General features: G+C 35.9%; 7 protein-coding genes across 9 annotated transcripts; 2 read left to right on the forward strand and 5 right to left on the reverse strand.

Annotated features, from left to right (window-relative positions):
• The first annotated feature begins 28,365 nt into the window (after nucleotides 1–28,365).
• On the forward strand, nucleotides 28,366–31,327 carry LOC110898259. Of its 2 annotated transcripts, none has more exons than XM_022145024.2 (4): nucleotides 28,366–28,734; nucleotides 28,829–28,903; nucleotides 29,420–30,405; nucleotides 30,491–31,327. In XM_022145024.2, exons 1-4 carry the CDS (start codon nucleotides 28,713–28,715, stop codon nucleotides 30,947–30,949), a joined length of 1,542 nt encoding a protein of 513 aa, XP_022000716.1. In that variant the 5' UTR covers nucleotides 28,366–28,712; the 3' UTR covers nucleotides 30,950–31,327. The 2 variants fall into 2 exon arrangements, with proteins under 2 accessions (XP_022000716.1, XP_035840506.1); XM_035984613.1 differs by having other exon boundaries at nucleotides 28,401–28,734; nucleotides 28,832–28,903; nucleotides 30,491–31,160.
• Nucleotides 31,328–32,189: 862 nt separating this feature from the next.
• On the forward strand, nucleotides 32,190–33,962 carry LOC110898269. 2 transcript variants are annotated; one of them, XM_035984614.1, is made up of 5 exons: nucleotides 32,190–32,637; nucleotides 32,716–32,899; nucleotides 33,114–33,192; nucleotides 33,295–33,368; nucleotides 33,437–33,962. In XM_035984614.1, exons 1-5 carry the CDS (start codon nucleotides 32,210–32,212, stop codon nucleotides 33,863–33,865), a joined length of 1,194 nt encoding a protein of 397 aa, XP_035840507.1. In that variant the 5' UTR covers nucleotides 32,190–32,209; the 3' UTR covers nucleotides 33,866–33,962. The 2 variants fall into 2 exon arrangements, with proteins under 2 accessions (XP_035840507.1, XP_022000727.2); XM_022145035.2 differs by having other exon boundaries at nucleotides 33,114–33,368.
• A 1,828-nt stretch (nucleotides 33,963–35,790) lies between these two features.
• Nucleotides 35,791–37,243, reverse strand: LOC118487623 (putative protein FAR1-RELATED SEQUENCE 10). Its single transcript, XM_035984618.1, has 2 exons — nucleotides 36,711–37,243; nucleotides 35,791–36,625 (listed from the first exon to the last, which is right to left on the reverse strand). The coding sequence occupies exons 1-2, from the start codon at nucleotides 37,230–37,232 to the stop codon at nucleotides 35,846–35,848; spliced, it is 1,302 nt and encodes a 433-aa protein (XP_035840511.1). The 5' UTR covers nucleotides 37,233–37,243; the 3' UTR covers nucleotides 35,791–35,845.
• A 206-nt stretch (nucleotides 37,244–37,449) lies between these two features.
• On the reverse strand, nucleotides 37,450–39,209 carry LOC110898277 (protein FAR1-RELATED SEQUENCE 5-like). Its single transcript, XM_022145043.2, has 4 exons — nucleotides 39,097–39,209; nucleotides 38,857–38,983; nucleotides 37,810–38,569; nucleotides 37,450–37,723 (listed from the first exon to the last, which is right to left on the reverse strand). The coding sequence occupies exons 3-4, from the start codon at nucleotides 38,514–38,516 to the stop codon at nucleotides 37,450–37,452; spliced, it is 981 nt and encodes a 326-aa protein (XP_022000735.2). The 5' UTR covers nucleotides 38,517–38,569; nucleotides 38,857–38,983; nucleotides 39,097–39,209.
• Nucleotides 39,210–48,246: 9,037 nt separating this feature from the next.
• On the reverse strand, nucleotides 48,247–49,933 carry LOC118487625. The gene is made up of 2 exons (XM_035984621.1): nucleotides 49,365–49,933; nucleotides 48,247–49,266 (listed from the first exon to the last, which is right to left on the reverse strand). The coding sequence occupies exons 1-2, from the start codon at nucleotides 49,864–49,866 to the stop codon at nucleotides 48,398–48,400; spliced, it is 1,371 nt and encodes a 456-aa protein (XP_035840514.1). The 5' UTR covers nucleotides 49,867–49,933; the 3' UTR covers nucleotides 48,247–48,397.
• Nucleotides 49,934–50,159: 226 nt separating this feature from the next.
• LOC110924258 (leukocyte receptor cluster member 1 homolog) lies at nucleotides 50,160–52,295 on the reverse strand. Its single transcript, XM_022168290.2, has 3 exons — nucleotides 52,141–52,295; nucleotides 51,160–51,889; nucleotides 50,160–50,293 (listed from the first exon to the last, which is right to left on the reverse strand). Exons 2-3 carry the CDS (start codon nucleotides 51,879–51,881, stop codon nucleotides 50,278–50,280), a joined length of 738 nt encoding a protein of 245 aa, XP_022023982.1. The 5' UTR covers nucleotides 51,882–51,889; nucleotides 52,141–52,295; the 3' UTR covers nucleotides 50,160–50,277.
• Nucleotides 52,296–56,031: 3,736 nt separating this feature from the next.
• LOC110906794 (NAC domain-containing protein 69) lies at nucleotides 56,032–58,990 on the reverse strand. Its single transcript, XM_022151873.1, has 3 exons — nucleotides 58,572–58,990; nucleotides 57,322–57,605; nucleotides 56,032–57,226 (listed from the first exon to the last, which is right to left on the reverse strand). The coding sequence occupies exons 1-3, from the start codon at nucleotides 58,939–58,941 to the stop codon at nucleotides 56,261–56,263; spliced, it is 1,620 nt and encodes a 539-aa protein (XP_022007565.1). The 5' UTR covers nucleotides 58,942–58,990; the 3' UTR covers nucleotides 56,032–56,260.
• Nucleotides 58,991–60,948: the final 1,958 nt, after the last annotated feature.

Below are 60,948 nucleotides of genomic sequence, written 5' to 3' on the forward strand. Positions count from 1 at the left end.
CCACTTTTCACTTTCCAACTGCTTGTTATCTCCCCCTAATGTTGGAAACATTCATTCACTAAAGTGAAAACCAATGAGCCGTAAACAAATCGCTCACCAATGACTTTAAGTATTTAATCATAGACAATTATTTTTTTTATCCAACATATATTCTCAATCCTTTTAGAGATCCCAACATTGTGCTAGTATATATACTGCACAACCAAAACCTTAGTGATTAGTATTATATATACTGCACAACCAAAACCTTAGAAGGGGCGTATTTGGTTCCTGACCAAAAACCAACTATAACGGGGGAAGTATGATGACATATTGGCTTGATGTGAATTAATGTTGTACATGTAAAATCATACGTATCTAAATAAAAATATGAACTCTTGCTCTTATGATCATTGACTTTGCATTCAATGAACGTTTAGTGATCGTCTCAACAAAGCAATTCTTGTATAAATATAAGCCATATGAAGTTCAACATTTATTCCAATAACTTGGGAATTGAATTCACCGTTATTACCCAAATAAATATACCAATCTGGATTAATATGCTTGCTATCACATTAGCTAAGCAACAATCACACAAACTTCAGGTTGTGGATTTGATAACCATTTAGACGATGCATCGATTTAAAACACTAAATGGTATTGTGTTGGGATATTCATATCCTCTAACCATTTCCAGAATATTTAGGGAAACACACCCTACTTTATTTGGCAAATATATAACTTCCTTTGAGAGCAAACATCAATGTATAATTATCAAGAAGAATCTTCTAGTTCTTTAATAATTTCACACCATCATTGACTCGGTGTGGTCTAACTAGTCATGCCAATTAATTAAATAATCATGATCTATAAACTTCTGATATGATCATATATGCATTACTTGCTCGCATGTAATACAAAACTTAAGATACAAGAGAATGGTCGATCCCATCTTGCTCGTATGAACTTCCTTTGAGTTCAAACCATCATGTTAATTATTAACTCCATAGTTTGTCACTTTTGGTGGTCCATCTCATTATAAACCCCTGACCATCATTACAATTCTAAATGGTCGATCTCATCATTACAACTTTCTCAATTATGTCCATGATCACTACCTTTATAATGTTCAATATGTAATCACACTTTAGGAAATGTGATAGAATCTAAAAACGTTAGATTTTCATTCTTTGCTCAATCACACAAGTATAAAATCTCTTCAAACTTTTCATACCTCTCATAATGATTGTGTTATTTCAGGAGCATATGTCTCAAGCGTGATAAATGAAAAAAAAAATCACTGATTTTTCCGTGTAAATGATATTCTCTGTGCTTAACACCAATTGAGAAGTAATTAAATCGCAGAGTCGCATAAGATATATCGGCCTAACATCTTACGACCTTTTATAACTTGATAATGAGAATCGGGGAATATAACACCTTGGTGTTAAATAGAAGCATATTTTCTACTTTTTTTATGGGAGTGATAATAAACCACAACTTTGGTTTAATCATTCTATCTGATACAATGTAGAAAAAATGATAGCATATAGAATACAAGGTATCCATAGCGTTAAATCGTACAATACATGAGGTTATAACATGTCACCACATAAATACGAGTTAGAATAAGCATTTAGGCCTTTATGAATTAAGAAACCTTTTCATCACTAATAAACAAACGCATATATAATATGTGTAATAACTTATCACAATATAACCAATCACAAAAATAACTACTCAAGGGTCTATAACCCTCTTTTTAAATTGAACATCACCCTTAACTTATTTAATATAACAAAATCATAGAAAGCAAACTAAATGAATAAATTTTCATGTGTTGAACAAATATTTATATATGCAATTATTATCACAATCCTGACCACCCATTTAAATGCAGAGAAGCATGTATCATATCAATACAATAGATATCAAAACAACACAAATTATAACGGATTGTAATGATCAGTTAAACATAATTCATATCAATACAATAATTATTAAAACAAAACAAATTATAACTGATTGTAACAGTTAAACATAATTCTCTTGGTTTAATTTAATAAACTATAACATTTGTTTGATATTACGTGAGAGAATAATATTTAGCTATTAGTGAAAGTTTATCCTTATCTCTCTGAAATAGTTCGTTTATATGCCAATTAATTAGATAATATTTGGATTCAAAATAAATCACGAAAGATGTTCAAAATAAATAGCCTTTCCTATATATTAAATATATTAGTGCTTACTCAATACAAATTAAATCCTATCCTATAAATAAGTTATTTTCATACCGGAACTTACGCCTCAATATCTAAATATCTCCTTGTTAGTCTATTTAATGTATTGTTTTAATAAAGAAATACAAACAATAATTCATCGTAGAAAAAATAGAACCAAAAATTTCTCCTCATTAACAAGTTGTAACAATTTAAAAATCAAAATTGATATACAATATCAATTTAATAGTTTATATTGGTAAAAAGAAAATCTAGTAAATAACATGGATAAAAATAAATTTCTGACGAATAACATTCTTAAACCAATTCCATTAAATTTGATTCATAAAATCTTTAACAAAAACCACAGAGAGGTGACACTATAAATATTATCAAAATATTATTAAGTGATAATAATAATAATTTATCGACCCTAATAAAATAGTTTGATGTGTATACGCATAAAGAAAATACTGACAATAATTCAGATCATCTTTTGATTTGTAAGATTTATTGAAATTGGTTTAGTTGTGTTCCAGTAACAAGTCACATAATACAACTAAATGAGTTTGTTTTTAAAATTAATGATAGGAATAATATATAGTTGTTTACACCTAGTGGAACACTTTTTTTATCTTATTCAAATATGCCCATTCGAAATCATACCATGATTTTAACAATTATCTCCCAAATATTTACTAATAATTAAGTTTCAAAAATTAACCGACTATATGATTTATTTACCTTTTGTAGAAGCGAAGCATATCAGTCGGCCACATATTCCCAATGATTCCTGGATTTTGTGAAGCTGCTATTTGCCACTGAATGATCAACTTGCTGAATTCAAACTCGTTGAAATAAAAGGATAAAAGGTTTTTGAACAGAGCACTCTCATGCTGATAACGTGTTATGAACAAGCCTAATGGCAAGAAGATGAGAAAAGATATTGGGAGAGAAAGAGATGTTTATTATTAATGGTGAGTTCATACAATACATACAATGGAATATATATAGGGTAAAGAAACTTGGAGAATAAGCCTATTCTATTTTAGGCGTTGATAACCACAATATCAATATATTTATAATAAATCACTATTTATTTCATTTCCTTTATTAATATATAGTAATAGTAATAGTAATACACACAAACTCTAGAATTCTGTTACATAACCAACACAACATCTACGAGGAAAGTCACACCATCAACTTCTTCCCCTTCCATGAATTCTATTTTGCAATGCTAACAACAACGTCGCCACTGTCAATTGCCAGCATCTCGATTAATATTTGAGCAAGCACAGGGGTTCTATCACATCAGTTAAGAGTATAGAACCCTTGTACTTTCTCCAATATTAACTACGGTTGTGGTGTCTTCGTCGTTGTTAGAACTGGCTAAATTCATGGTAGAAGAAGAAGCTGATGGTGGGAATTTTCTCTACATGTTGTAAACAGATAAAACTCTTAAGATTTTCTTTAACTCAAATAGCTAATTATATATAATACAGGTTTAGGAATAATCATCATAATTCTATTTGAATTTGTTTGTAGACTAATATAATAATATTCTTTTGTTAAACTGAAGAAAAAGATGCGAAGATTAGGCTTTAATTATTAAGAGTATTTTGTGGCGAGAATATATGACTGTTATTTGAATCTGTTTGCTTACTAATATAATAATAAGTTTTAAGTTATCAACATTATTTTTCTATTTATTATAATACTTATCTATATTATTTTTTTTAAAAACAAACTATGATATATGTTATGTTAGTAAGCAAGTTTCAACTTTACAGAAATATTTTAAATGTCACTAAGTTAAACAGATTGAACTACAAGAATTTGGTCAACCGAGGCGTGTAAAGACTCAGATGACATGTCGTCTCTACAAGAATTAGTCCTATATCACTTTATTAGTTCATTGTGTCCTTGCCTCAATTTCATAAGACTTTTAAAACATACAAATAAGTTTTTATTTCTAGGTCTTTTTAAAACATACAGATAAGTTTTTATTTCTAGTTGTGTAGAGATTTTATTGGCCTTTTGTTGTATAGTTTCATTTTTTTTTTTAATTTTCTAGCTGTTCCAAAGTCTTAAAGTTGAATCAAGCAAATTCAATTTTTCTTGTTCTATCTCAGAGTATTCATTCACGCGAAACTCATTTGCTTCTATTTCTCTACTTTCTGTAATCGAAACCCGGGCTTTTTCCAGTTGTTCAATGGCCCCATTGCATAATTCTTCTAAATTTCTAATAGCATTTCAAGATTCTTTGTTTCGATTATCTAATAAATCCACAAGTTAGGGACACCAAAGGTTATTCTCTCTTGGCCCTCTAGAGTGTGGCATCCTCTTTGTCCATGACCCATGTGATAATCTGCCTCTCCAACCAATTGACTTGAATGAGAATGAGATTGAGATTGTTCTTCCAATGATTCCAACCTTACTCTGATACCACTTCTGCCTAGGTTTGACATACGAACAAGATCATGAATTTGATTAAAATGTTGTTTGGCCTGATTTATGCATGTCGGCGGTTGTGAATGAACTGATACAACCACTCAAGAAGCGAGATAACGCCTCGTTTACTTTATACATAATTATAAATTTAATCTACCAAAACTGAATTCACAATTTAAACCCTAAACCTACCAACTAGAGTATAGACACTAATTTATGTACGATTTAAACTTAGGTTAAAAATTATGAAGGTAAACAAAAACTTGATTTGTTAAGAATTCATTATCATCATCAAAATTAACACCATGATGTCCATCTTAGAACATGGATTTCAAATTAACTTTCATATCATTTGAATCTAACGGTTGGCCTTTCATTAACCCTCCACCATGTATATCCATCTTATACCTGAATTTCAAATCAACCTTCATGTCACCTGAATGGCTGAATCCAACCATCGGCTTTCATAACCCTCCACTGGGGTGTGCAAAAAACCGAATTAACCGAACTATAACCGAATTAACCGACAAAACCGAACCGAAAAAACTGAACCAAATAAAAAACCGGTGGGTCGGTTAATGGTTTTTTTGAAAACCGAAAGTAGCGGATCGGTTATGGTTGTCATTTTTTTCCATACCCACCATAACCGAGCCGACATGTAATAAATCTTTGTAGGAGTTAGGACTTTTCACCATATTTTTATTGGAGATTTTTAGTACTTATGAGTTTTTCATATCATTTTGTGGTTTTTGTTGAATATTTATTTGAATTTATGAAATGTATCATATCACTTTATTTGGATATTCGATAATAATTGGTATTAATATTATAGATTATATGTATTTTTTAATACTATGTAATATACAAATAGAGTAAATGGCCATTTTAGTCCCTGAGTTTTGTCCAAATTTGCCATTTTAGTCCAAATAGTTTTTTTTTTGCCTCTGGGTCCCTGACTTTTCCTTTTTGTTGCCATTTTGATCACATACACTAACTCCATCCAAAAACTTCATCTTTAACCAGGGGTATTTTGGGGATTTTCATTTTAAATGTTTTAATTGCCATTTTGATCCAATTGCAAAAAATCAAAAAAATTCCAAAAAATTCTAAAACATAATAAAAATTCTAAAAAATCATAAAAATTCTAAAAAAATACAAAAAATCCGTTTCGGCGCGAACCCTTTCGAACCCGAACCGTTTCGAGCTGAACCGTTTCGACGCGAACCGTTTCAACCCGAACCGTTTCGAGCTGAGCCGTTTCGACGCGAACCGTTTCGACCCGTACCGTTTCGACCCGAACCGTTTCGAGCTGAGCCGTTTCGACGCGAACCGTTTCGACCCGTACCGTTTCGAGCTGAACCGTTTCGACGCGAACCGTTTCGAGCTGAACCGTTTCGAGCTGAACCGTTTCGAACCGAACCGTTTCGAGCCGAACCGTTTCGAGCCGAACCGTTTCGAACCGAACCGTTTCGAGCCGAACCGTTTCGACGCGAACCGGTTCGAGCTGAACCACGCGAACCGGTTCGAGCTGAACCGTTTCGACCCGTACCGTTTCGAGCTGAACCGTTTCGACCCGTACCGTTTCTAGGCACGGTTCGCGTCGAAACGATTCAGCTCGAAACAGTTCGGGTCGAAACGGTACGGCTCGAAACGGTTCAGCTCGAAACGGTTCGGTTCGAAACGGTTCAGCTCGAAACGGTTCAGCTCGAAACTGTTCGCGTCGAAACGGTTCAGCTCGAAACGGTACGGGTCGAAACGGTTCGCGTCGAACAGCTCGAAACGGTTCGGGTCGAAACGATACGGGTCGAAACGGTACGGGTCGAAACGGTTCGGCTCGAAACGGTACGGGTCGAAACGGTACGGGTTGAAACGGTTCGGGCCGAAACGGTACGGGTCGAAACGGTTCGCGTCGAAACGGTTCGGCTCGAAACGGTACGGGTCGAAACGGTTCGCGTCGAAACGGTTCGGGTTCGAAACGGTTCGCGACGAAACCGATTTTTTAGATTTTTTTAGAATTTTTTAGAATTTTTATGATTTTTTAGAATTTTTTAGAATTTTTTTGATTTTTTGGAATATTTTTGATTTTTTGGAATTGGATCAAAATGGCAATTGAAAACATTTAAAATGAAAATCCCCAAAATACTCCTGGTTAAAGATGGAGTTTTTGGATGGAGTTAGTGTATGTGATCAAAATGGCAACAAAAGGGAAAAGTCAGGGACCCAGAGGCAAAAAAAAACTATTTGGACTAAAATGACAAATTTGGACAAAACTCAGGGACTAAAATGGCAATTTACTCTATACTAATATATACAAATATGCAATAACAATTTATTCCATGTTAAAAAAATTAAGCTATTTTTAGCTAAGCTAAATACACGATTAACCACCCATAACCGACCCGCTATAACCATCAAAACTGAATAACCATAACCACCATAACCAATCGGTTATGGTTATGGTTATGGTTATCCAATAACCGAAATCGCGGTTATGGTTATGGTTTTTGGTCAAAACCGACCCATGCACACCCCTACCTCCACCATGTATATGCGCATAATCCAACTAGTTTTTGTCCCGCCACTACAATAAACCTACGACATCCACCACCAATTTTAGTCCCATTGTGTATGTCTTTCCAATAACCAAAACCAGAAATTCATCTTGGCTAGAAAAGTACCATACGCCTTGTATAGCGAATTGAGCGGCCAGTATTGAATAATATGTTAACAGCTTGTGATAATATAATTTGTACCTGCAAGATCCTTTGAGTGATTTCCATATACATTGTCTTCGCTAATCTTTTTCTTGAAAGATTCTCTTTCTTGATCTTCTTCCACCGATAATAGATATAGATGATAAGTTCTTCGTCGGTGGACGATCTATTGGCCTGGGCCACAGGTACCGAATTGTTACCACTAACGACGAACTTATCATATCCATTATCTATGGAAGAAAATCAATAATGAGATTCTTTTAAAGATCAAGATTAACGGAGCGAATGTGAACGGATATCACCCAAAACTGTCGTTAGTTGCCCAGATTCACGAAGGCAGTGGCACTCGTGCTTGTTAGCATTGAAGATGGTGTGTATTGTGTAGATAATAATGTATATATAATATGGGTTTAGCGATAAGGCATCATTCTCTACTTGTTAACATAATAATAAGTCATTTAACTATCAAAATTATTTTTTTTATTATTTAAATACGTCTTTAGTTATGGCCTTATAAAATGGTTGTAATTTATACAACAATATAGTTTATGATTCAAAAAGGTCAGTGCAATTGTTAATTTTGAACCAACATAAATAGTTATTCTAAATTTTTTAGTATTGTTTTTAATTTTTTAAATATATTTTATTCGTTATTTAATTTGTTTTTTTTCCTCTAATAACTTTGTAATACCCACAAATAATAAAAATAATAAACATTTACGTTTCAACTCAAAATTTTACTTTCTATAGTTTCTTATAATAAATGGCTTAAGTTAAATTTAAAAAGTATGTTTACTTTGTGAAACCAACAAAGATATTTTATTCAAGAGATAAAAATTTAGTTAGTTTTATTATTTTATCTTAGTATTACTAACTGGCCCAATGATCTCTAAATCAAATGGTGAAAAGCTTGCATTTCTCTTAAGAGATGCAGGTTCGACTTCCATTTGATACAGAGTGAGGCACTGATGGGCAATTATCACTATTCCTTTTTTTTTTCCTTTTTAACCGTTTCACTTTTCAACCTTTCATTTTTATCCCTTATACTTTTCATTATTTTATTTTACTTTTTAACCTTATATTTTTCAAATTTTATATGTCTCAAAGAATTTCCATGTTAAACCCCTATACTTTTCAACTTTTAAAAAATTGTCACAAATAATTCTTTTTACTCCTAACATTTTCATTTTTAACTCCTACATGTTTTCATTTTTAACTTTGGTATATTTTCTCTATGGTTTAATGGCCCCGTTGTAACGCGTGGGTCCAAAGTTGACATAGTTATATCTTTTTGGGTTTTACGTTTTGCTCTAACTTTTACGAGTTAACATGCCGCAACGAGCATGTTTGGTTCTACGTCTTTTACTATTCATATTTTTACTGTTAACTCCTATACTTTTCTTCTTTTACAAATTTGTCACATAACATTTTTCATTTTTAACCTCCAACACTTTTTCACTTTCAGCTTTAGTCTCTACTTTTCACCTTTTACAATTTTTTATTTTATATTCCGTTCTCAATTTTGCAAGGTAACACGCTGCAATACGTGTGTGATTCAACGTTTTTACGTCTATATTTTACCCGTTTAACGGCTCCATTGTAGTAACGCACGGGTCCAAAGTTTACTTAGTTATGTTTCCGTCGAATTTTTGCGTGTAAACACGCTGCAATGTGTGTGCATAGTTTAACATTTGTACGTTTATTTTTCGTTTGGTTTAACAGTCTCGTCGTAAAACGCTAGTTATAGATCAATAACTAAATAAAAAAGCAAAGAAATGGATATTATGAATGATTTGTATATATACAAATTTAGTTTCATCAGTAACATACATATGTATGTGTGTCTGTATAAATTTATGAGTAAATTACAAGTTTTCTCCTTTATGTTTACACCAAATTGAAGACGCTATCCTTTAGTGCAAAAGTTGACGAGTTTTGTCCTTAACGTTTCAAAATCATGCACGTTATGTCCTTTAGCCCTAACTCAGTCAGATTTTTTTGTTAAATCTGGTCATGTGCCTTACACATGAGGTCATTTTTGTCATTTCATTTTCCAGGGACTATTGTGCAAATAACATATGTCTAAGGAATATTATGTACAAAAATTAAAAACATTAAAATAAAACAATTTGTCTCATCCTAACCCTATTCAACCACATAAACAATCGTTCCTCTGCATTCTCCCCCAATTCTTACCAAAATCAACCTAAAACCCAAATTTCACAAAGGATAATGATGAAGAGGCACTCTGATTGGTTGCGTTGCAGCAATCGTCGGTCGTATTTCAACAACTGTTACTAGATTCGATTAGTCAAACTCCAGCGATGGTCAAACAAAGCCAACACACAAATAAATTCTGATTTGCGTTGCAGCGATCGCCGGTCAAATAACGTTGAAAGACGACGAAGAATCGTCGTTAATTATGTCAGATCAATCGTCGTTAGAGAGAAGAGTGTAGTGCAGTAATGTATATCTCCTCCGTCAATCCAGTTTGTAGCAGATTCAGAAGTAAACTAGACTTTATGATGTAATATTTAGGAAAAAAGGGCAAGGTGGCATTCTTGTAAATAAGGGGAAATCCCTTATAACCTTGTGCCTATAAATAGATGCCTTAGGGTTTAGTTTTAGGAATTTTGCCACATTTGAGACTTGGAGCTTTGAAGGTTAGAGAGAGAGTCTAGAGAGAGAAAGTGGCAAAAGGTGATTAAAGATTTACAAGAGGCGAATATCATGAAGAAGATTTAAAATGTCAGGAGATAGTGCTTATGATAACTGGTGGAGAAGAGACAGTGCGAGATGGGAAATTAGAAAGTTAAATGAACCATTCAAAGAAGCACGGAGAGCCAAGAGATGGAATGCTGAATTGGAATGTTACATGGATCCACAGGGCAATCCAGTGGTTGATCCTTTGAAAGTGGATTTTGATGCAGTAACAAATCTATTTCCAAATGAGAGCACTTATAATACAAGAAGGTTATCTGAAAAAGGGTATGAGGCTGATTTGATGAACAAAATTAAAGAAATCTTTGAAGCAAGTCTGCCAAAGGTGGTAGAAATGAAGAGGAGGAAAAAAGAAGAACTGAAAAAGCTGGTAGAGGAGGTGAAGAGAATGGCAAAGGATGTTGTTGAGGAAGAACAGAATATAGAAGAAGAAGAGAAGAAAGAAGAAGATCAGAAAGTTGAAACAGAAGAATCACAGGTGCCGAAAGAAGCTGAAATAAATGAATCTTCTAAATTGTTGAATGCTGAAACTGTTGATAAAAATGAAAACAAGTGCAGGAATTGCATAGAAATGTGCAAAGCCTGTACCGAAAAAGAAGAAATAATAAAAACAAAAGATATTGAAACAAATAAACTTGAAAATGTTTTCAAAATAAAATGTAAAGAAATGATTAAAAAAGAAGAAATGCTGAAACAAAAGGTTGAAAAGCTGACACAGAAATGTCATGATTTTGAAAAAGAAAATAAGATTTTGAAAGAAATGTGTACAGCAAAATGTGTTGGTTGTGTTGAAAAAGAAAATAAGTTTCAAGATTTTCAAAAAGAATATGATAACTTGAAATGGTCAAGTCAGAGAGTACAAGAAGCTTATGATACTTTGAAAAGACAAGTTAAATGTTTTGATGAAAGATTGTCTGAAACTTTAACAACCAAAGAACTGTATGAGAGAAAGTTTAAAGAAAAGCAACTTGAATTAAACAAGTATGTTGATGAAGTTGCTAATCTCAAACAAGTTCTGGTTGAAGAAGAAAAGATTGTTACAAAACTTCAAAGTTATCATAACTTTTCGTACATTCTCGAACGCATTTTCAACATCACACCAGATGACAAAGATACTGACAAGAATAAAAAAGGTATTGGTTCAGAATATCATCAGGTACCACCACCATCGAGGAATAATTATACTTTCTATGATGAGGAAAAGGTGGCAAAAGGTCTGAACATAGTTGACCAATTACCTGAAAGTATCGATGTGACTTATGCCAAATCTGATGAGGCTAATGATTCAGAGGTGGTAAGTAAGGTTGTTGAAAGCGTTTTGAAAGATGAGTAAACCAAAGGTAAGTCTGAATCACATGATGAAAATGAGGGAAATTTTCATGATGGCTATCTTAAACAGTCAAAATCTGAGAAAGTTGTGAATGATGATTCAAAAGGATTGGTTTATACCATGATTGGATCGGACAAATTATTCTTAGATATTGTATTCCCGATTCAAAATGTGATTTCAGAAAAGATTGATAAAGTTTTTAAGATGGTTGAAATTGAAAAGTCTGAAATTTCAAAATTTGTTGGGAAGAGTAAGAAAACTTTTTATAACAAACTCGGTCACAAAAAGAAGAATATGAAAGCAGGGTTGGGTTATAAAAAGAAACAGAATCAAAATAAAAGGTTTGAAAAACAAAATGTTCAAAAGAAAACGAATTTTGTTCATGGGAAAAGTTCAGAAGAAGAGAAAGAACTTCAATATAGATGACAGTCTAATGAAGAGTTCTATGCTCAGAAAAAGAAACAACAACAGGCTAAAGATGTTTCAAAGAAAACGTGTTTTAAATGTGATCAAATTGGACATGTTGCACGCAAGTGTCCAAACCCAAAGCTTGTTGATGTTGAAAAATAGAAATGTGAGAATGTGAAACAAAAGTCTACCAGATTTGATTCTAAACAAACTTGGAAGTACAACACAAACAAGTTTGCTTCGAATCAAACTTGGAAACCAAAACAGACTAGGTCTGATTCAAGACAACCCCAAAATTTTCACACACCCAGATTCAGAACAACACAAAGTTGGCAAACATCAGTTGATATGACAAAGCCAAATCAATTTTGGAAACCAAAGTTGTTCAAAGTCAAAATAATCAAAACGAGTCACGATTTTACAAGAGAAGTGCTTCAAAAGGACAGAACTGGGTGGTTAAGAAACAAGTGACTACTGTGAATGATGAAAAAGTCAAAATCAAAGATGAAAAAGTTTTTTGTACAAAATGACCAAGATTTTCCATCACTGAATGAAACTTATTGTGTTGAAATGCCTAAGGTCAAACAGACCTGGGCTAAATTGTTCAAGTAATTAAGTTTTTGTGAATGTGGAAGTGCTCATGAAGTTTGATTGTCAAGGAAGAGAATTGATGAGCAGCCTGGCACAGGAGGAGAAGGCTGCTGAACCCTGGTTTGGTTGAACAGGGAGTTTATGAGTTTCTGTACATAAATAAACAATATTTCAAAAACCCTAAAAATTGAAAAATTTTAAAAACCAAAAATATGTTTTTATTTTGTCAAAATTTTGAAAATAAAAAATATGTTTGTTTTTAAATTTTCTAAAATCCGGAAATTCAAAAATTTGTTGAGTGAATATGTCGAAACCCTCACGACGGAACAAACATGATTACTTTCACAAGATTGAAAACCGGTTTTCAAACTGTCGAAAATCAATGGGTTGTAAATCATGGGGGTACATTTACAGAAAATATAATGTGTTGCAAAATAGAGCACGAAAAGCAAAAAATGTATAGCGAGACAAAGCTATCAGTGTCGGTTTGTCAAATTTTCTTTAAATGATTTTGCATTTTAGGGGGAGTAAATATATTTTCAGAAAATACAAAAACATTAGAAAATTTGAAAAAGCCAAAAACATGATAAAATTCATAAATGAGTTTTTGTGTAAAAAGAGGAAATGATAGTACATCAGCAGACAATCACAGTACGCTAAAGAAATTGAATGTTTTAATGTGATAAACGGTCTCACTGACGATATGCCAGTAGATTTTTACACGCTTAGTAGATTGTTTTCGAGATATAAACCTAAATATCAAATACTTACTTATCTCGTGGGGAACATCTCTCGGATATATGGGTAACCCCCGAAATCTTGTTTGAGAGATTGCCTGATTCTGAGATACTAGGTCTTTATACTGTTTGATATCTGGGGTATTATACCTGGTCTTCTGATTTTGCGGAAGCAATGGCCTAGACCTCGTATAATATTTTTTGCGCTTTTAAAGCTCACCCTCTGCATAAAAATTGATAAAATATCGCAAGATACGAATCAATTGCAGTTGAAGAAAAGATTCTCTAAAGGGAACATACCGAAAGTCGAGCCATCATCTCTTTGTCTGAACGGAAGTTCTAACCTGAGCTCTCATGGCCTCGCATTTACCCCTTTACAGATATCAAATTGGTATACTCACCTGTAAGACTGAATCTAGGGAATTTTGATACGGGAGTATATTCTGAGGTGAGACACACGAATAAGTTTAAGTCCTTAAAACATTAATTCCGTATCTCGAATCAATTGAACTTTGTTTAAAAATTTAAGTGGATTAGTATACTGACAATCTAAGTGAATCGTTTAAAACTTAAAGTGTTTAAAGCTCAACGGTGCTAGTGATTTGTCATAAACTGATATGATCCTCTGATGCGAACTCAAACAAAAATATTGTCTGTAAATATTTCTTTATTGCTTTATATTTCAGAAAATTTCAAAATGATTTATGATTCCGCTTTATTTTCGACAACCAATTACCGAGAGCTGAGTTTCAAAATCTAAATATGCTGAACGTGTTTCTGAAAATAAAACAAGTTCATTAAGTTGAAACTAGAAGTTTTTAAAACTCAAAAATCAAAAATAGTTTGTGATATCTCCAAGGTCATTAAGTTGGACTTGGATGATAATCTGTGAGGGAGTTGGTTTCTTAATATGTTAAAATCTGTTATATAGAGATAGTTTTCGATTTGGTTGCTTAAATCGTCAAATCTTTGAAGTTTGTTGATAGGGGAAGTTTAAATGTTTTTAAAAGTGCCAGGTTACGATTCCCGAACAACTGAAAATGCTTTCAATGTAAAAATATTTTAGTTAATATTGAGAAAGCCAGGTCATCAATCCTGGATGTTCATAATGCTGTTACTTATAAATGTTTGAGGACTGCAGATGTTGTACCAGATTACGATCCCGATAGCTGAGTCTAAGAGGGAGTCTGAAGACAAGCTCAACGCAAGGGAGAGCGTGCATTCAAGGAGCCTGGTAACTATCCTGGAGGAGCTTGTATCCGAAAAGCCAGGTATCGATCCCAAAAGCACGAAAGCTTGACGAAAGGGGGAGCCTGAAGGAAGAGTCTATTGAGAGAGTGTGCAACTGAAGCTGAAGACAGATCCACCGGGATTCTGTTTGAGAAAGAGGGAGTCTGTGGTTGCTGATGATATCAAACTTTCAAGAAGACTTAGAGAGAGAGAGAAAGACAAGATGTTACGAGATTGACTGCGGCAATATCCAAGGGGGAATCTGTTAGTGCAGTAATGTTTATCGCCTCCGTCAATCCAGTTCGTAGCAGATTCAGAAGTAAACTAGAGTTTATATTGTAATATTTAGGAAAAAGGGCAAGGTGGCATTCTTGTAAATAAGGGGAAATCCCTTATAACCTTGTGCCTATAAATAGGAGCTTTAGGGTTTCATTTGAGGACTTTTGCTAGCTTGGAGCTCATTTGGTGATTGACGTGTGCGTGACTACACATATTTTTACAATGAAATTACACACGATTTGGTTTTAAATTTATAAAAGTGATTATTACTTTTACATCAAAACACACACGAAAGGGAAAGTGTACCCCGTCATATATGTAGTAAAGTATCGGTAAGAACCAAGTATCGATCCACGGAAATGGGCGGAGAAATAATACTAGACCTTTGCCACTAAATTACCGGTAAAAACATAAGTTGTTTTGGTTTTAATTAAACTAAAGTAAGCGTAAACAAATACATAATAAAAACATAATAGATAATAGATAAAAAGCCTTGCTTAATACACAACCACAGCATGTCAACTAAGTCGGTTTTGGCACTAGAAGCATTCGGCCAATTTTCCAATTTAAGACAATTAGTATCCCTTTCGGGAATCCTAACATGACAATCATTCAGAAAGCTAAAACGATAAACACACTTTTGTCACACCCCCAAAATCCACCATGCGGAGTACCACCGCTTGGAGGCGTGACGTGACCAGGATCGAGCCACCAATCATATTGAACAACATAATTAAGTAATTAAAACCAAACACAATACGATTGGTGACCAAAAGGAAGTAAACCGATTTTAGTTAAACAGCGGAAGCATAAAACGTAAGTTCAAAACATAGTCCATAGTTCATAAGTTTAAAGTCCAAAACGTAGGTTTACTAAGTTCATAAAGTTTATTTATTAAATACGGGACATATCAGTTCGCATCCCACAACGACCACCTCCATATGCAAGCTCTAAGCATTTAACGACCTGTAAGGCATGTAACAACGAGTCAACAACAAAGTTGAGTGAATTCACAGTTGGTTGTTTAGTTATAGCATTTGTTTCGTAAATTATCTGTTCGTTTTGAAAACCATGTATCGTATGAGTTTGCATCGCGGTCTTTCTGACATGTTTGCGAAGATTAGTGGGGGTTTCCCATGTGTTACTAGACCACGCGTATCGACTGCTACGAAAATATAAGAGGTGCCCTAAGTCAATGTCTATCAGCATTGACCCTTTGCCCATAGTCCATTAGTACACGCCCGTCCGACTGGCACGGTGTGAGGTTTGTTAAACCTAATAGCGCTATTAACTAATGACCCGCTCGCCATAGGCCTCGGCGATTAAGTCGATAAATGAGGGACTTAAAGTGATAGAGTTGATGGTCTTATGATCGTGTACGTAGGTTTTACGTACGTGCCCTTCAATCCGAGGACAGTAAAAAGTAGTTTAACAGTAATGATAGTACAAGTAGTTAATCAATCCCATTCCCAAACCCCTGGGAATCCCATGCCTTAGAAAGAGTGTGAACTCACCTCGGTTTGCTCGGTTAGATTCTCAATATAGCTAACAGTCAAGGTCGGTCAATCTCGTCCTAATATAATTTACCAGTTAGTCATTTAGTGGCTTTCAAATAGAACACAAAGTTCCTACACGTATCTATCACATAACATTCATCACTTTAACGGTTTATGCCCTCTAAGTTTCCCATCCATTCCCCCACTCAAAATCAAACATACGATAATGCACATAACATATATAACATGTTAGATCATTCACGGATAGCATACTCGACATTTAGACACGCAAGTCACAACTTATCTCAATTCAGCATTTATATTCAAAACCGGCTGTTTTCGGACATCTTAATAAAATATTTATATTATTCCAAAAATTCCCAAATTTCTACAAGATGTCTTAAACGTTCCATGTTTTGTTGTGTAAAAATATCGGGGTCCGGTTAACTACCAATATTTTATAAAAAATCATATTCCGGACTGAACTCAGATTTATGAATTTCTGACCACAGTCCACGGAACAATTTATTAAAAATTCATCGAGTGTCCGATTTACGAAATTCCAGTGGGGTAATTACATATGCATCGGTTGTCATCTACTGTACAAATTTCATGGTCCGATTCATCACAAAACTCAGGTTATGACTGAAAGTACGACACCCCTTTATTGCTGTCAAAATTCAGCTTAAGTTGCTGTTACAAATTAACACTTTAAAAATAGTAAACGAAGTCCAAAAATTACGATTCCGGTGCCATTAGAACCGTATTTCATAATATCACATTTTAGACTCAAAATATCAGTTTTTTGTTGAGTTTATGACCTGTTTACAGCCAACTGAAGTTGGCTGTAAAACTTGGACAGATTCTGATTTTCAGTGTTTAACCTTCTAAATCGTGTTCGATCGATACCGTTAACAAGTTTAGTGATCACAACAACATCAAACATTAATATTAACCAGTAAATTATCAAGGAAATCAGCAATAATCATATCCACACCAGATCTACATGATTTACACCACTAGTTACTCTTTAACCAACATGTTCAAGACTTTAGTGCAAGTTCTTTAGTGTTTCATAACTTTAATCATCAAATCACCTATTAACCACTTAAATAACATGAAGAACGAACGGATCTAAGTTCTTACCACTAGCTCAAGGCTAGGGAAGTTCGAGTGAAGAAATGTGGTGGTTAATAGCAAATAGAGAAGGTCCTTCCACTTCCGAGAGCACCAAGCTCCGTTGTATGACCCGTAGCACCTTTGTATGCTTGTAGAATGCTTGAAGGTGATCAAGTGATGGTGGTGGTGGTGGTATTAGGGGGCGGCCGAACAAGAGAAGGGAGGAGAGAGTTTGAGTGTGTTGGTGAAGATAAGTGATGAATGTGATGATGGACTAGTGGTTTATATAGAGATTAAGATGGCATATGGCATCTAAGTTTGGTATATTCCCTACAAGATTTTTATAAAATATAACAAAGTAATCAAGGGTGGGACCCATGTCCCCTAATCATCCAACATGGGGGGGGGTAGTAGGTTAGGTGTTAACTAGTTTGATTACTTACTAGTTCTAATCTAAGTATTAGTTACATGATCTAGTTAGTAGATATTTTTAGGAGGTGTTATGATGTTCGGGGATCATAACTAATTCAGAAAAATAAAACAATGCCTCTGGTAATATTTTAGTGTTCCGGGTAATTTCCGGTTGTTCAGTTTGATACTGTTCCGTTAAAGTGCTTAATTAATCCGTAAAGTGTCTTTTATATATATTTTTGTAACCCTTTTAATTTCTAACACTTAGGAAGTCATAACAGACTATTTAATTACTTTTCTGTACACTATTAGTGTGTCAACATGCACATGTAAATATAACACAGATATCAGAAAGCAGTTACGTAATTCCACACAGTCGTCAAGCACATAAATTATTATTAATAAATTGTACGGAATACATGGGATTTTGAGGGTTGTCACATTCTCCCCCTGTTAAGAGAATTTCGTCCCGAAATTTAGTGCGTGGTTACTGAGGAAGCTAGTTAAGTTGCGTTGTTTTCCTGATTTTCCTGGGGTGTCACATCATCCCCCCGTTGATTTGGAATTTCGTCCCGAAATTCTGTGGTAACTTCAGCCTCAGTAGTGGTTGCATTTTTCTTAAACAGCTGGGGATACTTGAGTTTCATTTGGTCTTCTCGTTCCCAGGTATACTCTGGGCCACGACGGGAATTCCAACGAACTCGGACGAGGGGTATTCTGGTGTGCTTGAGAATCTTAACGTCTTGATCCGTAATTTCTACTGGTTCCTCGACGAATCGCAGCTGGTCGTCGATAGTGAGCTCCTTAAGAGGAACTATGAGGGTCTCATCTGACAGACACTTCTTCAGATTTGACACATGGAAAACATTGTGAACTCCGCTGAGTTCTTCAGGTAGATTCAACCTGTAGGCGACTTTTCCAATTCTCTCAATGATCTCGAACGGTCCGACATAACGCGGGTTGAGCTTGCCCCGTTTGCCAAATCGGACTACACCTTTCCAAGGTGAGACTTTGAGCAGCACTCGATCCCCAACCTGGAACTCGAGTGGTTTTCTTCGCTTATCAGCATAGCTTTTCTGACGGTCACGAGCTGCCGCCATTCGTTGTCGTATCTGAGCAATCTTTTCTGTTGTATCTACTACTAGTTCTGGGCCAGTGATTTGACTGTCACCAACCTCTGCCCAACAGAGAGGTGATCGGCACTTGCGTCCATACAATGCCTCGAACGGAGCGGCCTGGATGCTGGTGTGGTAGCTGTTGTTATATGAAAACTCCACTAACGGGAGATGCTTTTCCCAGCCGTTACCAAAATCGATTACACATGCCCTAAGCATGTCTTCAAGAGTTTGGATGGTGCGTTCTGATTGCCCATCCGTCTGTGGATGATAAGCGGTCCTCATGTCTAATCGTGAGCCAAAAGACTTGTGCATAGCTTGCCACAGTTCAGAGGTGAAACGCGCGTCATGATCAGAAATGATGGATGTTGGCACTCCGTGCCTTGATACCACTTCCTTTAGGTAGATGTCTGCTAGAGTAGAAAACTTGTCCGTTTCTTTGATAGGCAGAAAATGTGCAGACTTGGTCAGTCGGTCCACGATCACCCAAATGGTATCATTTCCGCGTTGAGATCTGGGCAGGCCAGTAACGAAATCCATGGATATTTGCTCCCATTTCCATTTTGGGATCTCTGGTTGTTGAAGTGGGCCCGATGGTTTCTGGTATTCGACCTTGACCCTAGCACAGGTCAAGCATTTACTGACGTAGGTTGCTATGCTGGCTTTCATACCAGGCCACCAGTATGTAGTCTTTAGGTCGTGGTACATCTTATCCGAACCAAGATGTACTGAATAACGAGACTTATGTGCTTCATCCATCACAAGCTCACGTAAGTCTCCATAAAGTGGAACCCAGATGCGTCCGTTAACATAGTAGGCGCCGTTTTCTTTTTGTTCTAGCCGTTGCCTCGATCCTCTTAGGGACTCAGCTCTGATGTTCTCTGCCTTCAATGCTTCAACCTGAGCATCGCGAATCTGAGCGGGAAGGTTAGATTGGATGGTAAGCTGTAACGCACGTACACGCCTAGGTATAGTATCCTTCCGGCTGAGGGCGTCAGCCACAACATTGGCCTTGCCCGGATGATACTTGATCGCGCATTCGTAGTCATTCAAGAGTTCGACCCATCGACGTTGACGCATGTTTAACTCCTTTTGCTTGAAGATATGCTCGAGACTCCTGTGATCGGTGTAAATGGTGCACTTGGTACCGTACAGGTAATGTCTCCATATCTTAAGCGCTAAAACAACTGCTCCCAATTCCAAGTCGTGCGTAGTGTAGTTCCTTTCGTGAACCTTAAGTTGGCGCGATGCGTAGGCAATGACCTTGTCACGTTGCATCAACACACAACCAAGTCCTTGGATGGAAGCGTCGCAATAAACCACAAAATCATCTGTGCCTTCAGGCAATGAGAGGATAGGCGCGCTACAGAGTCTATCTTTCAAGTGCTGAAATGCGGACTCCTGTGCATCACCCCAACGATAGGTAACACCTTTCTGAGTCAGTGAAGTGAGAGGTTGCGCAATCTTTGAGAAATCTTTGATAAACCTTCTGTAATATCCTGCCAGACCTAAGAATTGGCGGATCTCTGTTGGTGTGCGGGGTGCAGGCCAATTCTTGATCGATTCAACCTTAGATGGATCCACATGAATCCCATCCTTGTTTACCACATGGCCCAGAAAATGGACTTCGCGAAGCCAGAAGTCACATTTCGAAAACTTGGCATACAACTGCTCTTTACGAAGTAGTTCCAGAATAAGCCTCAGGTGTTGCTCGTGTTCCTCCTAACTCTTAGAATAGATCAGGATGTCGTCGATGAAGACTATGACAAATTTATCCAAGTAAGGTTTGCACACTCGGTTCATGAGGTCCATGAAGACCGCTGGTGCATTCGTCAATCCGAAAGGCATAACCAGAAACTCGTAATGGCCGTAACGAGTTCTGAATGCTGTTTTAGAGACGTCCTCCTCTCGGACCCTCAGCTGATGGTATCCCGATCTCAAATCAATCTTAGAATAGAAGCTCGACCCTTGCAACTGGTCGAACAAGTCATCAATGTGTGGAAGGGGGTAACGATTCTTCACGGTCACCTTGTTGAGTTCGCGGTAATCAATACACATCCTGAAGGTACCGTCTTTCTTCTTTACGAATAACACTGGAGCTCCCCATGGCGAAGAGCTAGGACGTATGAAACCCTTTTCCAAGAGTTCTTGTAGTTGCGTGGACAGTTCTTCAAGTTCCGATGGAGCTAGACGATAAGGGGCTCGAGCTATGGGCGCTGCTCCAGGAGCTAGCTCGATTTGAAACTCAACTTGGCGATGAGGCGGAAGACCAGGTAATTCCTTAGGAAATACCTCAGGAAAGTCGCGCACAATAGGAATGTCTTCTATCTTCCTTTCTTCCGTGGATGCCTCAATAACGAGGGCTAGGATAGCGGTGTGGCCCTTCCGTAAACACTTCTGGGCTTTAAGGAAAGAGATGATGCCTACAACAGCACCACTCTTGTCGCCACGAATCACGAGGGGTTCTTTACCAGGGCGAGGGATGCGGACGATTTTCTCCTTGCAAATAATCTCCGCTTGGTGTCGAGATAACCAATCCATCCCAATGACAACGTCAAAACTACCCAGAACGATAGGAATGAGGTTGATATAAAAGGTCTGATCGGCAAGGACAAGCTTGCAACCTTTAACTATATGTGTAGCCTCTAAAATTTTGCCATTTGCTATTTCTACCGTGTGCTTGGTGTTCAAAAGTGTTGGAGTGCGCTTAAGCATTTGGCTAACTTTTAAGGACATGTAGCTAGTATCGGCACCCGAATCGAATAAAACAATAACAAAGAAATCATCCAGAAGAAACTTACCCATCACAACGTTGGGATCGTTCCTTGCATCACCCTGACCAATCACGAAAGCACGACCTCTTGCTCCATTACCATTGTTGTTACCCCCGTTGTTACCTCCATTGTTGTTCCCGTTTCCCTGGTTGTTGTTGTTGTTCTGATTTTGGTTAAGCTGGGGACAGTTCTTCTTAAAGTGGCCTTCAGCGCCACACTGAAAGCATCCCCTATTGCCCCGTTGTTGTTGTTGATTTTGCGGTGCTTGCTGTTGCTGCTGGCGATTCTGATTTGCAAGCCGTGAGCTCCTGCAATCCTTGGCTTCGTGACCCATCTTGAGACACCTCTGACAACGTCCTTTGTTGCATTGACCACTATGGTGTCTGTTACATTTGTTGCACTTCGGGTGGTTTCCTCGATACCCACCCTGTCCTTGATTACCGGAGGATTGCTGACCAGGACTCTAGTAGCCATCAGTCTTTCTCTGCTGAGACTGAACCGAAGCAGAACCCTTACTGGAGTTTTCATCCCATTTTCGCTTGTTGTCGTTGGGAGCATCAGAAGTAGTGGCGCTAATACGTTTGGGCAGTTTATTCTGCTCAACTGCCTGATCAGTGAGTCGGTGAGCCAACTTGATGATTTGCTGTATAGTGCCAAGGTTAGCTGAGGTTACGTGGCTTTGAATTTCTGGCACCAAGCCCTTAAGGTACAGCTCAATGCGTTTGTAGGGAGGGTCCACCATAGTAGGACACAGGATGGCCAGTTCGTTTGACCTCTTAGTATACGCCTCAATCTCAGACCCCGTCATCTTCAGATTGAAAAATTCCACCTCTAGCTTGTGGATGTCGTCACGACTGCAATATTCTTCTCTAATCAGTTCTTTGAAGCCGTTCCATGGGGTGGCATTAGCAACCGCCAACCCAAGCAATTGGACCTGTGCTTTCACCAGGTTAACGCAGCTCCTTCGAGTGTTCCAGTAGCATACTTCACCTTACGATCTTCCGGGCAATCACACATTTCGAAAACAGACTCGAGCTTCTCGAACTAGTGAAGAAGGCCTACAGCACCTTCTGTGCCGCTGAAGGTGCTTGGTCGGCAATCCATGAAGGTTTTGAATGTGCACACAGGAGGCTGAGCATGTTGACCTGTGGTGCGAGAATAAATGACAAGGTTAAGCACAAGGGTAGGTTTGCGAAGGTAAGATCTAAACGTCCTAAGATAGGTCGAAGTAGCAGGTTATACCTCCTGCAGGAACAGCTGCGAGTGCCTCAGCAACTCGTTCGTTGATCAGAGCCGTCAACTGGGCTTGAGTAAGGTTGATACGTCCTCCGCGTCCGCTCATGATCTTCATAACGAAGCAACGTAAGTGAGGAAAGTGTCGTGAAAGTGCGTAGGTGTGGGACGACAGTAGAGAGTAAGCACACAAGGTTCAAGTAGCAGTTATCACGTTAACTAATGCACAGTGTGAGCTATCTAACCGACAATCATAAATCATACCACCTATTGTGTCGAGTCTTGCACGTGGAGCGAAGCGTCGTTGTGGATCGTTGAGCACTGTACAGGTTATAGTCTGGTTTTATCAAAAATATTTTTCCTTTCTAAAACCAAGTTCGCTATAACCAATGGCTCTGATACCAATCTGTCACACCCCCAAAATCCACCATGCGGAGTACCACCGCTTGGAGGCGTGACGTGACCAGGATCGAGCCACCAATCATATCGAACAACATAATTAAGTAATTAAAACCAAACACAATACGATTGGTGACCAAAAGGAAGTAAACCGATTTTAGTTAAACAGCGGAAGCATAAAACGTAAGTTCAAAACATAGTCCATAGTTCATAAGTTTAAAGTCCAAAACGTAGGTTTACTAAGTTCATAAAGCTTATTTATTAAATACGGGACATATCAGTTCGCATCCCACAACGACCACCTCCATATGCAAGCTCCAAGCATTTAACGACCTATAAGGCATGTAACAACGAGTCAACAACAAAGTTGAGTGAATTCACAGTTGGTTGTTTAGTTATAGCATTTGTTTCGTAAATTATCTGTTCGTTTTGAAAACCATGTATCGTATGAGTTTGCATCGCGGTCTTTCTGACATGTTTGCGAAGATTAGTGGGGGTTTCCCATGTGTTACTAGACCACGCGTATCGACTGCTACGAAAATATAAGAGGTGCCCTAAGTCAATGTCTATCAGCATTGACTCTTTGCCCATAGTCCATTAGTACACGCCCGTCCGACTGGCACGGTGTGAGGTTTGTTATACCTAATGGCGCTATTAACTAATGACCCGCTCGCCATAGGCCTCGGCGATTAAGTCAATAAATGAGGGACTTAAAGTGATAGAGTTGATGGTCTTATGATCGTGTACGTAGGTTTTACGTACGTGCCCTTCAATCCGAGGACAGTAAAAAGTAGTTTAACAGTAATGATAGTACAAGTAGTTAATCAATCCCATTCCCAAACCCCTGGGAATCCCATGCCTTAGAAAGAGTGTGAACTCACCTCGGTTTGCTCGGTTAGATTCTCAATATAGCTAACAGTCAAGGTCGGTCAATCTCGTCCTAATATAATTTACCAGTTAGTCATTTAGTGGCTTTCAAATAGAACACAAAGTTCCTACACGTATCTATCACATAACATTCATCACTTTAACGGTTTATGCCCTCTAAGTTTCCCATCCATTCCCCCACTCAAAATCAAACATACGATAATGCACATAACATATATAACATGTTAGATCATTCACGGATAGCATACTCGACATTTAGACACGCAAGTCACAACTTATCTCAATTCAGCATTTATATTCAAAACCGGTTGTTTTCGGACAACTTAATAAAATATTTATATTATTCCAAAAATTCCCAAATTTCTACAAGATGTCTTAAACTTCCATATTTTGTTGTGTAAAAATATCGGGGTCCGGTTCACTACCAATATTTTATAAAAAATCATATTCCGGACTGAACTCAGATTTATGAATTTCTAACCACAGTCCACGGAACAATTTATTAAAAATTCATCGAGTGTCCGATTTACAAAATTCCAGTGGGGTAATTACACATGCATCGGTTGTCATCTACTGTACAAATTTCATGGTCCGATTCATCACAAAAATCAGGTTATGACTGAAAGTACGACACCCCTTTATTGCTGTCAAAATTCAGCTTAAGTTGCTGTTACAAATTAACACTTTAAAAATAGTAAACGAAGTCCAAAAATTACGATTCCGGTGCCATTAGAACCGTATTTCATAATATCACATTTTAGACTCAAAATATCAGTTTTTCGTTGACTTTATGACCTGTTTACAGCCAACTGAAGTTGGCTGTAAAACTTGGACAGATTCTGATTTTCAGTGTTTAACCTTCTAAATCGTGTTCGATCGATACCGTTAACAAGTTTAGTGATCACAACAACATCAAACATTAATATTAACCAGTAAATTATCAAGGAAATCAGCAATAATCATATCCACACCAGATCTACATGATTTACACCACTAGTTACTCTTTAACCAACATGTTCAAGACTTTAGTGCAAGTTCTTTAGTGTTTCATAACTTTAATCATCAAATCACCTATTAACCACTTAAATAACATGAAGAACGAACGGATCTAAGTTCTTACCACTAGCTCAAGGCTAGGGAAGTTCGAGTGAAGAAATGTGGTGGTTAATAGCAAATAGAGAAGGTCCTTCCACTTCCGAGAGCACCAAGCTCCGTTGTATGACCCGTAGCACCTTTGTATGCTTGTAGAATGCTTGAAGGTGATCAAGTGATGGTGGTGGTGGTGGTATTAGGGGGCGGCCGAACAAGAGAAGGGAGGAGAGAGTTTGAGTGTGTTGGTGAAGATAAGTGATGAATGTGATGATGGACTAGTGGTTTATATAGAGATTAGGATGGCATATGGCATCTAAGTTTGGTATATTCCCTACAAGATTTTTATAAAATATAACAAAGTAATCAAGGGTGGGACCCATGTCCCCTAATCATCCAACATGGGGGGGGGGGTAGTAGGTTAGGTGTTAACTAGTTTGATTACTTACTAGTTCTAATCTAAGTATTAGTTACATGATCTAGTTAGTAGATATTTTTAGGAGGTGTTATGATGTTCGGGGATCATAACTAATTCAGAAAAATAAAACAATGCCTCTGGTAATATTTTAGTGTTCCGGGTAATGTCCGGTTGTTCAGTTTGATACTGTTCCGTTAAAGTGCTTAATTAATCCGTAAAGTGTCTTTTATATATATTTTTGTAACCCTTTTAATTTCTAACACTTAGGAAGTCATAACAGACTATTTAATTACTTTTCTGTACACTATTAGTGTGTCAACATGCACATGTAAATATAACACAGATATCAGAAAGCAGTTACGTAATTCCACACAGTCGTCAAGCACATAAATTATTATTAATAAATTGTACGGAATACATGGGATTTTGAGGGTTGTCACATTCTCCCCTTGTTAAGAGAATTTCGTCCCGAAATTTAGTGCGTGGTTACTGAGGAAGCTAGTTAAGTTGCGTTGTTTTCCTGATTTTCCTGGGGTGTCACAACTTTAACCACCTAAAATTGTTCTTTAACGTGCAATTGATAAATGTCTATGAAAATCTCTTAAAAATGAGTTAGTCATCCGTTAGGAGTTTTCTAACCGCACTTAATCAAGGAAAGCAACACCGATAAACACAATGCAACCACCGAGATAAGCATAAACTAGATTAAATCACAACCGAGTTCATTTTACAAATCTTGCACATAAATTCACCAAGATAGCAATTTTGGCCGAAACTACTAACTAAGCTAACAAATCATGGCAAGAATTCATAACAACACCATCTAACCCGTTATAGTCCTTCCGTGAAGGCAAGCTTTCTTGATTAACAATAATTACATTTTATTAAACCACTAACCATTTCTAGTATCATGATGCCCACATTTAAACCATGCTAAACTAGTTAACCAAGTTCAAAGTTTACTAATACAAGATTAATTAAGCTTCATTTTTCAACTATCTTAACTAACCAAGCATCAATCATCCAACATAATTACTTATAATCAAGAAATCAATATCAATAACAAGGTTGCAAACTAATCATAAAAGATTAACATAGAAAATACTTCCAAATGTCATTACAAACAAAGATTAGCACACTAATGGTTATAATCAAGCAAGGGATTGTTGTGTTTTTGCCCAAAGGCTACAATAATACATAAACATTAATCGAAATGCTTGAAAGACTAACAAAATCATGGAAAGATTAGAAAACCAAACCATAAACAAGCATAAGATTAAGAATCCGGATAGTAATGGAGCTAAACGGCACAATGTGGCTTGAATCCGGGTCAAAAGCAAAGCCTCCGGAGCCTGTAAAATCGCCTGTGAAACTCCCAAAATTCCAGAATTCCGAACAGAATGTTTCTGTTCTGTTTTTATGTTTTTTCGATGTCGCACGGTCGTTCTTCCTGTGGCACGACCATGCACTTTAAGCAATTATTGGGGATGGTCCACCATACTGCATGACGTCATCAGATCGTTGACCAGATTCGATATTGCACGACCGTTCTTCATATGACACGGTCGTTCATTACCGGGTTCTTGTTGCATGCCTGGTCGCACTGGTCGTTCAGTTCCGAGGTTGGCTGGTTCATCGGATCCGCACGGGGTGCAAGATCTGGAACGACCGTGCATTCCAGGGTTGGCCTTCAATGCCCTGCACGCGGAGTTGCACCCTCGTTCACTGCCGGGCCTTTCATGATTTATCGGAGATGCACGGTCGTGCATCAGGTCGCACGACCGTTCCACACGCCCAGGTCAGTTTTCTAACAGAAGGTTCGCAGCTTCGTCGTTTTGTCCGGAAAGTCCTCGTTTTCTCTATCATCTTGTCTGGTATGCTGTTTTAGGCCTGTAAACAAAAGTGTAGATAAGTAAGTATCCGAATGACGGTTTTACGGCCGAAAACGCATAAAATAGGGGTAAAACGGGGGACTAAAATATGTGTAAATTAGCGAATATCAGTGATCTTAGAGTTTGAAGGCTAGAGAGAAACTAGTGAGAGAAAGGTGATTCACGGTGATTGTACTCGTCGTATCTTTCAATAGAATCACGTTAAATTGTACGTTCTTGTGTTCGGTCACGTTTGTGTACGGATTCCGCACGTCACACGTTCGGTTCGCAATCGTTTCGGAGTCGAAAACCGGTCCTAACAAGGAGAGAGAGTGGGGGCAGTGGCAGATGGTGGTGTTGGCAGTGGTAGGTGGTGTGGGGTGGGGGCGGTGGTGGCTGGTGGGGCCAATGGTGGTTAGATATAGAGAGAGAGATATATAGAGTGGCGCCTGAAAAAGGTGCCGGTGATGATTGTTCGACTTCAACCGAATGGATGATGTTTCCGTCGCCGAAACGGCGAGAGTTGACTTTTAGACGGATCTCCGGCCGGCGAGATTCCTCCATTTTCGTTTGCAATTTGATGTAAACATAAAGGACAAAAGTTGTAATTTACTCTAAATTTATTGTATCATATTATAGATGAGGCACCGTTTTCAAAGTACTAAAGGTTAAAATTAATTGTCTGATTTAGAAGTAAATAAAGTAGTTAATAAATAAAATTGAATAAATAAAACATATATTTTCATAAATTTCATACTATCAATGAGAAACGTATTTAAAACCACTTATTAATATAAAATTTAAACCAATAAACAATAAGAACCCAAGCATTTTAACGGGATATATATATATATATATATATATATATATATATATATATATATATATATATATATATATATAGAGAGAGAGAGAGAGAGAGAGAGAGAGAGAGCGGTTAACCTACAATATTAGTAATCGTACATTACATACGTGATAATCCTGACCGTAGGATCAAGGGATTAAAAGCGTGATTAAATAATAGTTTAAAGGTTTGTTTAAAACGTAATTATGTGAACCAAAGGTTAAAATGGCCAATTTCCTATACCTAAATACCCGGCTAAATCTCAGTATCTAATCAAAAAACCATATTTGATCATCAAAAATTTCAGTGAGTTTCAAACGATTCCGACCGAGGGAGAAAGACGATTAACAACGGCGAACAACCAACGACCATCGATTTCACTTGAGAATGACGAATACGGCATTAAGAGGTATCGATTATATCATCTTCTGAACCCCGTTTATTTTGTTAGCCAGTCCGAACTTTGTAGTTGAACTAATCGGCGGTTACATTATATGTTGAAGAAGCTAAGAGAGAAAGACGGAGCAAGAAAAGAAATGATCCGGTGAAGCCGGTGCACATTAGCGGCATAACTACAGGTTTGATGTTGATTGAAGTTTTTTAAGCCAAAATTAGGGTTGGTTAACTAGCGTTATTTGATAAGAACAAGCGTAATTTTTGGTTGATTCATTGATATGTAGTAGCGGGATTAGCAGGCTTAACATTAGATGATGATGATTCTTTTGAATGAACTAGCGGTATTAGGTTACATTGTGAAATTGGGAATTTTACCACTAGATATTGGGGCGTCTGATCTAATTGTGAAATTGTATCGTTTGAGCTAACAAAACGACATTAGCATGATTGATATCTAATATTGAATTAGGTTACATTGTGAATTGGGAAATTTACAAGTTAAAAATATGAAACTTTTAATATTGGGGCTTCTGCGGTAATTGTGAAATTGGAGTTCTAGAGGTAACAAGCGGCATTAGCATGATTGCTATTACATATGTTAACAAGCGGCATTAGCATGATTGCTATTACATATGTTAACAAGCGGCATTAGCATGATTCTTTGCTTGATTTAAATTTTGTATTGAAATATGATGTAGGGGTTGCTGATGATGATGATGATTTTGAGCCCCCGATTCAGTCGATGATGACAAAGCAACCTCAGAAATTAAAGGTTAATAAAAAGCAAACAAAATTAAGTCTACAAGATGATGATGATGACTTTGAAGTACCTATTAGAGACTTGATAGTCAAAAGGGGTGAAAACACAAGAAAAAGGCCAAATGCTACAACTAACCAAGATGGTGATGACTTTGAGCCAGTAAAAAAGAAACAATCGAAAAACGAAAAGCAGATGGATCCTATCGAGGGGAAACGGAAGATTACCGATGCAGAACCTATTAGGACAGAACCAAGACCGTACTATGATTATCATCATGATGTAATAAGCCTACGGTGCAGTCCTTCAGGTTTTTTGGATACAGTTAAGCACTTTACTGAAGCGCAGGTGGCGGATGTGAAGAGCATTGGATTTGGTGATGTCCTTAATATAAAGCTTTATCATATAAGCACACGTTTAGGGTATTGGCTCGTGCGAAACTATGACGAGCAATACAGCACACTAAACATAGGAAATCACAAGATTGAAATCACCCGAGATTCAGTACATGACGTGTTTGGTATTCCAAAGGGTGATGTTATTGTACGAGAAAAAAATAAGCCTAGGAAAGGAGCAATAGTGGAGAAAAATACGGCTACTCAAGGCGCAGAAACAACCATAGATGAGTTCAAAAACCAGTGGCCAGACACAAACAAAATTACTCATACTTTACTTGCAAGAACCATGTCAAAGCAAACCACTGGCGGACGATTATTCAAGCTAAATTTCCTAGCCTACTGGAACACTTTGTTTGTAGAGATAACAAAGTCAACAACTGTTAAGCAAAGTTTTCTACTTGCAATTGACAAAGAGGAAGACATTCCAAAGCTGGATTGGTGCTCCTTCGTTTTAGAATCGCTGAAACGAACAAGACAAGGTTGGAAAAAGTTAGACTCACAATACAATGGACCAGTTGCATTCCTAATGGTATGTTATGTATACATCTTTAAATGTTATGCTAAATACGATATTAATATTAATAATTTGGTTTTTTTCAAAAAACAATATGCAGCTTCTATACAGCCATTACTTCAACAAAAGACACAAAATTTTCGATGAAGCTGTCAAAATGCCTGTAATACAGTATGTAACCTCTGGTATGATCGACGACGTGGAAAAATATTTATACAACAACGGGCCGCTAAATGTTGAAGATTGTGATGAAGTAGAGAAAGACGAAGGAGCAAATGATAATCGCCAGGATCAACAACATGTTACTGCCTCAGGCATCAATGGCGATGATCATCAAAATCAAGAGGCTACGACCGCACCATTCGAAATCGTAAAACAGAACACTTCGACGCTGTACACTGACCTTTTCGCTGACAACATCCCGCTACACGAGGCAGCTGTGGTACAAGAAAACCTCACCGAATTCAATACATTAGATCAGCGTATGGAAGATACGGATGAGTACATAATATACGACACATGTTTACAACAGAAGAAACCTGGCTGGAAACCTGGATGAGGAAGATCCGATTGACGAAGGTGACATACCATCAAATACGGATTGGTTTGATGGGTGGAATCCGAATGAACATATTTCAGCTTTGAATTTAGATGAAATGGACATAGGGACACAAACGCAAAAAGAGATTGACTACTGCAGCACTCCGGTTCAACTAACCGGGGTGATCTATGATCATGTTGCGTGGGAAGCCTCGAAAAAAAGTAAAAAGGTAAACTGGATTTTTTGTTTTTGTTACTGTGATTAACACACGCTATATTACTTGTTTATGATGTTAGAAAATAATTACTGTACATGTAATAACGCATTTTGGACAACAAAATAATAACGCATGGTTTGGGACTTCAGAATTTGACAGTTGGGGTTTCAAAAAATGAACGTATGCTGCTGCTGGTTTGGGCTGACATAAGTCTGAACTAATGAAAAAATATATATGACTATCACATAGGAGGCCCATTAGCATAAATCTTGATGCCATAAAAAGTGCAATGGGCTTCTAATTTTATTTACTACCCACAAGTTTAAGCTGTTGGTCCAATTTTTTAGTAGTAACACATATCCTGATAATCACGCATGATATTAAAAAAAATGAAACTTGGCTTCTTAGACTGGTAATCACGCTTGAACTTTTTGAATGTCCAATTCCACAGGTGTTGTTGAAAACAATGGACAAGAATATAAAGAAATACATTTCTCTGGTTACGGATATGAATAATCTCGTTAAGGGGGTAAAGGAGAAGTTTTTCTGGGATGTTGAAATTATGGAAAGGTGTAAAAAATGGAATGATGCGGTTAAAAATACAGTTTATACAAATACCGTTTCGATACCTGATGAAGTAAGCTCTGCTGGTGATGATGTGGTTCAAAACAAAGTTGGACAGGGTGGCGAAACAAATCAAGAGTTAGAGGGCGATGGAGATGCATGGTTGGAACATGAAAACACAGGGGAAGATAAAGGTATATAATAATTTCTCTTATTTGTTAATATTTACAGGAAATTATGATTAATAAAAACCAAAACGTTTGGGATTTTATAGGATGTGATGATGTTCATAATACCCCATTTGATGATGGTGGTATTTCGGACTCATGCCTGGCTGCCTTACAAACCATCGAACCAGGCGTATACAGGCAGACTACAGAAGGTAACAAAAATACGTTCATTACTAAAAAAAGGTACAATTTTTGTAGCTTGAGATTACAAAAAAATTAACCAAATCAGACATAAAAACAGTGGCACAAGTAGATGTGGTAAACAACATGGACCAACCTGTAGATTTGGCAGAGTGCAGTCAGCAACAAGCACATAAACAGAATACAATAACCGACGCCTATGGTAAAGAAAAGCCTCCGACAACATCAGCTGATGAACCTGATGAAGTGACAGAAGCAGAAATGCAGTCGGTTGAGACACTTTTAAAATTGGCTCCAATCCTACAAACATCAACTGAAAGTAATCAAAAGACTCCTGTGTCAGCGAACACAAATAAAACGGATGACGAGAGACATACACACCTAGTGAGAACGCGTATCAACATGATCAGGGAAAGGAACGAAAAGCGGATGGCAGAACTAGGTGACGCATACAGATCACCTTACTGCAATAGGGTAACCAACTTATATGAGCCACTTTTGGGACGTGACCAAACAATCATCTGTTATCTCTTAGCTCCGGTGGGAGATATTGGGTAAGATTTTTAACCCTAATAATGAGTTTAAAATTTTCATCTTTTTTTAAACTTTTCTTTGTTGGTATTAAAAAACAGGACATTGATATACAAGTCTGACAGTGGAGTCGAAACGCTAAAAATCATATTTGAAACCTTCCACCCATCGCAATACATATCATATGGTGGAATGGACGCATTTGTAGATGTTTTAAACTTTGAAGAGAAAAAAAGGGACAAAAAATCATCACCCTACAGGCTGTTCTTGCCAACTACAATATTGGTAAGTTTTTCATCAATAATCACGCAAGGATGAAAATTTAATATGTTAATCACGCATGGTTGCAGTTTTATATATTACATGTTAATCACGCATGGTTGCAGTTTTAATGAATACATGTTTAATGTTACCCAACCATTCTATATTATAATCACTCTTGTTAACGCTTAAATGAAGCGATGGATTTTAATGAGAAAAATCACCAAAATTCTTGCAGCAAGACGAAATGTTTGAGCCAAAAATCACAGATAGTGATCGATTGAAAGTATTCGGACCAAGCGTAGACGATATATTGTGTAAGTATCAGGTGAAGAAAGTTGACAAAGTTGATCTCATCTTCATTCCAGTACTACTTTCTGATCATTACTGGTGCCTATGCTTTAACATGAAAAATGGAGATATCGAGTTAATAGATAACTCTAGGTATGCCGAATCGTTTACCAAACGCTACCGTGGACGCCCCGAAAAGCTGGTAATTCTAAGTAGCTTTTTATTATTATGATGAATAGGTACTAAAATGATTTTTTATCGTGCTTATAGCGGAGAGTTCTAATACTATACCTAAAAGGCAAAATTGGACAAAAAGAGTGGATAACAAAGTTGGAAAAAGCAAAAATAATTCGAAAGGAAATGGATTGGAGAACTCTTCAAAACGGTTGTGACTGTGGTGTCTTCACTATGAGACATATGGAGACATACAAGGGCAAATCTCCATGGAATGCAGGGTTTGCTACCGAAGACCAAAAGAAGATTCAAGATTCACAACTACGGTTTTTGCGGTACAGGTATCTTAGTAAGATTGTATTGTCCGACTACAATCTTATAAGGAAAGAGGTATACGACAAAGCTACGGACTTTACGAAGAATTCGAGCCCCGTAGATGTTTTGCACGATCTAGATAACAAAATAAGTAACAGATTGGATCAGTTCTTCAACCTCAAAAAGGGGAAACAAAATGAAAAGTCGTAGGACTACTATCTTGCTGTTTTTTGTTCCAAACATCCTTGACATGTTGGATTTTTTATTTTTATTTATAATTCTAATAATTTCTGGTTATAAACATAAACTAGTCGGACATTTTCATTATTCAAACACACAACTTTCATACAAAATATAAAACACTTAGATAGACATGATTTCACACCCCATATGATTGACGATACATAATAACCATCAGAAATAAGTCTCTAAAAACTGGATCTTCAACTCCATAGAGCATCCTAAGACGGTAATGGCGTCCGCAAGTTGTTTTAACTGTTTCTCATCCCGCTTGCCAAGATCAACCATAAACATCATAGCCACCTCTTTGACACTTGAATCTGACATACCAGACAACAAATTCAATATCTCTTCTCTCCTTTTCATGTTCTCTCTAACCCTATGAATGTTAGTTTCCAGCAAGTCTTTACAAGACTTGTCTTCAGCTATTTGATCCTCGATTCTCTTTTTTAGATAAGCACGCATACCAGATGACGAAGAAGAACCACTCGATGAATTACAAGAATCTGCCATATTTTAAAGCAAGAGGAATTGCAAAAAGAGAATTATTGAACATGATATATAAAAGGGAATTGCAAAGCAAGAGGACAATATAGAATTATTGACCATGACAGCTGTTTTTTTTTTTTTTTTGTAGTTTTCTTGGCCCACTAAAAGTACATATGTTATGTAACAAAAAATCACGCATGATACAAATTAGATTGCTTTTATGTAAAATCACGCAAGATACAAGTTAGATTCCTTTTATATAAAAAAAACGCTTGAAGTTAGGAAATCACGCATGTCCAATTTATACCGCATGAAGTAAAAGAAATAACGCATGACCAAGTTTTATCCCGCATGAAGTGATAATTAGGCAAACATTATCAGTATACAACTTGATATATAAAATACTTATCACTCCAAACTAGATGATGTAAAATACTTATCACCCTACAACTAGATAGACTACTGTTAAGTCGATATGACTTGTAATGATGTAAAATATTAAATTTAACTTACCAAAATATCTCTCAACTACCAAAATTAATTACGCAGTAACACCCATATATGATTCACTCACCCCCCCCCCATTAGACATATACTCAAAAAAATATATATCTCAAACTCTCTTCAAAAACAACAATGTCGACCGATCCCGCGAACGAAGCAATCAAGGAGCTCTTGAATACCCGCAGGTTAACGGAACTTGCTTCTAATGTTAACTCTTGTAACAGTATTCTGGATGTGCAGGGAAGGCTATTAGAACAACAAAAAAAACAGGAAGTGTGGGGAATGCTGCTGGAAGAACCAAAGTCTTTGTTGAGGGAGAAAGGAATACAACTGATGAAGGATCAAGCATCTGCAGATAACTTGGTATACTCATATCTGAAAGATGCAGTGGAGACCGTTGAAGAGAAGATGGAGACGTCCGAGAAGGAGGTTGGGAAGATAATGTCACCGAAGTAGGTGGTATGGCTGATTAATACACTATTTTGTTGATTTTCGAGATGACCTGATGTGTTGTTGGTATTTTGAACAATGGTAGTTTTAAGTCTCGTTTTATGTGTATTGAACTTATATGTGGGGGTATATTTTGGTACATCATCCACCCATAGCTAGTTATGATGATGAGAATCAGTGTTAGGTCACTTGATGTCTCATACTTTTTTGAATGTTGCTTTAGCAATATTGATATGAAACAAAGTGCATGTTAATTATTATCACGCATGAGTTTTTATTTTATTACGCTAGTTATGGAGATGAGAATCAGTGTTTGGTCACTTGAAGTCTCCATTTCAAATAGTCCTGTGTATGGTTATGATTAATCACAAAAAAGGGGTAAACAAAAATCAGTTGAGATATTTAATCACGCATATCATGTAAAAAAAACATGTGAATGTCATAGATTACATAAAGTTCTGTCATAACAAAATCATTAAATATGGAATGTTTATGTTGTTCAAAAAATTACTCGTCCTCGCATTCAAAATCACTATCTTCTGCTTCGTCGGACTCCTCAAACTCCTCTTCGTCACCAGTTTCAACCTCCTCGTCGTCTTCATCAACTAGATTAGGATCCTTCTCTAACTGAATTGCTCTTCTTTTCCTCCCCTCCTTATTGGCAACCTTATCAGCAGCAGTAGCTTCACCCTTTAACACCTTGCAAGTTCGAATGTCATGACCTTTGATATTGCAGTGACTGCATGTCCGACCTCTCTTACCTTTTAGACTAATAATTTTCTCTTTTTTTGATTTAATACGCTTATGTGAACCGCGTCCTTTGTTTCTAATACCAATTGGCACACGGACTGTAGGTGGATCGTCAGTGTTTGGTTTCTCGTAACCAATTAACCTTGAATATCTATCAAACTTAGGGTCGATGGGCTTGGTTATGCGAAGTTCATCAACCATTTCTTTCATCTCTCTCATCCGATCCCTGACTATAAGTAGATGATCGAAATCTTTGATCAGGTTACCAATAAGATACTCTCCAGTCTGCATAATCTCATACGCAACCTCTTTGGCCTTTTTATGCGCATCATCACCGTCAACAGTAATATCAAATGTATTATTAAGATCATTCGGTACCACATCTTTAGTCCATCTTCTCACTACATACTTGTTGGGAATTTCCTTCACTTTGAACATCTTGAACACGAAATATATATGCTTGCACAACAATCCATATTGTTCAAACCTGCGACAAGTGCATAACGCAATTACATCCTCCCCCTTCTTGAAACATACCTAAACAAAAAAAGAATAAAAATAAAATAAAAATGAAACATGGTTTGGCAATAAAACGCATATTAGCTGGTGTATATATTATTACCTCTAATAAACCGTCGCCGTGAGCTTTCCAATCCTTCATACTTATCTTCAAAAAAGGTTCCTCAATTTTAGTCTCTATAGGAAGGCACTCGGACAGTGTTCCTTGTAACTCTGCCTGTTGATCAGCAAAAATTGACCTGGTGTAAATTTTCATGGCATCATCCTCTAGAGTAGATTCAGAAAAGTTATCTGGGACTGTATTTCTAGATATATGGTCATTCTTCCGATGGTTGAATCTTTGAATGTCCATTGCACCGTCAAAATGGTTAAAGAACTCAACAAGGGTAAGTTGAGAATTCGCCACTTGACAGAAAAAATGGTTTTCGCTCTCTGATCTAGAAGTGGTCCGCATAAGCCCAGACATAGGCTCATGACGATAGAACGCTGGGATCCACGAAGATCTCATGCCAAACATATCATCAATCCACTTATTCTCAGTTAGACCGAAATCAATCATTATCAGCTTCCAGTCTCTCTCAAACGTTTCTGGCGTAATCGAATCTGTCCATACAATGTCACACATACGTCTCTTAAAGTCTTCATTATTGCACAGCTGATGTCCGACCTATTAAACCAAAGAATTGGAACTTATTGAACAAGGGTAATGAAAAAAATGATTAATGAACATAATAACGCATGATGAATATAATAACGCATGATGAACATTTTTAGTCTGGGCAAATAAAAGATATGAAGCCAATACAACTATTACGCCAGTTCTAAACATAATCACGCAGACTCTATTTGAACCTAACCTTATCAGCAAGTTTCTTCATTATGTGCCACATACATAATCTGTGCCTACTCTTATCGAACACTTCTTCGATGGCTTGTTTCATCGCGGGATCCTGATCAGTGACAACCACATTCGGCTGCTTACCAAATGAGTTCAAAAATGACTGTAAAAGCCACTTGTATGATTCAATGCTTTCGGATGCTAACAACCCGGCTCCAAGTGTCACATTTCGACAATGATTATCAATACCAGTAAAAGGTACAAAAACCATTTTATACCTTCAAAATGTGAATTCAAAAAATGAATAAAAAAACAAGATGATTATAAAAAAAATAACAGTAATAAGCTTGAAGTGATGACTAACTTGTTGGTTTTAAATGTAGCATCAAACGATATGACATCTCCAAACTCAGCATAGTTACGTTTGCACAAGCCATCGGCCCAAAACAAACCGGTTAATCGTTTGTTTTCATCGACCGGATGAAAGAATGAATAATCAACCATAAACTGCTTTTTATCGGTCAACCTATTGATAACCATATCTGCATCATACTGTCCGATATAGCTATGTATCCTAGCTCTAAAATTCTTGCAATCGTCTTTAGTTGCGCCTACGTTTTCAAACCCTCCGTATCTTTTTCTCATTATATTAAAGGCTTTCACTGGCCCAAGATTCAATGTACCAAGCTCCCATATCATCTCTTCTTGTGTCTCAGACAGATGTCTATAAGCTGGTAATAAGTGCATATCTTTGGGGCACACGAATGAATGATTATGCGATTGAACAAACTTATCAACCTTAAACAACACCCCATCCGTCGAACAAAGCTTAATTTGTGCTTTACAGCCGGTTCGAATAGTCGGTCTGTTCCTACGTTTATATGGCTTAGACAACTTCGAATAAGGCTCATCAAATACCTGTGGTTTATGCCCCTCCTTTGAACACACAAAATATTTAGACTTGATAATACCACCAACATGATGTTCACCTCCTTTTCGAACGGAGAACCCTGCCTTCTTGGCATATGTCTGATAAAAAACATATGCTTGTTCTATGGAAGAGAACTCCATTCCAATAACAGGAACACATGATGAAGCTACCTCTGGGATATACAATCTTTCATCTACATTTAAAAAATGACAACAAGAAATATTATAAACATACAGAGAAATAAAATCACGAAAATTGAAACAAAAAAATAATTACGCATCAACTATAAATAACGCATCTAATATAATAAGGCTTCAGAATCTGATACCGCATAAACAAAAAACAACTAGTAAATTAAACTTCTCTTGAAATCAAACAAACACTCGTGATTAAAAATACATTTGAGATAACTAATAATTGTCAAAATGATGGAGATAAAAACACAAAACATTTAATAAAGCCATTTACTTTACAACTTACTAGTCTGATCGTCTAAGGTAACGTTGTTGTCTGATGTCGGATTCCGATATTGCTCTGCATCATCATGTCCGGTATCGACCTCAGCATCTTCAAATTCGACATCATCTATGTTTCGAGCATTACTACTCTGTGGATCCATTACAAAGAAAAAACTGATGAAACCCTACTCGCCCACCAATAACCGCTAATTTTATAATTTGAAAATGGAAATTAATTGAAACTGATACTGATCGTAATTACCGGGATGCTGGAGATAACGAACTCGCGTAATTTCCTTGTTTTTAGTAAATGTCTGAATTACCCCTGTGTCAAGAATGAAAAATACTAATCTGCCCTTAATGATTAGACCTTAATTGCGAGATGATCAAACAGATCTGACGGTCAGCATATTAGCATACGTGAAGTACGATTACCCCTTTTGTACATTATACTTCCTCTCTATATATATATATATATCTGTAGATTGTTACAAATTGTAAGACGCATATTAAAATAACAGAATTTATAATATTTATCACGCATTTATTACAAAAATGCGAGCTTACAAAAAACTTTGTTGGGTTTACAATTATACATGATCAAAATATTTGAGTTATCATTCTAACTAGTTTAAACATTCAATTGCAATTCTTATTATTTACATATTAATTTAAACAAAATAAATCAATGCGGAAGCTTGTTCGGTGTGTTCTTTCTTGAAAGACGCTTGATCTTCATCCGGAAATCTTGTGAGCATTCACCTAATGCCAAAACCACATAAACTGTTAGTTTTGACAACTTTTAAATACGTATAATCAAGTCCTACGGCCCAACCATGGAAATAAAAGAAAATTTCTGAAATATAGATCGGTCACGCCGCGCGACCGTTTTCGTCTCAGCTTTCGCGGCCCGCGACAAGTGTCGCGTCACGCGACCAGTTTATTAATTCGCCACCGCGTAGCGCGACGGCCTATTTTTCACAACAGGTTTGTTTGTTTGAGCTGCAAATGCCCAGCTCCGAGTTTTAACCAAATTCTAACTTTAAAATTTCATAACTTTAGTTCTACATGTCCGTTTCGCGTGATTCTTTTTCCCATGCGACCGTAATTCGATTCTCCATCATATGGAGTTATAATTCAACATTCAAACTAATAAAATTCCAAATTTTTAAGCATTCGACTTATTATTCAAAATCAACATTTTGACCTGTTTGTATTTAAAACCACTAACTTGTTTCTTAAACCACCAAATACATACATCAATGTATTTAACTCAAGATCTCTAGCTCGGGTTTATAATTCTTATGGATTATGCTATCAGTACGCAAGCTATGCGCGTAAATCCGTTTTTAGACATTCGACCCACGAATGTCATTTCCTATAATTTTTATACGTATCTAAGGACTACATAATCATAATACAAGTTCCTAAACAACCTCTATGGGTCGTTTTCCCGACTTACCTCCCAAGGGCTTCTTGGTCAAATTTATGTTCTTCATTTTACGGCGAGGGACCGTCACTGTCTATTTGACCAAAAATTACACTTTTAACTATAAATTCAGTTAAGCGTACCTGGCTCGGGTTATAGAATTAACCCTTTTAAATACCTTTTGCTTTTAAACTTGCTAGTTTAAAGCAACGCAAGCCATAAATTAATTCTTGTGCTCGCAAAACTCAACAAACCGTCATCAGTTATTGTTGTCAAATAGTATTAACACACCATTTGACCCGTGTAGTCGAAATGACCAATTGTTATTATGAGAGGGTATCTGGTTACCATATCGCCCTTTTTACCCATTCCGGTTTCTTACCATTTCTCCCTTGTTCTGACTCGCCTTATTTCGTGCCGGAACATCATATTTCAATTACTTAATAAAGTTCATATACAATACTTGCAAATAAGTATTTCGTAAATAATATAAAGGGGCGTAAGCTTACTTACCTTGCATCCGAAACACGCTTTTCCTTCACACTTGATTCGTTTGACCCGCTTCCTTTCCAAGCCTCTACCTAGCTTGTCAAGCGTCAAACTATAATCATAATTCGTAAGACGGTTAGATTAGTCATTATCACATACGACTATTCCATCTTACAAATTCTATGTCGAATCTACTATTCGACTTCATCATTGGTTGATATGACTTATAAAAGTCATTTACCCTTAATCATACAAAATGCAAATTTGCGTTCAGTAACTCGCTTAGGCAAACCCATCTATTATCAAAGACACACTATTCATTAGACAACATCTACGGGTTTTCATCTATAATTGAACCCCCCCCCCTCCTTTTATCATGTTATTAGGCGTTCCTATGGATACCCAATCAAGCCAAGTTCATATCACTAAAAATAGGCTTTTTTTGGTGACCTGTTTAACCTGTTTACAAGTCTTCAAAAATTATGATTTTTTATGTGACGTACCTCTCGGAGGGTTAGGCCTTGTGTTAGAATTTCAAGATCTAACTCTTTACCAAAAATTCATAAAAATTCATTTACTGAGCTGCAATCAGATTCGTCACTTCTAACTGCAGCTTACAAAAAAATTCATTTAGAATTCCTCGTTTATCCGATTGACGAAATTCCAATCGAAGATTTTTGTAATCACTTAAAGCTATCTATAGTAAAAATTTGAGATCATAACTAAATTCCTAAATTGAGTTATGACATTCGTAATGGGCTGCAAATTCTGCCAGAAAACGCAGCTTGAACCTTCGATACGGAAAAATTCAAAAAACGCTCAATTTTCGTCGAAAATATGCAATTCCAGTGGGGTTTTAAAGATATTTCCTGGATTTACATTTTAGACTCAAGAAACACATGTTCTTGTCACGTTTTTTCCACGTTACAGCCAATACAAGTCGGCTGTAAATTCTGATCAGAAGCTGTTTGAATTCAGCTTTCAATTAAAACATGTTTATGACATTATAACACTATTTTTAGCAATCAAAACCCTAAAAACATCACATACACGAATTTAGCATCAACAAATCTGAATTTACTTCATGGAACTCAAATTACACTAGATAATAATCATAATCCTAGTGTTTGACATGTTTCTACAAAGCCCACTATGGTATATTCATAGTGATGAACATAATTGAACAAACTAATGGCTAGGGTATATTCATAGACATGATTTCAACCCAAATTCACCCAAACAACTATCATGCAAGCTCAATTTCGAATCATAAGTGTTCATCCAGAATTTTAGATTGAACCAAATAGTGAAATTTTTACATACCTTATGATCCCTTTACTGAGGAGATCAGTAATCTATGCTTGGATTTCGATTTGAAATCGATTTGAGCCTTCAATTTGATCAATTAGTAAGAACTAGGGTTTGGAGGTGAGTTTGGTCGCCCTCCTGTGTTTTGTTCGATCCAGACACACACAAGTGTGTGTTTGGAATTTCAATTTTTTTGTTTTATTTAAAACTAGTTTAACTTTTAACACCTTTAGCCCCTCCAATTCACCCAAGTTACATAGAGTTTATTTTAACCAATTTCTTTATTACTACAAGACTTATAATTAACTAGGTTATTTATTTCCTAGTTATTTTATCTTGTTCATAACCGATATTTAATAAATATATAACACTTATATATTTTTCGGGTTTTACCTAACTCGTTTCACTTTAAGTCTCGTTAACTCGGTCCTTTTATATACTTTGTTTTCTCAAAGTATTTATACTCCTTTTTATTAATATTAGGTTTGTTTATTTAAATCCTAATATTTACCGGGTAAATTTTCACCGCTAACGGTATTTTACCCATCGTCAATATTAACGTGGTTCGATTACCGAACCCGTTTTTAAGGTGTTACACAAATATTATAAACAAACTGGGATATTTTGAGAACTTTACGATCAATTAAGGTGCGGATATCTATCTTTACTATTTGTATAGTATGGGTTTTTAATTTTGTTCATTAATTCTCTTTTCAAACTGTTATCTTGCATTATGATTTAAATAAGTTGCAATTGTTTGGTTCATGTCTGTTACATTCACTTGTCTTAATCATTTTTTACTCTGGATACAGTTTTAAATAACTTGTATTCTATGTTTATTTATTTTTTTCAGAATTACAATATAAACTTTATTAAAAATGGATAATGTATTAGGGATGAGCAAATGGTACCCAGTACCGGTACTGAATTTACCGAACCGGGTACATTTTCGGTATCGACTTTTTACATTTTCGGTACCGGTCCAGTACGGTATCGGTTTGGTACTGGTATTTACTGGCTTTTACTCTCAAATACTGGTACCGTACCGGGTATTTTCGGTACCGGTACCCACTTTTGAGGATTTTCGGTACCGGGCTCATCCCTATAATGTACTGCTATGATCATACCAAACTGGATCGAAACCGACTAAACAACATTTGTATCGGTACAGGTATTTATTTTTGTAGTCTCTGTTTGATAAACAGATTATGTGGCGCTACCATAGTGAAGGATCGAAACCGACCGAACAACATCGTTAGCGATACCCATATTGCTACTATATTGTACTTAACAACATCGATACCGGTACCCGTATTCATTTTGTGATTTCATGTTTCGATAATTTTTCGGTTATTCAATTATCTATGCGATAAATATCAGTACCAGTAGCATGACGATATTAACCATTTGAACATTAGTGCAAGTGTTTGTTTTTGTCATTTTCGGTCAATGTAAAACGCGTGTTGATTTCTATACCAATTGCATGTATTGTACCGGTATTGTAACAAACCAATACCGATCAAATGCCTGGGCTAACGTACTACCACAACGCACAGGTAAATACCAGGGGCGGATCTATAAGTATCCCAGGGGTTGCTTGGGATACCCTTCAACTTTCTGGGTGAAGTGTAATATTTTTGTCTTTTTCTTTGTTCTATGTGTCGGATAAATATAAGGATGTCTCTGAGCATTGACGGAACTAACGGTGTTTAAAGTGAAGAAAGAAAAGTAGTTATTAGCAACTGAGTTTTTCCGGCCTGCGGTGAGGATGAGCTCTGCAAAAGTGCAGGTAAAGAAGAGAGAAGAATATGGGACGCGAACCGGAGAAAAGATAGATATAATTGTAGCTTTTTTCTCTTTTTACCTATTTAATTATTTTTACTTTTACATGACAAGACTGGCCACACGGCCACACCCTTCAATATTATAGTCTTGTTATCTTCCTCAAAAATATAAATGACTAGAAAAGTTTTGTAAAGTTTTCTCTATACTTATTATTATTCGTTTAAGTTTAAAAAGTGAGTAAGTTTACAAGTCACATGATAAAAGTTACTATACATTCTTTATTTTATGAATACTTTTTCGGTGGAGAGTTCAAATGAGAAGAAATTTTTTGTAAGAAGAAAAAAGAAGAAATTTCAACCAATAGAAATGTTTTATTTTACTTCATTTAATATAAGTATTTAATGTTACTATAAGGGTACATTGGTAAATCTACATAGGTCATTAATTTGAAGTCTTCCTCTTTAATAGCTAACTACATTATTTTTTTTGTAACTTATCTTCAAAATATATAATTTTTCAAAAAAATAAAATAAAATAATTTAAAGTGTAGGATAAATTACGAGTTGTGTAGGATAAATTACGAGTTGTGTAGGATAAATTTTAACGTGTAGGATGAATTTCGAAATATGTAAGATAACTTTTGATGTGTGTAGGCAAAAAAAGTTAGTGTGGAGGATACTAGTCTTTATGACTAATTAATTAGTCAAAAATGATAATAAATGAGATAAGTGAAAAAACTATTTAATGTTTTACAAAATTACCCTTTGTTCTTTTTCTTCTCAATTAAATTTTCTTCTCAAATGAACCTTCCCCTACTTTTTCGTTTAAGATTTATTATTAGTTTATTTAATTATTTCTGTTCATAAGTTTATATTATTTTAAAATTTAAAATAACAAAAAAATTTCCCCTTAGAAAGTTACTTTAGAAAAGAAAAAACTAAACTAAAATACTTTTACTATTGGGGAAAATGAAACAAGCTATAATTGTTTTGAGATTTCAAGGCAACTTAAAGATACAATTACTGTTTGTGTGATATATTGATTGCTAGATGAAGAGATTTAGAACCAGACCCGCTTGCAGACAGACCAGGTACAATTCATCATCAATTGGCCTAAAGACCTAACCATGCTGATGTGGATATGGTTCTCTGTTTAGACTGGTAATTAACTACACTAGTGAATACTAAAAGATCTCGTGACTCTCTAGTTTAAAAATATTAATAATTCCGTCACTGCCTTTGAGCAAAGGTATTCTAGCACAAAAAGAAAGAAACTGGATTTTAGGTTAGAGTTTAGTTATTAATTTTAGTTGTTATTGTGTATTTGATTGTATGAATGTAACGTAATGAAAATTATATTGTATGAATATACGGTAAAAAAAATTGGGATACCCCTAAGTTTTTCTTCTAGTTCCGCCGCTGACCTTAACCAAATGTTATCGGCGTTAGACAAAAGAGAACTGCCTTTACCAACGTCGCCAACGTCAGGCCAATTTTTGCTAACACCTACTTTGGCTCTTTCCCGACAGTTCTTTTTCAACCCTAGATTTCCTCCACTTTCATTTCCAATGCAATCTAGGCCATTTGTTATACTCATCTCTTTATCCTTTACTGACCTCTCAATTCTCAACGTCATATCATCATCCTCTCTGACTCCAACCTCCACCTCTCAACCTATGTTATATTCATCCCCGCTCATCCCTCACCTCTTTTTCTATATTTATTTTATTACTTTGTAAGTTTGTATAGAGAGATAAGAAGAGAGAGTGAAATTTGGTGAAATGATGGATGGGGTCGTGAACATAACAAATAGCCTTACTAGTATAAATGCATACAAACTTATAATAATCAACTAGATTATAGGGTTATGATTCATGCTTAATATTATCTCTCGATCACGTATGATGGATAAAAGTTACTAAATATATTTAAGTAGTATTGAAGTAGTGCTGAAGCTTGACCCGAATGACGTGGGGTCGAAAACGTATATACTCAAAAATTTCTATAGAACCGGGGGATCGAAAACGTATATACCCAAAAATTTCTATACGAAAACTATATATATAACACTACTGAGCGAAAAGTTCAGGGGTCGAGCACCCCATCCCGCCCCTTCTATGCTTCGCCCCTACATTGAAACCCGAGCTTCACGGCGGGGTCGTAGCAGGGTGCTGGTGAGGATGCACTTATTACATACATGATATATCTATGATATATTATATTATGCATATTTTAATCTAAATGACGGTAAAAATAAGCAATTAATATGGTTAAGTAAACATGTCTAGCGTTAAAACTTAACTTTAACTATAATAAGGTAAATAAAAAAATAATTAAACTTGTTACCTGGTATATTAAAAGGTTAACACTGACCATGTAGGTTTTAATATGAATGTCGGCAAAAATAAGCAAGCAACACAATTAAGTAAATATGTCTAGAGGTAAAAGTTAGCCTTAACTGTAGTAAGTTAAACAAATAATAATTAAAATAAAAAAAAGAATTAAACATATAACAAGATAACGGAACAAATCTTTTCTGAAAAGCGAAAAACAATTTAACTTTATTAAACTTCAAGGGCCGTATGATAATTCTATTAAAGTTTGAGGTTCGAAACATAAACACTTGTAGGAAAAGAGTTATTAATAAACTTCCATATACAAATATATTAAACTTCAAGGGCATAAACGTAAATCGTTTATAAGAAAAGAATTATTAATGTTTAGGAGGTGGTATGATAATTCTATTAAAGTTAAAGGTTAGAAATATAAATTAACTATAAAAGTATAAAAGTATAATGTTATACTCTAGTATTAATCCTGTACACCCCAATGTTTGTCCTAGAACTTGATCATGTTAAGAACACATACTTGCAAACTATTTCGCTTAAAATCTATAAGATATCAAGTTCATTATGGTATTTGGTTATCAAGACTTCTGCATAGTAAAAATAAACTAGTTCAAAATTTAAGAAACTTACACATTTGTTGGTAAATCCAAAAGAATATGGCTACACATAAGATGCACTTGTGCATGAAACAATATGCATGATACACAATGAATAAAAATAAAAGGATAATGAGCAAGCACCTTTAAGATGAAGGCTCATTTTTTCCACACCAAAAAGAAAATTTTTAAAGCACCAAAGGCTAACTAATAATGTTTTTTCTTAACAAATACATATACAGTAGAAACTCGATAAATTAATACTCGATTATTTAATAAACTCTCTAAGATAATATTTTTTGTCGGTCCCGACTCGGGGATAGGGTGCTAAATTAATAATTCGCAAAAATTATAAGATAATACATTTTTGATAATTTCTTTAGACCCCATATAAAATATAAATTAATAATTCCTTATATATAGCATATTACATGAATGATTTATGAAGGTTTCTTGAAAAATGACTCAATTGTCTTTTATTTTTTATTGAAATCAATTTCCCTTTGAATCTTGTCTGTTATTGTTGTTTTTTTCACACCTTTAAGATGGGAAGTCATGTTGTGTGTATGATTTGTTTGTGTTAACCTATTTTGATCTTGTATTTATATAGAAAATATTTTTAATGTCCATAAAGTGATACATTGAACACAAGAAGCATAATAAGGTGGGAGATTGAAGGTTTCTTTCAAATTGGGCCGTTCATTTCATATACATGCATTGTATACAATAATTAAGTGGAAGCTTGAAAGGTGTTTGTAAACTAAGTATTCTACTATAAATTAATAAAATATTAATTAATATATAAATTAATAATTATTAATTTATCGATTAATTAATAACTCTTTTAATTAATAAATTTTGATGGTCCCAAGTGTATTATTTTTTTATTTTTTTTGAACGGCAAATTTGGATCACTGACGGATCACTGGAGTATCATCGCAGAACCACCCGATCATATCCATCTCCACTAAGCAATAATGCCTATACACCAATTCAGGAGGAAACCCAATAAATCTGGGAAAAACCCCCTTTGTGGGAATCGAACCCATGACCAAATGATCATAAACCTTATCCCACCACCAAGATACCCCTTTATAGAGTTTCTACTGTAAATCAATGATTCTCCTTAAACACAAAACCTCTAGGTTGATGAGCATTTTTGATAGTGTTTCAAACTATCCGTACACACGTACCGAACTGAATATCCGAAGTTTTAATTTGGATTTACTACCGCTATACATCATGTAAGATTGTAAGATCACCAAATAGAACTCAACACTATTCTCAACAAATTATCGCATAAGACCATGTGTAGTGGTAGAGGGTTATAATGCCTCCATGGGGCATTATACGACACGTGGCGTCCTAGTCAGTAAGGGGGCATTATAGCAAAAGTGGCGTAATGGGACATTATGCCAATAACCCCCATTCAATCATTTCACAATCATTTCACAATTATTTTTTTTAATTTAAAACATAAAAAAACTTCATTAATTTAAAAATAAAATTACATTACTTGAAATAAAAAAAAACTGAAAAAAAAACAGAAAATAAAAAAAAAAACAATACTAGAAATTAAAAAAAACATCCGATTAAATTAAAAAAAAAACTAGTTTTCGTCTTCGCTTTCTTCACCCTCGCCAACTTCGTCTTCCTCGTCCTCCGTTTCTTCATCTCCCTCAGGTGGTACGTACCGAACCGACCATGCGTGGTGTACCAAATCAACCATTAACTGGGAATGGTACGGTTCGTAACGCAACTCTCGCGCATTATTCACTCTTTCTTCCATTGACGCCTGCGGATGCTCCTGTTGAACGGCTTCTGGCACATAATTCTGGCATATCGCCTTTCCTTCGTCTTCCAAAATCATGTTGTGCATGATTATACAAGCGTACATAGCATCTCTCATTTTTTGCTTGCTCCATGCACGACAAGGATTTCTCAAGTATTGCCAGCGTTGTTTTAGAACCCCAAAGCATCTCTCAATGTCTTTTCGTGAAGACTCTTGAACCTTTTTAAAGTATGCTCTTTTGTCATCAATATGATCACTAAACGTCTTCACGAAAATCGAATACCTAGGATAAATTCCGTCGCTCAAATAATATCCATGGGGGTAGTAGTTTCCATTTGCGTAAAACGACGCTTTTGGAGCTTTGCCAGAAATCCACTCCTCTAACAACGGCGATTGTTCAAAAACATTGATATCATTGCATGACCCGACCACGCCAAAGTAAGCCGACCAAACCCAAAGGTCCTGTGAAGCAACCGCCTGAAGAATAATAGTGGGTCCTTTTTGGTCACCACGTGTGTGTTGGCCTCGCCATGCAGTCGGGCAGTTATCCCAACGCCAATGCATGCAATCTATGCTCCCGATCATACCAGGCAAACCATGCTCGGCATTATGTACCTCGTAGATCTTTTGAAGGTCCTCCCATGTAGGCGTTCTAAGATAACGCGCACCGTACACATCAATTATACCTTTATAAAAAATTATAGATAAACATAAGATTCAAAAAAAAAATTCTAAGCATACTCGTCGTTTAAAAAAAAATAAAAGTAAAGTATAAGAATTATACCGCGACAAAAATGTTCCAAGCTATCTCGTGTTGTTTTCTCCGCCATTTTTAGATACTCGTCGTTGATGTCGGTAGTGTTACCATAAGCAAGGATTCGTAATGCCGACGTACACTTTTGGATACCGGTAAATCCAAGTGCCCCTCTCGCATCCGGTTTTTGTTTAAAATAATCGTAGTTGGCTTCCAAGTCGTTGACTATGCGTAGAAACAACCGCTTACTCATCCGGAAACGACGCCTAAAAAATTCGTTTGAAAATGCCGGCGCCTCGTCAAAATAGTCTTTCATCAAACGATCGTGTGCCGCGCGTCGGTCTCGTTCAACATAGCCTCTTTTATTTTTTTGTGCTTGGGGCCGACGAGAATGGTTGACATATCGCACCGCTAGTTGACATGCACTCGTAACCGCCTCTTGCTCAAGCTCCTCATCGGTCGAACCATCGCCATCCGCAAAATACTCGTTGTAGTAAAAATTTATCATGGATGAAGAATTAGGAGAATCCATCAAGTTTTTTTAAAAAGTGTGGGATTTTTTAGAGAGGTTTTGAGTTTGATTTTGTTGAAAATGGATGAGTTTTGGTTGTTTATATATATATATATATATATATATATATATATATATATATATATATAATAGGTTTAAAAAAAAATCAAACTAGCCGTTAGGAATATAGCCGTTTGATTGGTTGTGGTTTGTGGATTAAGCGTTTTAATTTAAACGCCGGGATCAATTTTTTTGATTTAAAACGCCCCAAAACGCCCCCCGTAATGGGGATATGGGCGTTATAGAGCGTTTTGGGGCAAAAATTTAAAAAAAAAAAACGCCCCATTACGTATGGTCTAAGTGTTTACAATGCAGGCGTTATCTCACAGAATATACTGCAGAGAGCAAAACATTAACTGAAACTTAAAACAATCACTTCCAGGAGTCTCTGCAGACAGATAAAAACAAAAGCTTTTTAGTTTAGACAACAGTTTTAACACCTGATACAGAACATACATATAACCGAAAACCAGTTGCTTCACAGAATGGGAAAACATCAAGATTAGAGTCGAGGCAAATTTTACTTGCTTCAATGTCAGTCGAATCATTTTAAATGAAATCATGATCCACAAGTTTTGTAAAATCGAATGAATCAAAAGAAGAACAAGGGATCAATTACACAGAATCTGGTCTGCAACGAAAAGTCAAAGCACGCAATTTTGTATTATGAAATTGACCCATGAATCTACAATTTGGGCATATATATAACCTATGAAACGGTACTAACAAGGTGTTTATACTCCTTCATTTGGGGTACCAGAAAACTGCCATTAACTGCAAAATAACGGCCTTTGACTTTTGACAACTTTGACTTTTGTTTTCTGCCTTGTGAGATAATGTTGGATATCCATTTTGGTTTAACTTCTTTACTTACAAATCAAATACCATCTTTGAACCAACCCAAAAGTAAAAACTACTTTGAGCTTCGTAAGATATCAAATACCATCTTTGAACCAACCCAAAAGTAAAAACTACTATGTGACGCCCAGATGCATTTTGAGCTCAAAACAGATACGAGAGGCGCGTGCGCATCACGTATGCGAGGCGTTTGTTATTATAAAAATACCAAAAAATCAACTTTACAAACTAAAATATATAAGATATGTCGTTTCATAATCTGTTTCCTTACAATCCGATAGTGTAACATCAGTTGAAACACTTAACGTCAACATAAGCAATTTTCAGGATATAATAAAACGTACCATCAAGTAATTATGTTTTTTCATCAAATAAGCACATTATCAAACCACTTACCTTCTTGAATATCCTCTGTCATTCTGAACTGACGCCCCACGTCGCCCCTTCTGTTGCATCAACGCTCGTACGCGTTCCTTCTCCCTCCCCTCTCGTTTCAACCTCTCTTCCCTAAGTTCCGCCACACTCTTCTTTCTATTACTCTTGGTAACCGTCTCTGAACCACCGTCATCATCATTATTATCAACTCCTTTCGCATCACCATTTGCGCGCTTTTCCATGTACCACGGTAACTTTACGCCTTTTCCCGCCACTCCGTACCCTAACCGATACTTCTCGTCCTCTGGCAAAACCACCTTCGGCGCCTCCGCCTCTTTCTTCATCCGCTTAAACCCCTTCCTATTCTCATCACTGAATTTACTTTTACTCTTGTCGACAATCTCAACCGGATCAAGAATCTTGATTCCCTCAAACAGATTAATATGCTTGGACTTCGGCTCCAACTCCGGCTCGGGTTCAGCTTTGGGTGACGGTACTGACTCTGGTTCAACGGCGGTGGGTTTGCGTGACGAGGAAGCAGAGGCAGAGGCTGAAGCTAAGCCGCGGGCTTGTCGAAGTTGTTCGATTCGGAACTCGGTGTCGCGCTTGCGAGATTGTTCGCGCTTGAGCTGCTCTTCTTTGGCTGCCTCTTCTTCGTCTTTGCGGACTTTTTCTCGGTTGTCGAAATTGTATACGTTCCAACGCTTCTGAGGGAGAATGTTCAGACCTCCGTGGCCTCCCATAGCTTATCCTGAAATCGCGATGTCATTCAAAACTTACACAAACTTCAATTACAGAAGCATATATAACTAACTATCACACATAACAAATATGTTCAATCAATTTGTTCAATCAATTTCCAAATTGAACATAACAAATAAGAACGATGCGACAATCGGTAATCGAATCTAGGGTTTGAAATTTCAATTTAGGGATTTAGGGCAGAAAAAAAGAAAACATGATTGATTGAGATGATTAGGGTTAGATAAGAGGATTACTTACTTGTAAAAGAAGATACAAATGTTTTCTAGTTTAGCAAACGCTCTTGGACGTCGTTTTTCATAAACATGTATGTAGCAGCGACTTGTATTTTAGATTGATGATAGTAGCGGTATACACGATGTCTCGTTCGTGATCAATCTATCTGGGTCATAGCATGCCTGAATCTTTAAATCGACACATACGGGTTGTATAGTTGTATACGGGTTGTATTGCTTTTTTAAATTCCAATAAAGACTGATGTGTCAGATTTTGTCTATTTATTTGACTGGACCTATACGGGTAGGGCTGACACTTCTGGCACGAACACGATAACACGACATGAACCTACACGAATTTATTATGTTTCGTGTTTGATCCTAACAGGTTTCGTGTCTAAAACAGGTTAACACGATAAGATCTTAACAGATTTCGTGTATAAACATATTAAAACCCTAATAATTAAAAATTAAAAAATATTATATGTCAGTGTGGACATTGGATCATCAGTCGTGGGAACCTACGATGAATTATATACAAATACATGCAGTTCTTTTTTCACAATCCAAACCCTAATTTTTAAATCTCTTTCACAAACACCACCATTCCCAATTCGGTTCATAACTTCCCCAATTCGGTCGTGTTCGTGTCTTAAACAGGTCGTGTTCATGTCTTAAATTGTGTCTTAACAGGTCATGTTCGTGTCTTAAACAGGTCGTATGATACGGTGGTAATTTTTTCATGTCTTAACAGGTCATTTCGTGTAACCTATTTATTAACAGGTTCGTGTTTCAAAAATCTGACACGATAAGATTTTGTGTCGTGTTCGTGTTTACGTGTTTCGGGTTCGTGTCTTATCGTGTTCCTATATCTTAACAGATGGGGTTGACCCGTTATGCCACCCCTATATATGGGTCGTATTGGTTGAGTTTTGTTTTTTTTACAAATTTTTTTATACATTTTTTTATGGTTTTAACAAAGTTTTCGAAAACTTCCTAATTTTTTTTTAAGAATACCATGTACAATATAGTATAGTATAGGTGAGGTATAGGTCCCGTATGAACATATATAGGTGTAGTAAAGGTCTCGTATAAATATAGGTTAATTTGTAATTCTAAAGGTATTTTGTTTGTATAATGTATTTAAAGTGTTTTTTGTTTGTTTAATGGATACAACACGTAAAGTAACCAGCAATATATGCCAAAATACGACACTGTATAGACATAATACGCGAACAATACGACAAGTAGAAACGTAATACGCTATAACACGCCATAATACGCGATAATACAACACGTATAGAGAATCTACACCCTAATACGACACTGACATACAATAAACATGACAATACCGAACGTCACTGACAAGACCCGTATGGACAATATATGTCATAATACGGAACATATTGACAATATACGTCATAATACGACATTTAACAAAAAAAATACGTCAATTAATGATATCGTACAACGCGTATACATACAACATGACACCTTAGAGTACAAGTAGATTACAAACAAAATTACACGTAATCATAGAATACGATACTAATGAAACCGAACGTCATCGGAACAACATGTATAGAAGGTATTCTTCATACAATGACACGTAATGACAAAAATACGTCCCCCATATACGCATCAAAAAGGAAAAACCTAAAATTATGAAATTTTGATTTTACCCCTATACGCATCATATAGGTTAAAACTAGGTTGTATAGTACCATAATACGACTCATATGATCTGTATAAACCCTCTGAATTCTAAAAAAAAAACAATGGGTTAATTGATAAATCAGGTGGTTTATAAGGATCGTATAGGCCTATACGATATAGACCCCCTGATTTATCAATTAAACTCTTGTTTTTTTTTTTTTTGAGAATTTAGGGGGTCTATACGGATCGTATAGGTCTACACGATCTATATTAGCCTACTATACAACCCACTTTTGACCTATACGATGCGTATAAGGGTGAAATCAAAATTTTATAATTTTAGGTTTTGCCTTTTCGATGTGTGTATACGGGCCCGTATTTTGTCATTGCGTGTCGTTTTATGAAGTATATGCTCTATGTGTGCTGTGTCGGTGACGTTCGGTTATGTGTGGTACCGTATTCTATGATCACATGTCATTTTTGTTTTGAATCCACTTGTACTCTTACGTGTTGTATTGCATCTATACGTGTCGTACCGTATCATTACTTGACGTGTTTTGTCATTGTATGTCATATTATAACATAGATACAATAGTATAAGTATAGTATATTATAATAAACTATATGTATAGTATATGTCCCGTATAGACCTATATGTGTAGTATAGATCTCGTATATGTTAATAGTTGTAGTATAATATAGTATACGTGTGGTATAGTATAGTATAATAAACATGTACCAAACCTCTACTACATGACAAATTTTTAAAAACGTTTTTTGTATAAAAAATAAAAGAATTCTTTTACTAAATTTTGTTAAAACTATGATTAAATGTATAAAAAATTGTAAAAATGTAGTATATAATACAGTTATATTATAACATAGATAATATAGCATAATAAATATGTACCAAACCTATACTACATGATAAATTTTTAACAATATTTTTTCTTTAAAAATAAAAGATTAAACTTTGTTAAAACTATGATTAAATGTATAAAAAAAATTGTAAAAGAAAAAGACACAATGAAATACGACCCGTAGAAGCCTATACGACCCATATAGGTCCAGCCAGCCGCCAGACAAGACACGTGCATATTTGACTTTTGACTTTTAACTTTTGAACCTATACGGCCTATATAGGCCTATACGACCCATAATTGAAAAACCAAAGTGTATGGATAGATTGGCTGGTGTGCCAATAGAATTCCCCATCTATTATCAACCATCACACACTCCTAGGTAAGGTATTTCAACGCTCGAGTGACGTTGATTATACATAGACAAACAATATATAAAAGAAATGAGTAAATTACTTTGTGTTTTAGTAGTTTTAACAACTCGAGTTCAAAATCAAAAAGTTTAATGCCTGAGTTTCTAACCACTTATTTTATAACGTTTTGAGTCCAATTGTGTTAAAAAAACTGGACTCAAAATGTTAAAAGATTCGACTCAATAGGAGTGAAAAGGTTATAAAAAACATTCAAGGACTCAGGGCGTTAAACATTTTGATTTCGGACTTAAATGGTTAAAACCGTTAAAACATAAGGACTCAAAAAGTAATTATTGTTACTCTAAAAGTTGGTGATAAAAGACGAGTTGATCATACCTGGACAAACAATATATATATAAAAAGAGTAAAGATCCCGTACAAAATATCTTATCGTACAAAATGTACGAATGACATGGAAAAATAAAAAAAAAACATATTGGCATTTTCGTAATTATTACAAGATCATTTGTTACAAAATTACCCTACCAGATCAAATTACCTTACAAAATCATTTGTAGAGTAATTACGATACTCTACAAAATTATCCTACAAGATTAAAATTACCCTACAAGATCATTTGTAGAGTAATTTTGATATCTACCCTACGAGTAAAATAATTACAAAAATGTCACCGCGTTTTTTTTTTTACATTTCCACTCCATTCGTACGTTCCGTACGGTAAGATACTTTGTATTTGGTCTTTTGTCTTTAAAAAAAAAACCCATTAACAAAACAAAAAAAAAAATTGTAACTAAAAAAATAGTTAAAATGGGTAACTATGAAAATTTAAGAAATATTTAAGTTTTAGTTAAAATAAAGGTAAAATAGTCGTTCTATGATTTAGTTTTTACCAAATAAATCAAAATTTGCATTTTTTTTTTTAATAAGGAGATATATGCAATTTTGGTTTTGGTTTAGTGAATATGCAATTAAGCAAACTTTGTAGGTGAAATTGTCCCAATAAACTATTCTAAAATTGTAGTCTAGTTTGAAATTTGAGACAACTCTTAAGGCCAAATTTTGCAAACTGATCAGTTTGACCTAGTGAAAGAACAATGTTTGTTTCATAATCTTCCTTACAAACTGATGGTGTAAGATCACTTGAAATGCTTCACTTGGACATAAGGAATCATCAGAATTCAATCAAATGTACCCATATGATCCATTTCACAAAGACCTAGCTAGTAAGTTCATTGAGTCTTCTACCTTTGGAGCTTCAAGCATGCTTCTTTGATTCATCAGTATCCATCTGTTCATGTCTATTAAACTGGAACCGATCATTATCGTCAAAATTAACATCACCGTATCCATCTTTGGCAATCATGAGTCTGATGTTTCGTTCGAAAATGACACAACCATCACACTCATTGTCGTCTTGAAAAGCCGTTAGTGCCACTTGTGACGATGGTGGATTCGAACTTGGATCAAACATATACATCCCTGGATGCCCATGCCTATGTACAGGTGGCAAAGATTCAGACCGCTGCCGTGTTGGTGGAAAAAATGGAGGTTTTTGCAATGAGAAATTGTGGTCTAATCGCGTTGGACAAGATTGATGCACTAATGGAGCTCTAGTTGGTTGAAAGCTTGTCGTTTCGACATGTTTAGGCTGCCTCGTGGCGGATTTCATGATTAGATCATAGAGAGATCCCATATTTTTGAAGTCTTGCTCGGCTACATTGTTTTCGACTTGTAGAATAGTGGGATTTTCTTGACTAGAGACCACACAAGCATGTTGATCACGAACCATAACTTGCCTTTTCGCTTCTTTAGCTCTAGTTTTAGTACGCAAGTGAGATTCACCATGACGAATAGTAGGATTTGAGTTTTGGTTAGGTTGTTGAACAACCACATTGTTTTCGACTTGAAGAATAGTGGGATTTATGTCTTGACTAGAGACCACACGTACGCATTGATCACGAACCATAACTTGCCTTTTCGCTTCTTTAGCTCTAGTGTTAGCACCCACGCGGGATTCACCATGATGATTAGTAGGATTTGAGTTTTGGCTAGGTTGTTGAACAGCCACATTGTTTTCGACTTGAAGAATAATGGGATTTTCAACTTGCCTTTTCGCTTTTTTAGCTCTAGTTTTAGCACGCGAGTGTGATTCATTGGAGGTAACACAAGGTTGCTCCATCCTTCCATTTTTGTAGATCTTACATAGAACATAATCATCAAACTGCAAAAGATAGTCAAAAGTGAAACTTATAAACATAACACATAAACAAAATACAATCATTATAGATCTAAAGTTAAGGATTTCGAGTTTCGTACCTTTTTGTCATCCGAACCTAAAGGCTGTCGCGTTTCATAACCCTCGACCACATATTCGTGCATCATCCAACTCGTTTTAGTCCCGTTTGGTTGATGTCCTTCGTAATAAATCAACAACTTCCTATTACCTATTTTAACCTCATTGTCTTTGATAACTCTGACAATACCATTGGCCTTCCAATAACCAGGACCAGCACTTCGTCTTGGGCGGTTACCGCGGGCATACTTTCGGTCTCTTGACGAGAAAAAGTACCATATCCCTTCTATAGCTTGCGGGTAATTCGCTGCGTAAATTACGTCGAATTAGATCAACAATTTTAATCGATCAGTATTCAAATAAACAAAGGAGTATCATTGACGGACTTTTCCCAATGGTAACATCAGTAGGTAATTACTGACGGAACACCGAAGGATGCGACGACAAAACTAAAAATGAAAATGTGTACACTAAACAGTCTGTGGGGAATTTATGACATTGGTTATAGTTCTTTTATAGAAATTTTAATAAACTTTAACATTATTCTTTTTAGTTAATTAATATCATCGAAGGATTCACTTATAACTCGTCAACAAAGGTCGTCACTACTCCCTCGCTAACGAATCCGTCGGAAATAGAAGTGTGCAAAAAAACCGGTTTTAGATCGAAACCGGAAAAAAAAAAAACGAAAGCAGTTTTTTTTTTAAAAAAAACCGATTTCAACCCGAACCAAACTGGCGGTTTGTAGACTGGTTAGTATTCTTGATCTTTGAAACGGTTTAAAAACCGAAAGGGTGTAAAAAAAACAGGTTTACACCGGTTAAAAACCGTTTTTTTAGCCCAAACACCGTACCGATTAGACAATTAGTACCGGTTCGGGTTCCCATCGTATAAAACCGCTTTTTCCCCCAAATAACGGACCGGTTTAAAAAAAACGATTTGTACACCTCTAGTCGGAAACAAACACTTTGGCCGATCTTACAAAAGTTGTCGGTGATCCGTGCGTAATGGTAATTTTTCGTAAATAAGATTACCCCCCTCCCTTTTCGCTTAGAATGTTAATTTTACCGAAAATTTCTGAAAATTTTATGCGTATTGAGTCAGGTCCCCTATCTTTTTCTTAAAAAATTTCAACCCCTTATTTAGAAACTTCAAGATCCGTCATGTAACTATACCAAGGGCCATATTTTCAACTGTCATGAACTAACCGCAATTACCAACAGATTTACTGAAAAAATAATATAAAAAACTTGATAATATATATAATAGATACCTGTAAGATCCTTTGGGTGATATCCATACACATTAGCTTCACTAATCTTGGTCTTGGGAAGATTCTGATTATTTATCTTCTTTCTTAGATAATGGACAATGAGTTCTTTATCAGTTGGCAAGAATCGACACCCGGTCGGAAGGGAATCAAGATAAGCGGTCTCGGACACCTTCATTGTCTTGGCGGGATGACATCCACATTGACAATGAAGACATGGGTAGCAACCAGGAGGATCACTGATGCAGTTTGAAGTAGAAGATTGTTGTTGTTGTGTGTATTCGAAAAGTGATGGATCATTGAGCATAGTGTGGTTGTTAATATTAAGGACGGTGGTGGTGGTGGTGGTGTTATGGTGTGTAACAGAATTCATGGTCTTCTTCTTGATGTTGTATGTAAGTAGAAGAACCTGATTTTGTTGTTGAACTCAAATAGTTATATACGTATAATACGGGTTTAGCGATAAGCATCATTATTCTATTTGGATTTGTTTGTTTATCTAATCTAATCTAACTTATAATAAAAAGTTACAATTAATAACACATGACAATCTCTCTTTTAATTTATTATTAATGATAATAATAATAATATCTAATCTAATTTTCATATTTTATCTTTATATCTTTTGATATTCTACATTAATTCCTTTAGTTATTAATAAATATTATTAATATCTAATGTATTATAAAAAACAAAATTAAGCGGTTCAAAAAAACAATTACCACACGAGGTCGTGTCCCTTTGACACACCCTCGTGCCCCTGCATACTCGACTTTCTGGTCTGCCCAGTTCATCTCCTTCTGTCCAGTAGTACTCCTTGAGGTTATGCTCAAGGAACCTCCATTAATTTAAGTCAATTTTTTCATTAAGAACCTTTTAAGCTCTAATATATTGTTTATTTTTTCTTTTTTTTTCCATAAAAAATAGCTTCTCTTCAATCTTAAATGACAATTTATGATAAACCCATAATTTGTAGAAGCAAACTCTTTCATTGTTTTTTCATTTATTAAACATATTGAATAACCTCTCAATCATTTTTTTTTAACAACATATCGATCAGAGCTATACATGACCAAAGCTCGGTTGAAATGGGATTTGAACCCGATCACTCCCGGGCAGAAACCCACGAGATGGTAAACCTTCCCACCTCCATTGCAACCACTAGACTACAACATCATTGGCCTCTCAATCAAATTAAAGAGATTACAGAACAAGTGAAAAAAGTTAAACATATATAGGAGATATGTTTAAATTTGATTTGAAAATTGGACATCGATGTATGCCGAGAATATACGAAAATAACGAGATTTAATTAGTTTAAATTGTGTAAATTTGTTTTAACATTATTTTGATTTTTTTTAATTTCAAAGAAATAAATTGACATTTTCTTGATTATGAGTGATTTTAACCAATTTTTATATGGTATTTATAATCTTTTACTTACATGAAATATTTCATTAATTCAACCGTGTAATACACGGGATCTATAACCTAGTTAATTAATGTAGTAATAATAATAGTAATAATAATAATAATAATTCAGTTATCAATATTATTTTTTAATTTTATAATAAGTGGTTTAGTTATCGATGCTATTATACTCTTTTTTTTAATGGCGAAAGTTTTATATAAAATAAAGAGGGGTAAATTATACTTTTCGTCCTTTATGTTTGTAGCGGGTTGCAATGGATAACCTTTAAATTTAATAATTACAGTTATAGTCCTTTATTTGCAAAACATATTACACCTTATGTCCTTTGACTCTAACCTGGTTAAAACTTTCAATTAAGTGATGTCATATGCAACCCATGTGAGGGCGAAACAGTCATTTAATAACAAAAATATCAAAATTTTAAAACTTATATAAAAATTATAAACCTAAACATCATCATCACCTCTATACTCTCTCAATCTCTCCCCTGTCTCTCTGCCATATTTTCCCAACTGGACCTTCTTCATCACCAATTCCTATATTTCTTCAACTTTATCACCCAAATTCTCAACAGAATTCACCAAATCAACCTTCAAATTTGACGAATCAACCTCCAATTTTACTGAATCAACAACTCACACCTTTTTAGGGTTTATCAAATCAACACCTGGCTCCTTCTGTTTCTTTAACAAATTCGGCTTTACAAGCCGTCGGCGTTTAGGAGACCAAGTGGTGGTGGGGGTTCCAGGGTGGTCGTCGGTCAGACGTCATTAACAAGCTTTGCTCGTGGTGGTGGGGACTCTGTGACGGTGGGGGTTCTATTTGTGGTACTGATGTGTGCCCCATGTCACCTTGCAATCCAAGCCACGTAACTCCACGTATTTAGGATTTAGGATTTGTTTATTTTAATGTGATGTGTTAATTAAAGGAGTACAGGGGATGCCCATA

The sequence above is a fragment of the Helianthus annuus genome, chromosome 2, assembly GCF_002127325.2.
Source record: "Helianthus annuus cultivar XRQ/B chromosome 2, HanXRQr2.0-SUNRISE, whole genome shotgun sequence".
NCBI classification, from domain to species: domain Eukaryota; kingdom Viridiplantae; phylum Streptophyta; class Magnoliopsida; order Asterales; family Asteraceae; genus Helianthus; species Helianthus annuus.

Excerpts from the sequence above, each read along its gene's own strand:
- LOC110898259 (XM_022145024.2), top strand. The coding sequence starts at position 28,713 with ATGACGAATACGGCATTAAGAG. Across the intron at positions 28,904-29,419 it reads CATTAGCGGCATAACTACAG|GGGTTGCTGATGATGATGAT; the intron begins GTTTGATGTTGA and ends AATATGATGTAG. Across the intron at positions 30,406-30,490 it reads GACCAGTTGCATTCCTAATG|CTTCTATACAGCCATTACTT; the intron begins GTATGTTATGTA and ends AACAATATGCAG.
- LOC110898269 (XM_022145035.2), top strand. The coding sequence starts at position 32,210 with ATGGACCAACCTGTAGATTTGGCAGAGTGCAGTCAGCAACAAGCACAT. Across the intron at positions 32,638-32,715 it reads GCTCCGGTGGGAGATATTGG|GACATTGATATACAAGTCTG; the intron begins GTAAGATTTTTA and ends ATTAAAAAACAG. Across the intron at positions 33,369-33,436 it reads GTGGACGCCCCGAAAAGCTG|CGGAGAGTTCTAATACTATA; the intron begins GTAATTCTAAGT and ends TCGTGCTTATAG.
- LOC118487623 (XM_035984618.1), bottom strand. The coding sequence starts at position 37,232 with ATGTGTGACATTGTATGGACAGATTCGATTACGCCAGAAACGTTTGAG. Across the intron at positions 36,626-36,710 it reads ACGGCGACGGTTTATTAGAG|GTATGTTTCAAGAAGGGGGA; the intron begins GTAATAATATAT and ends TTTTTTGTTTAG.
- LOC110898277 (XM_022145043.2), bottom strand. The coding sequence starts at position 38,516 with ATGGAGTTCTCTTCCATAGAACAAGCATATGTTTTTTATCAGACATAT. Across the intron at positions 37,724-37,809 it reads GCTACATTTAAAACCAACAA|GTATAAAATGGTTTTTGTAC; the intron begins GTTAGTCATCAC and ends CACATTTTGAAG.
- LOC118487625 (XM_035984621.1), bottom strand. The coding sequence starts at position 49,866 with ATGGATTCTCCTAATTCTTCATCCATGATAAATTTTTACTACAACGAG. Across the intron at positions 49,267-49,364 it reads CTTGGAACATTTTTGTCGCG|GTATAATTGATGTGTACGGT; the intron begins GTATAATTCTTA and ends TTTTTTATAAAG.
- LOC110924258 (XM_022168290.2), bottom strand. The coding sequence starts at position 51,881 with ATGGGAGGCCACGGAGGTCTGAACATTCTCCCTCAGAAGCGTTGGAAC.
- LOC110906794 (XM_022151873.1), bottom strand. The coding sequence starts at position 58,941 with ATGAATTCTGTTACACACCATAACACCACCACCACCACCACCGTCCTT. Across the intron at positions 57,606-58,571 it reads TCACCCAAAGGATCTTACAG|CGAATTACCCGCAAGCTATA; the intron begins GTATCTATTATA and ends TAATTTACGCAG. Across the intron at positions 57,227-57,321 it reads TAGGTTCGGATGACAAAAAG|TTTGATGATTATGTTCTATG; the intron begins GTACGAAACTCG and ends TATCTTTTGCAG.